General features: G+C 40.8%; 2 protein-coding genes and 1 long non-coding RNA gene across 7 annotated transcripts; all 3 read left to right on the forward strand.

Annotated features, from left to right (window-relative positions):
- The first annotated feature begins 8,253 nt into the window (after nucleotides 1-8,253).
- Nucleotides 8,254-8,906, forward strand: LOC104670538. The gene is made up of 3 exons (XR_004060075.1): nucleotides 8,254-8,375; nucleotides 8,660-8,755; nucleotides 8,867-8,906. It is a non-coding gene; the product is annotated as an uncharacterized LOC104670538 (long non-coding RNA).
- A 3,510-nt stretch (nucleotides 8,907-12,416) lies between these two features.
- On the forward strand, nucleotides 12,417-13,403 carry ZNF25 (zinc finger protein 25). Its single transcript, XM_030940182.1, has one exon. It carries the CDS (start codon nucleotides 12,417-12,419, stop codon nucleotides 13,401-13,403), a length of 987 nt encoding a protein of 328 aa, XP_030796042.1.
- Nucleotides 13,404-14,502: 1,099 nt separating this feature from the next.
- On the forward strand, nucleotides 14,503-50,852 carry LOC115900399. 5 transcript variants are annotated; one of them, XM_030941047.1, is made up of 6 exons: nucleotides 14,503-15,501; nucleotides 31,796-31,883; nucleotides 32,101-32,506; nucleotides 37,137-37,339; nucleotides 40,949-41,060; nucleotides 49,433-50,852. In XM_030941047.1, exons 3-5 carry the CDS (start codon nucleotides 32,146-32,148, stop codon nucleotides 40,997-40,999), a joined length of 615 nt encoding a protein of 204 aa, XP_030796907.1. In that variant the 5' UTR covers nucleotides 14,503-15,501; nucleotides 31,796-31,883; nucleotides 32,101-32,145; the 3' UTR covers nucleotides 41,000-41,060; nucleotides 49,433-50,852. The 5 variants fall into 5 exon arrangements, 4 of the variants coding, with proteins under 4 accessions (XP_030796907.1, XP_030796908.1, XP_030796910.1 ...); XM_030941050.1 differs by lacking the exons at nucleotides 14,503-15,501; nucleotides 31,796-31,883; nucleotides 32,101-32,506 and adding exons at nucleotides 33,294-33,432; nucleotides 39,130-39,267 and having other exon boundaries at nucleotides 49,433-49,728; nucleotides 49,847-50,852; XM_030941048.1 differs by lacking the exons at nucleotides 14,503-15,501; nucleotides 31,796-31,883 and having other exon boundaries at nucleotides 32,054-32,506.
- The last annotated feature ends 21,237 nt before the right edge of the window (nucleotides 50,853-72,089 follow it).

Genomic DNA, 72,089 nt, shown 5'->3' on the forward strand with positions numbered 1-72,089 from the left:
GAATTCTACCAGAGGTACAAGCAGGAGCTGGTACCATTCCTTCTGAAACTATTCCAATCAATAGAAAAAGAGGGAATCCTCCCTAACTCATTTTATGAGGCCAACATCATCCTGATACCAAAGCCTGGCAGAGACACAACAAAAAAAGAGAATTTTAGACCAATATCCCTGATGAACATTGATGCAAAAATTCTCAATAAAATACTGGCAAACCGGATTCAGCAGCACATCAAAAAGCTTATCCACCATGATCAAGTGGGCTTCATCCCTGGGATGCAAGGCTGGTTCAACATTCGCAAATCAATAAACGTAATCCAGCATATAAACAGAACCAAAGACAAGAACCACATCATTGTCTCAATAGATGCAGAAAAGGCTTTTGACAAAATTCAACAGCCCTTCATGCTAAAAACGCTCAATAAATTCGGTATTGATGGAACGTACCTCAAAATAATAAGAGCTATTTATGACAAACCCACAGCTAATATCATACTGAATGGGCAAAAACTGGAAAAATTCCCTTTGAAAACTGGCACAAGACAGGGATGCCCTCTCTCACCACTCCTATTCAACATAGTGTTGGAAGTTCTGGCTAGGGCAATCAGGCAAGAGAAAGAAATCAAGGGTATCCAGTTAGGAAAAGAAGAAGTCAAATTGTCCCTGTTTGCAGATGACATGATTGTATATTTAGAAAACCCCATCGTCTCAGCCCAAAATCTCCTTAAGCTGATAAGCAACTTCAGCAAAGTCTCAGGATACAAAATTAATGTGCAAAAATCACAAGCATTCTTATACACCAGTAATAGACAAGCAGAGAGCCAAATCAGGAATGAACTTCCATTCACAATTGCTTCAAAGAGAATCAAATACCTAGGAATCCAGCTTACAAGGGATGTAAAGGACCTCTTCAAGGAGAACTACAAACCACTGCTCAGTGAAATAAAAGAGGACACAAACAAATGGAAGAACATACCATGCTCATGGATAGGAAGAATCAATATTGTGAAAATGGCCATACTGCCCAAGGTTATTTATAGATTCAATGCCATCCCCATCAAGCTACCAATGAGTTTCTTCACAGAATTGGAAAAAACTGCTTTAAAGTTCATATGGAACCAAAAAAGAGCCCGTATTGCCAAGACAATCCTAAGTCAAAAGGACAAAGCTGGAGGCGTCACGCTACCTGACTTCAAACTATACTACAAGGCTACAGTAACCAAAACAGCATGGTACTGGTACCAAAACAGAGATATAGACCAATGGAACAGAACAGAGTCCTCAGAAATAATACCGCACATCTACAGCCATCTGATCTTTGACAAACCTGAGAGAAACAAGAAATGGGGAAAGGATTCCCTATTTAATAAATGGTGCTGGGAAAATTGGCTAGCCATAAGTAGAAAGCTGAAACTGGATCCTTTCCTTACCCCTTATACGAAGATTAATTCAAGATGGATTAGAGACTTAAATATTAGACCTAATACCATAAAAACCCTAGAAGAAAATCTAGGTAGTACCATTCAGGACATAGGCATGGGCAAGGACTTCATGTCTAAAACACCAAAAGCAACGGCAGCAAAAGCAAAAATTGACAAATGGGATCTAATTAAACTAAAGAGCTTTTGCACAGCAAAAGAAACTACCATCAGAGTGAACAGGCAACCTACAGAATGGGAGAAAATTTTTGCAACCTACTCATCTGACAAAGGGCTAATATCCAGAATCTACAAAGAACTCAAACAAATATACAAGAAAAAAACAACCCCATCAAAAAGTGGGCAAAGGATATGAACAGACATTTCTCAAAAGAAGATATTCATACAGCCAACAGACACATGAAAAAATGCTCATCGTCACTCGCCATCAGAGAAATGCAAATCAAAACCACAATGAGATACCATCTCACACCAGTTAGAATGGCAATCATTAAGAAGTCAGGAAACAACAGGTGTTGGAGAGGATGTGGAGAAATAGGAACACTTTTACACTGTTGGTGGGATTGTAAACTAGTTCAACCATTATGGAAAACAGTATGGCAATTCCTCAAGGATCTAGAACTAGATGTACCATATGACCCAGCCATCCCACTACTGGGTATATACCCAAAGGATTATAAATTATTCTACTACAAAGACACATGCACACGTATGTTTATTGCGGCACTATTCACAATAGCAAAGACTTGGAATCAACCCAAATGTCCATCTGTGACAGACTGGATTAAGAAAATGTGGCACATATACACCATGGAATACTATGCAGCCATAAAAAAGGATGAGTTTGCGTCCTTTGTAGGGACATGGATGCAGCTGGAAACCATCATTCTTAGCAAACTATCACAAGAACAGAAAACCAAACACCGCATGTTCTCACTCATAGGTGGGAACTGAACAATGAGATCACTTGGACTCGGGAAGGGGAACATCACGCACTGGGGCCTATCATGGGGAGGGGGGAGGGGGGAGGAGGGGGGATTGCATTGGGGAGTTATACATGATATAAATGATGAATTGATGGGTGCTGACGAGTTGATGGGTGCAGCACACCAACATGGCATAAGTATACATATGTAACAAACCTGCACGTTATGCACATGTACCCTAGAACTTAAAGTATAATAATAATAAAAAAAAAAAAAAGATATTTTTCTGGTCCAGAAAATGGTCTTTCAGTGAATATTTCATGAAAAGATGTAAGCACTTTGTTAACATATTTATAAGTATTTTGAAGGAGAGTTTAGTATACAGAATAGTCTTTTCCTTTTCCCTTCTTCTGTAAGCAGTCTGTTTTAAATTTTATAGTTTCCTGTTATGGCTATATGAGAAATAAGTTCTTATATAACCGTTAGCTTTTTTTTTTTTTTTTTTTTTTTGAGACAGAGTCTCGCTCTCTCACCCAGGCTGGAGTGCAATGGCACAGTCTTGGCTCACTGCAACCTGTGCCTCCTGGGTTAAAGCAAATCTCTGCCTCAGCCTCCCAAGTAGCTGGGATTACAGGCACCCACCACCATACCCAGCTAATTTTTTGTATTTTTAGTAGAGATGGGGTTTCACCATCTTGGTCAGGCTGGTCTTGAACTCCTGACCTCATGATCCACCTGCCTCAGCCTCCCAAAGTGCTGGGATTACAGGCATGAGCCGTTGCCCCTGGCCATCTGTTAGCTTTTTTTTTTTTTTTTTTTTGAGATGGAGTTTCAATCTTTGTTGCCCAGGCTGGAGTGCAATGCCACGATCTCGGCTCGCCAGAACCTCCGTGTCCTGGGTTCAAGCAATTCTCCTGCCTCAGCCTCATGAGTAGCTGGGATTACTGGCAAGAGCCACCACGCCTGGCTAATTTTGTATATTTAATAGAGACGGGGTTTTTCCATGTTGGTCAGGCTGGTCTCGAACTCCCAACCTCAGGTGATCTGCCCGCCTCGGCCTCCGAAAGTGCTGGGATTACAGGCATGAGCCACTGCAACTGGCCCTATTAGCTTTTATATCTGATTTGCCATGTGGTTTTTTTTTGTAGTTTCTATTAAGTATATTCTAGAATGCCTTGCAAAATTAGTGCTTCATTTGTATACTTTTAACATCTTTGTATTTATGAAAACATCTTTTTTTATTATCCTTGAATGAAAAATTTGGCAGAGCATGGAATTCTAGGTTCAAAACCTTTATCCTTTGTGGGTGTTTTTTCTTTGTCTTTAACATTGGGTTCTACATATGAAAAGTCATATGTCAGTTTTGTCCTTATTCTCTTAGGTAATCTCTTAATTGCTGAAATAGAATTGCTGTCATCAAAGAAACTAGTACTTGTATGTTTTCACAGAAATAGAAGTGTTGCTTTAAATAAATACAGATGTATTTCAACAGAATAAAATGTCTATGTGTATATGTCACACAATTTTGTGTTTCTCTTTTTGTCTGTATTGTGCCCATATTTAGGCACCCTGGTGAAGTAATCATGTTGCCCAATTGACCCTGGTACCATTATGTGGTGGGGTCTCTTCATCAGCTCTTGCTTTATGCTGGATGCTCTTCAGTTTTTGTTGTTGTTTTTTAAGTGGGGAGTCTTTAATAATTTTCCTATCAGTCATCCTTCTGTCCTTGCCAAACCCCAGCCCTTTGACTCTGAGCACAGAAGTTTACATGAGCTCTTTGTTAGGATGTGTGTCTAAGAGCTGGATTCTCTTCTCTGGTCTTAGGAATTCTAGATATTTCCAAAATTTCTCAAAAGGCCTGCTTACTTATTACAGCTTTCACTCCTTTGCTGTGCTGGTGTGTGGTTATGCTAATTTGGACTCTTTACGTTTGGATTTTGAACTACTACTGTCCTTTATTTGTAAGTCTCCCTTTCTTTGGTTTCCTAGATACTCTTCCTGGTCTCTTACGTTTAGAGAAGTTCTCTCAGGCTCCATAGTCTGGGCCTAGTCTCCTGCCATTATCTCAGTTACTGCTGTTCCCACAGCTGCTGCTGCTTCTTTTTTTTTTTTTTTTTTTTTTTTTTTTTTTTTTTTTTTTTTTTTGAGACAGAGTCTCACTCAGTCATCCAGGCAGGAGTGCAGTGATTTGATCTTGGCTAACTACAAGCTCTGCCTCCCAGGTTCACGCCATTCTGCTGCCTTAGCCTCCTGAGTAGCTGGGACTGCAGGCACCCACCACCATGCCCGGCTAATTTTTTTTTTTTTTTTTTAGTAGAGACGGGGTTTCACCGTGTTAGCCAGGATGGTCTCGATCTCCTGACCTCGTGATCCGTCCACTTTGGCCTCCCAAAGTGCTGGGATTACAGGCGTGAGCCACCATGCCCAGTCCCCACAGCTTCTTTTTTGGGCTCTTCTAGAACTCTATTTTTTAATATATTTGAAAATTCTGTTTGTGGAAACTTACTCCTATGTGTATCTACCAAAATGGACAATTCCAGCTTTATGTTCCACAGTCACTTTAAGCACAGAATAAACGAAATTCAACTCATTAACTGCTGCCCAACTTATCCTTTTCCTTGTATTCCTGTTTCATTTACAGACTTCCTTGTTGCCACACAATAATGTTAGTTTATAAAAAATTAGCCGGGCGTGCCGGGCGCGGTGGCTCAAGCCTGTAATCCCAGCACTTTGGGAGGCCGAGACGGGCGGATCACGAGGTCAGGAGATCGAGACCATCCTGGCTAATATGGTGAAACCCCGTCTCTACTAAAAAATACAAAAAACTAGCCGGGCGATGAGGCGGGCGCCTGTAGTCCCAGCAACTCGGGAGGCTGAGACAGGAGAATGGCGTGAACCCGGGAGGCGGAGCTTGCAGTGAGCTGAGAGCCGGCCACTGCACTCCAGCCTGGGCTGCAGAGCAAGACTCCGTCTCAAAAAAAAAAAAAAAAAAAAAAAAAAAAATTAGCCGGGCGTGGTGGCGGGTGCCTGTCGTCCCAGCTACTCGGGAGGCTGAGGCAGGAGAGTGGTGTGAACCTGGGAGGTAGAGCTTGCAGTGAGCTGAGATCCTGCCACTGCACTCCAGCCTGGGCAACAGAGCGAGACTCCATGTCAAAACAAACAAACAAACAAACAAAAAACCGAACCAGCTGGGCATGGTGGCTCAGGCCGGTAATCCTAGCACTTTGGGAGGCCAAGGCGGGCAGATTATCTGAGGTCAGGAGTTCGAGACCAGCCTGGCCAACATGCCAAAACCCCATCTCTACTAAAAATACAAAAATTAGCAGGGTGTGGTGGCAGGCACCTGTAATCCCAGGTACTTGGGAGGCTGATGTAGGAGAATCGTTTGAACCCGGGAGGCGGAGGTTGCAGTGAGCCAAGATTGCGCCATCCAGCCTGGGAGACAGAGCCAGACTCCATCTCAAAAGAAAAAAGAAAAAAAAAACCAAGAATTTATATCCAGCCAAGATGTTCTGCACGTAAGAATACTGCCTTTTAGATTTCATGGAATATAAATAAAGCAATGATCAGAAGAAATTTCATAGCCTTAAACAGTTCTACCAATAAAAGTAAAGGAATGAAAATAATTGGCACTATGACTGTACTCACAAGCAAGGCATACAGACACTATGGGTGCTGCCCTCCCCCTTTCTCCCAGTGATTGTTAACTAATGTCCAATTAATCACAAAGTCACGTTATACTTCTTTCCCCCACTGCTATTGCTTTCATATAAATGTTTTTCTGATTTTTCTAATGTGCCATTTGCTACTTCTACATTAAAGTTTTCTCCTAAGCCACTCATTTACCCCTATAACTCCAGTGCTTACTTGATACGTCTCTTCAGTGGCTCCTAGTGTCTGTATTTTCATCTACACAGTGAATGGTGAGCATCCCAGAGATATATAAGACATTTCACATAGTATGAAATAGAATACCTATTTATGTTTTCTCTTATATGAACAAAAGAAACTTATTAAGTTTATTATTATTATAGAGATGGAGTCTCACTCTGTCACCCAAGCTGGAGTTCAGTGGCACAATCTTGGTTCATTGCAACCTCTGCCTCCCAGGTTCAAGCCATTCTCTTGGCTCAATTTCCTGAGTAGATGGGACTACAGGTGCATGCCACCACGCCTGGTGAATTTTTGTAATTTTTAGCAGAGATGGGGTTTTGCCATATTGGCCAGGCTGGTCTCAAACTCCTGCCTTCAGGTTATCCACCTGCTTCGACCTCTAAAAGTGGTGGAATTACAGACATGGGCCACTGCACCCAGCCTAATTTTTTTTTTTTTTTTTTTTTTTTTAGGTAGAGTTTCGCTGTGTCTTACTGCAGCCTTGACTTCCCAGGTTCATGAGATTCTCCCATATCACCCTCTCAAGTAGCTGGTGTTACAGGCCTGAGCCACCACATCCACCCCTTTAATTCTTAATAAACATTAATATATGCAAATGTATATAATATATTAATAAGCAGAGATTTATTTGTTAAGTGTGTATGCAAAATATACTTTACTGGTCCAAAAGACAGATTCAGAATTTCTTCTTGTCCTGACCCTTGACTTTACACTGTAACCTTCTAACTAATCTTGGTCCTATGCCCTACCATAGGTATTTAGCTACCAAGGTATATACCTACTATAGGTATATACCCACCATAGATATCATACCTACCAAGTTATATGTGGTTTCCTAAACTTGCGATTTCTATGCATCCATGCCTTTGCCAATTGTGTTTTCTTTATTCCTAAAGTTAGTCAGTTTGACCATCTCATAAAATCTAACATGACAATATGAAATGCAAATAATTACCCCCATTTGTGACGGTCTCATATTGTGTACATGTTTCTATCATGGCACCTGCTTCACACATACTGTGTTTTAGCATTTTCACCTTTGTCTCCCTGGCAAAATATAAGCTCCTTGTAACAGGAATAGAATCATGTGTCACTTAGTGACGGCGATATGTTCTGAAAAAGGTATCATTAGGTGACTTCGTCATGCAAACATCATAGAGTGTCCTTACACAAGCCTAGATAGTACAGCTGACTGCACACCTAGGCTATGTGGTGTTGCCCATTGCTCCTAGGCTATAAACCTATATAGTATGTTACAGTACTGAACACTGTAGGCAATTTGTAACACAATGGTAAGAATTTATGTATCTAGGCCGGGCGCGGTGGCTCAAGCCTGTAATCCCAGCACTTTGGGAGGCCGAGACGGGCGGATCACGAGGTCAGGAAATCGAGACCATCCTGGCTAACACGGTGAAATCCCGTCTCTACTGAAAAATACAAAAAAACTAGCCGGGTGACGTGGCGGGCGCCTGTAGTCCCAGCTACTTGGGAGGCTGAGGCAGGAGAATGGCGTGAACCCAGGAGGCGGGGCTTGTAGTGAGCTGAGATCCGGCCATTGCACTCCAGCCTGGGCGGCAGAGCGAGACTCCGTCTCAAAAAAAAAAAAAAGAAAAGAAAAGAATTTATGTATCTAAACATAAAAAACAGACTATAAAAATACTGCATTTTCTTACAGGATCTTCATCATATATGGAATCTGTCATTAACTGAAATGTCATTATGCAGCACGTGACACTCGTTTTTTTTTTCTTCTTTGTATCTTCAGCAGAGTTCCAGGCATGGAGTGGGAATTCAGTAAATATGTACTGAACAAATATTCCTTCTATGAATAAAGCAGGGTACAGCATGGCACATATCCTAACTCTCCAAAGTGAACTTTGCAGTTAGTACACTAAGAGCTAGCTCATATGTCTTTTCAATGGTATGCTATCTATTCTGGTTACTTCAGATTGAACTGAAGTTTGTTATTCCAGGGACCCATGACATTAAAGGATGTTATTGTGGAATTCACCAAGGAGGAATGGAAGCTACTGACCTCTGCTCAGAGGACTCTGTATAAGGATGTGATACTGGAAAACTATAGTCACCTGGTCTCAGTGGGTGAGGAAAACTTCCGCAGGTATAAATCCCGCTAGTTTGCATCTCCCTTCTTTGTTACTGGAATGTAAGAGGTCCCTATAGGGTTGAATGATTGACATTAGCTATGATTCAGAGGTCGAAGTTAATAAATCCATTTTGGGTACTAGAAAAAATATTTGTGTCCCTGTCTCCCCACTGAAAAAATCTAAATTTGCCAAGCCTAACTGCAACCTTCATCATTCTCCTGAAACTCCACTTCCTCATCTTTCACAGTCCCTAAATTCCAAGCAATTTGTATCATTTCCTTGATATTTTCATTCATAGGTTACCATGTGAATAAACCAAATGCGGTCTTCAAGTTGAAGCAAGGAAAAGAGCCGTGGATATTAGAAGTAGAAATTCCACATCAGGTCTTGCCCTGTGAGTTAGAAGAAATTATATCCCATGTTACTGGTGAGTGGTTGGTGCCTCTTGCCTTCTGAAATATATTTTTCGGCAATCTCTCACTTTTTTTTTTTCTTTTTGAAACAGAGTTTCAATCTTGTTGTCCAGGCTGGAGTCCAATGTTGCCATCTCAGCTCACTGCAACCTCCACCTCCCAGGTTCAAGTGATTCTCCTGCCTCAGCCTCCCGAGTAGCTGGGATTACAGGCATGCACCACCACGCCTGGCTCATTTGGTAATTTTAGTAGAGACGGGTTTTCTCCGTGTTGATCAGGCTCGTCTCGAACTCCAGACCTCAGGTGATTCACCCTCCTCAGCCTCCCAAAGTGTTGGGATTACAGGCATGAGCCACCGCGCCCGGCCTTGGCAGTCTCTTTTAAAATGTCTTATAGTTTTGGCAGTGATTAAAGACACTTGATTTGCACATGTTTAAAAAACCTAAGTCATACCTCCAATTTTTGTTCTCTCCACTTAAATTCTCTCCTTTGCTAGACATGTTTTAAATAGATTTACTTCTCTTTCCTATATACAAACTCTAATTCCTCCTTACCCTTGTAAGATTTTTTTTGTCTTTTTCTCTAGAATCGCCAGTTACTCCCTGCCATTAGAGTATACAACTATAAAGTGTTTGTAAATCCGACTTATAACGTTTTTAAGTGGCATCTCCCTCCTTTTATTAACGACAAAATACCTCAGTTATTTTGGCACCAATTTTAACTTCCCATTTTTTCTTTAAACTCTGAGCTCAGATTAGAAATCGTTATGCCGCTCATCAATTCTTTCATTTCAGAGTTGCTACTTCCTGCTATACAGTGTTTATCCTTCCCACAAAGCACTGCTTAACCTCCCTAAAATCTACTGTACCTTATTTAGATAACACTACGACAATCTCATCCTGCCTCCTTAAATGTTTGTCATGTATTTCCTAACTTGTGCACAGATGTGTTGCCAGTATCAGGAACAATGCCTAGTACATATTAGTTGCTCACTAGATATTTGTTGAAAGAAAGAATATTAATTAACAAGAGACTGGCCGGGCATGGTGGCTCATGTCTGTAATCCCAGCCCTTTGGGAGGCCAAAGTGGGTGGATCACAGTAAGACTCATGTTCATGAAAAAAAGAAATAAAACATATATAAAATAATTAACAACAGACAGACACTCTCTACTTTCTGCTCTGTGCTTTTTAGTAAGTCCTATAAGAGCTCATCCATTCTTAAGGCCAATGCATTGGTTTTTATGATGAGGACTCCTAAAATTGACCTCTCCAGCATCTTTGCCCTATTTATATTCTGATCCCGTATTTTTACCTTCTTATAAGATAGTTCTGCTTATTCTACTTCCTTCCTTGTTAGGGTCAAAACAAAAATTGTTGATTTAAATTCCCACAGTAGCTGTGTAATGCAGCATATGCACATTGCCAGAAGTCTGCATGGTATGATTAATACTGACTCAGTATTAAGTCATTTAGTATTAAGTCATTTAGACAAAATAAAAATCTTACAAGGGTAAGGAGGTATTAGTAATATTCATTTAAATGAATTTTCTGTCAAGAGCTAGTCTGGCCCACTCTTGCCTATGCAACTTATTTCTCCTTGTGGTCCCAAGACACCTGTTAATCTCCATTTTACTCTGCTCTTAAATGTTTTCCAAACATAAGATTTTTTTTATTTTTTATTTTTTTGAGATGGAGTTATACTCTGTTGCCCAGGCTGGGGTGCAGTGTTGCAATCTCAGCTCACTGCAACCTCCACCTCCCCGGTTCAAGCGATTCTTCTGCCTCAGCCTCTTGAGTAGCTGGGATTACAGGTGCCTGCCACCAGGCCCAGCTAATTTTTGTATTTTTAGTAGAGGCAGAGTTTCACCATGTTGATCAGGCTGGTCTTGAACTCCTGACCTCACTTGATCCACCCACCTCGGCCTCCCAAAGTGCTGGGATTATAGGCATGAGCCACCGTTCCCGGCCCATACATATGATCTTATTTCATGTGTATCTGAGTTAACGTTGCATAAGTCTCTGTCAAGTGACTTTTCTTATGGATTCCCCACCATTGCTATGAAATTCCAACCCCAAGCCTCTACTGATAATCTTTCACTTGCTTTCATGGATTTAAAGATGCATATACATGAAGGTCACTAAAGATTCTAGAATGATGTTTAATAACTGAACCTTTAAAGATCCTGTAGTAAATTGGAAGCAGAGATGGAGAAAGTAAGATATGAAATCGAAATTCAAGACTAGTGCTGAGTCATAAGTAACAAGTGCTTTAGAAGTGCAGGATTTGGTGGTCAGGATATGTTCAGGATTGAAAATATCTGGTGTTACAACTAGGAATTCATTCTCATATAGATGGCTTATCCTGATGCTTTTAAGAAAATCCTTCCTTTTGGATATATGTGGTCCTCCATCTTCCTGTCCTAAAAACAAAGCCAGCTAGATGGAGAGTGAAAGCCCAAGCTACTCTTTCTATAAGCCTGAGGAAACTGATGTTCTGAGAAAGTCCCTTTAGTATTGACACATAGATTGCTGTGGATGGATAAAGAGGAAATAAAGAAGAAGTTTGTCTGCTAAGTACTAGCAAACCTACCACAGTAATCTAGGTTTGAGGGAATAAAGACCTGTACTTCAGTATACTTCAACTCCTTCTTCCAGTTTAGTCTTCCATGTAATTCCAGGGAACACTGTTGTCCAGTAGTTTTGCTTAATCTGCTTACTGTTCATGGTCCTTAAGGGGCTCACAGCATTCTCTATACTTCCCACACTCTTGTTCAGCAACACTACAAATGTCCTGTGTTCTCCGCTCCCAGTTTTTTTGTTTGTTTGTTTGTTTTGTTTTTGTCATTAACTTTTGCCTCCAGGCTCTTAAGGTTATATTTGTAAAAATGTCAGAGTACATGGGTCTACAACTAGGTTCCTTCTTCTTTGTGTGACAGCAGTTTTTAGTGTTTGTTTTAGTTTATTTTTCCAAAACAATGGGCTAGAGGAAATTTGCATTTGAGGTTCTTTCATTATGAGAAATTGGCCTGAAGCCTAAGAATCAATGCTATGACAATATTAATGTGTTAATATTTATAAAGTATTAAATTTTTGATTCCCTTGTAGAAGACCTATGGAGTATTCATGATCTAGAATCAAGATACCGGGAAAGCCAAGCTGGAAATTCAAGGCAAGTTCAAGAATTAATGTTTAAGATTAAAGATTTGTAAGCAAGAGTCTTGAAGGAGTTACTGGAAATGGGAGGACACTAGTTAATACTAAACATGAGAAAACTAACACTGCAGAGCAAATCCCGAGGAATATAATCCAAATGGGAATCCCCCTTTTCATAGAGACCTTGTTCAGGATCAGGAGACAGAAACTTTGAAGTAGTCTTTTTACTCTTCTGAATTAAATAATAAAGGGAGTCTTTATTACACAAAACAGAAAGCAGGCAATTGAGAGACCCTGTGAATAGAATACAGATGCAGATTCACCTTACTAAGTGTTAAACTACAGTGCAGGTCAGAGAATGTTCACAGTGGAGAAACCCTATGGAACCAATAAATATGGGAGCATCTCTAGAAATCAGTCCTCAGAGGTACTTGGAAAATACACCTAGTGGGGGGAAAAAAGCCTTAAAAGTCTTACACATTAGTGAATGTGGAACTTTCTGTCTAGGAAAGTTAAACATCAGAAAACTGGTACCACAGAGAAAGCCTATGAATGTAAGGAATGTGGGAAGTTCTTCTGCCAGAAGTCTGCCCTCATAGTACATCAGCATACTCACTCAAAGGGCAAATCCTATGACTGTGATAAATGTGGGAACTCGTTCTCCAAAAATGAAGACCTCACAAGACATCAGAAAATTCACACGAGAGATAAAACCTATGAGTGTAAAGAATGTAAGAAAATATTTTACCACCTATCATCTCTCAGTAGACATCTGAGAACCCATGCAGGAGAGAAACCCTATGAATGTAATCAGTGTGAGAAATCCTTCTACCAGAAACCACATCTCATAGAACATCAGAAAACATACACAGGGGAGAAACCTTTTCAATGTACTGAATGTGGGAAGTTCTTCTATGTGAAGGCATACCTCATGGTACATCAGAAGACACACACAGGGGAGAAACCCTATGAGTGTAAGGAGTGTGGGAAAGCCTTTTCCCAGAAGTCACACCTCACAGTACATCAGAGAACACACACAGGGGAGAAACCCTATAAATGTAAGGAATGTGGGAAATTCTTCTCTAGGAATTCACACCTCAAAACTCATCAGAGAACTCACACAGGAGAGAAACCCTATGAATGTAAGGAATGTAGGAAATGCTTCTACCAGAAGTCAGCCCTCACAGCACATCAGCAAACTCACACAGGGGAGAAACCCTTTGAATGTAATAAATGCGGGAAAACCTTTTACTATAAATCAGACTTCACTAAACATCAGAGAAAACACACAGGGGAGAAGCCCTATGAATGCACAGAATGTGGCAAATCTTTCTCTGTGAATTCGGTCCTCAGATTACATCAAAGGACTCACAGGAGAGAAGCCCTATGCATGCAAGGAATGTGGGAAGTCCTTTTCTCAGAAGTCACATTTTATTATACATCAGAGAAAACACACAGGGGAGAAGCCCTATAGTGCTAAGAGTGTGGAGAAACCTTTATCTAGAAGAAGTCACAACTCACTGCACATCAGAAGACACACACAAAGAAGAGGAAGGCTGAGAAGCAAGATGAGTTGAGAAATTCTCTTGACTGAATTCATCCTTCAGAACAATCAGATAATTCACACAAGAGGTACACCTTATGAATGGCCTCAATATAGGGAAATTTTCAGCTACAATCTTTGCTCTCTCTGTGTATCAGCAAATACATAGAGAGAAATTCTGTGCATTTATTTGGGAGATAATTTTGTCATATTGTAGACTTTTCTAAATCCTAGATAATATAAATGGCAGAAGTCATGCAAATTGTAAAACAGGAGGGAAGCCTTTCAGAAGTCATACTTTTGTTTTGCAACATAGAAATCACACAGGAGAGAAATCCTGTAAGTAAAATGAATGTCAATACATTTTCTGTCAGGGCAGCCAGCTGTAGACATCCAAAAGTTCAAGAGTGAGAAGCTCCTCATTGAGTATCCAGAAATCTCTTTACACAATTGGAGCTCATATACTAAAGAATTCAAAGGGATAACTGCAAAGATTGTGGTAGATATAGAAACCTTTATTAAGAATTGCTGTTTCATTCAATGTCAGATCACTGGTACTTGGATAGATATTTTAAATATTCGGAAGGTGTTCAACAAAAATTCAAATAATTTGTACTGAGGGAAACAGTTATACTAGAAATCATGTCGCAGATCTGATGCCAAGATTGTTCTATTTTAAAAGGAAACCTGCAAATGTCTACATACATGAAGCATTTAAAAAGCACAAATTATCAGGCAACATCATTAAACATACATTAAATGTCTTTTAGTATATAGGACTCTGTATGTGAGTGTGCTATAACATGTAACTTACGGATGTTCAACGTGCATGTGGAATCCATCCATAATTGTGCATAGGGAAATAGGTAACCTTAGAGTTCAGTAACTATTATGTGTATGAAGATGTTGCACATTAAGTCTCACTAGTGACTCTTGTTAATATTTGTATTGTAAGTGTAGTATTCCTTTTAAATTATAAGGCTTCTTTTTCTCCTATTTTTTGGTGTTTGTAAATGGATATAGACAGTGGTACTAAACTAATCCTTCAAAAAGAAGTTAAAATATTTTTGTAAAATTTTCAAATGTCAGCCAAGTTTTGCGTTAGGGACACATTTATATATAGCAAAAGCCTGAGCTGTTTTTAAACAGCTAAAAACAGTAATATTTATTACAGTCTACACATTGAAAACAACTAGTGCAATGTAAGAAGTATTATGTATCTTACTGTTGATGTGTGAGCAGGGAGCACAGCTATCTGCATTTGTATTTTGTCTGAGAGTCCTAAGTGTTCTTCACCAACTTTTTCTTCCTCATAGAAGCAACATGACATAGTTAAGGGTGTGGACTCTGGACTCCTGCTGCCTGGGCCCCAATTCCAGCCTGGGGCATGCTACTTAATATCTCTGTGCCTCAATTCCCTTCCCATAAAAGAGTAGTGATAGTGACAACATCTTGGGATTGCTTTGAGGTCTAAATGAGTTGAAATTTTCAAAGCACTTAGAATAGTGTCTGAGACACTATTCTATATATTAGAGCTATATATTAGAGGTTATCATCATTATTTGTATTTTGTGAATTACGCTGCAAAAAAAAAAAAAAAAAAAAAAAAAAGGTTGGCTACCCAACATTCATCCCCCACCTTCTTGCTGCCAGTGCCTTGATTTGGTTGTTTGTTGTTTGTTTGTTTTCCTAGAAGTGATTTAGGGGCAGTTCCTGACTACACTAAGTCAGGGTTTGACAAATGACGGTCCATCAGACAGATCTGGCCCACTACCCATTTTTGTATCCTGCAAGCTAAGAATGATTTTATATTTCTAAATGGTTGAAAAAAATAAAAGAATATTGTGACACATGAAAATTATATGATATTCAAATTTCAGTGTCCATAAATGAAGTATCGAAAACACAAATACAAACAAAAACATCTGTTTATGTTTGACCTGTGGCTGTCTTTGCACTACCCCAGCAGGGTTGAGTAGCTGTGGCAGACACCTTATGCCCTTGAGCCTATGATCTATCACTTCACAAAGTAAGTTTTTCTTTTACTTAGAGCTGAAAATAAAAGCAATGTAGAGTTATGCTTTTATAAATATTACATGTTTCAGAAATTATGCATACGGTAATTTGTAGGTGCGTGGGTTTTTTGGCAGTATATTTATTTTGTGCATTATATTTATATGTTAAGAGCCTGAGCTTAAAAGTATTTTTTCAAAGAAATGTGTTTTTTACTTGCTAACTTGTCATAACATCAAAACAAGAAATTTCTTGATGGAATGTAGCAGTAAAATATGAAATAGACATTGTCTAAATTAAATTGAAGCAATTCTTGTGCCTCAGCCTTCCAAGTAGCTGGGACTACAGGCATGCACCACCATACCTGACTAGGTTTTGTATTTTTAGTAGAGACGGGGTTTCGCCATGTTGGCCGGGCTGGTCTTGAATTCCTGACCTCAAGTGATCTGCCCACCTCAGCCTCTCAAAGTACTAGGTTTACAGGCGTGAGCCACTGTGCTCAGCCCACGTCGTCTTTGTTCATTCATCTGTTGATGGACACTTAGGATGCTTCCAAATCTTGACTATTGTGAACAGTGCTGCAATAAACATGGGAGTCCAGATATCTCTTCAATATACTGATTTCCTTTCTTTTAGGTATATACCTAGGAGTGCTGGACTGTACAGTAGCCCTATTTGTAGTTCTCCGAACCATTCTCCATAGTGGTTGTATAAGCTCAGTTTTGGATATATTACATGCAAATTTGGATACATTTCTGCAGAATGGAAAAGGAGAGTAGTCATTTGGAAATGCAAGTTTGAGCCTTGGGGAAAAGCTCATATGATAGGTAGTTACAGATTCTGATAAGAGACTCATCACTGTACACACAGATAAAGTTCCTAAATGAAATCACCAGAGTAGGTAAACTCATCCAGAGATAGCACACAGTCAGGGAAGGAAAGAGGTCCAAATGGTGTCAAATACTGTGACAAGATGAAACAGTGTGAGAACAAAAGGAGGCTGCTGAGTTCTGCAAGCAAGTCATCACAAACGAGAGCCTTTCATTGGGATGGTGGGCACAAAGCTTGACTATAGTGGCTCACAATGACTAAAGGAGTAGAAGAAAGGCTGTTGAGGTAGTTTGATGGTAAAGAAAAAAAAGGCACAGAGAGTCTGAAGAAGAGATAAGCTTAAAGGAATTTTTATCTTAGGATGGAGAAAACCTGAACATATTTACAAAGAGTCACTAGGAACAGACTATATATATATATATATATATATATATATACCCAGAGACCTGCCTCTGAAATAGCAGGGAATGTGGTGAGGACTGGTAAAGACTACAGATAAATTGAGACATAAAAGGCTAAATTCCTTATTGAGTTTATAAGGTGGGGTGGAGTAACAAGTTTGAAGAGAATGGTGAAAGTCTGGAATGGCTGCTGTAGAAAAAAATGAATGGCAGTCAACCAGAAGAGAATAAAAAGGTTTCAGGATAAGATTGAGAGCCAAGCTGTGACTGGAGCTCATAAATCTGTAATAGAGTCAGTCAGCACAGTGTTATGGAGTGGCACTCAGTAGCTCAGTGGAGAAAATGAACACAGGTCCAGCAATGGGGATAGAAAAGACAGGTGTGGAAGAAAAACAGAGATCTGAGAATGCCAGTATAAGCCCTGTTGTAAGTGATAGATCAGGAAGCACTGACACTATACAGGGGCTGATAGACTGGGAAACAGCGGAGAACAGGTTTAATGTGCATATAGAAAAAGAGTAGTGGAAAAAAGGAGGTTGTGACCAGATTCTGGGATGTCTAGGAAGAATGGAGCAATTGCATATCACCTGAAATACCCTCCTCAAAACACTTAGTCATCTATAAGACCAAAACTGGTGAGGCACAGTGGCTCACACCTGTAATCCCAGCACTTTGGATGGCCAAGGAGAGAGGATCATTTAAGCCCAGGAATTCAAGACCAACCTGGGCAATATAGTGAGGCCTTGTCTCTATTTAAAAAAAAAAAAAAAAAGACCAGAATTGATGCCATGCTGACTTGACTTTCAGGCCATGCTCTGATATATAAACTAGTTCTTCAAATGAGGCTGACACCTCACACGTTGTCTGAAGGGAATTCCAATGAGAGAGTGGCAGGGTGAAGTTCTCCTCTAAGCTTCTTCCTTCCTTAAGATTTGATCTGGATCCTTGGGTGCAATATCTACAACTTCAATAACTTTTCTTTTTATTGACTAGGACATTATGAGAGTTCTCATGTATGTGGAGTTGCTAAAAATAAAAGTTTAAGAAATTGCTGGCCGGGCGCGGTGGCTCACACCTATAATCACAGCACTTTGGGAGGCCAATGCAGGTGGATCACCTGAGGTCAGGAGTTTGAGGCCAGCCTGACCAACATGGTGAAATCCCTGCCTCTACTAAAACTACAAAAATTAGCTGGTTGTGGTGGCGGGCACCTGTAATCCCTGTTACTCAGGAGTCTTAGGCAGGAGAATCACTTAAACCTGGGAGACGGAGCTGGCAGTGAGTCGAGATCACGCCGTTGCACTCCAGCCTGGGCAACAGAGCAAGACTCCATCTCAAAAAAAGAAAAGAAAAAAAGAAAGAAAAAGAAATTTCCTAATTACTGACTTGGTGATTCCCTCAGGGTCTTGGAACTAGCCAATGTAGGACAACTGTCACTGTCCTTTCCAGAGCCTTGGATCTTTCTCCCAGTGGTAATGTACAACAGTAAAGGCAGCCTGCATAAGAAGTGTATTCAACAGAGAGGCAGAAGTTGGGGTCTGCAAATAACATAAGTAACCTCCAGGATGAGGGTGGGAAAGTGAGTTTACTTCCTTTCACTGCAAATGGAGGGCTTAAATCTAATCCTTGAGCCCCTACCTCACAAGGGCAGGAAACCCTAAACAAGTCACCTGCTCATTCTCTACAGATCTGCCGTCCCTTTTCTCCTATTCTGGCCTGAAACAAAAAGAAAAAGAGATTCCAATCCTCTCCAAGATGTTACAAATAAATCAGACATTGCCACCAAAATGTGTATCTTTGATACACCAAAACATATATCAAAAGCTAGCTTGTATCAATGATTCACTCTCGCCCAAAGACAAGCGGTACAATGTTTATGAAAAGTAACTTCTGATCTTAAGGTACATTGATAGAAAGAATAAAAATTCAAGGGTTAGTTGGCTATCGTGATAAGCATCTGGAATGTGGTTACCACATTCAGCCTGATCTGCCATTCTATTTGGACTGAGATGGGCCCTCCTGTGTACGATAGAAAAAGTAAGTCCAAATGTGTGTTTAATGCAGCTCTGGTTCACTTTCACTCGGGTCACCGCCTTCCTTTGCTCACTTAATTTCCCTGAAAAGTAGGTCAGCACCTTCTGTAACAAGTTGGAAGGAGAGCTAAGACCAAGCCTATCACTCCAACAGACTTGAAGAGATACAGGGTGTACAGGACATAGTTCAGGCTTGGTAGCCAGATATGCTCGGATTTGAACACTCAAGAGTAGCTCCATCTTTCACTGGCTATGTGACCTTGGGTAAGTTTCTTTGCCCTCTGCCACAGTATTCACAACTATAAAGTGGGAGTTATGGAGGGGCCTCTGTGGAACACCGCAATGGCTATGTCCCCCCCAGCTCCAAGGGCCATCATGCAGTTGTTGTGAGGGTTAAAACACCTGACACATCAAGGACACTTAGGAAAGGGCAGCCCATTCTGGTTTTATTCCAATTTCATTTGTTCAGTCATTCTTGGAATGGCCAGTTGTATTCTAAAGCACTGAACCTTAGCCCTAAGCAAAGCAGTCCAAGCTCATGACAGATATTAAACAGTTATTCCCAGAGATGTCAGCCAGAAGGCTAAGGAGTTGGAGACCCCTTATTTTCTTCTCTGAAGTTTGTCACAGCTGACAGATGATGGATGGGTATGCATCAGTCCAAGTGACACCACAGAATCCATTTGATTTTCTGTTTCTCATTTTATCCTCTTGAGCTTGGCTCTTTCCCTCCGTCTGTGGAAAACCCCCCAACCCCCTCCATCTCTCCACTCATTTCTCCCCAACCCAATCCCTGACCCCAATCACATCCCCCACTCACTCACAATCACAGATAGGTGGAGGATGTGCATCTGCTCCTCAACAATCTCTGAGGGCTCTTGGAGAGTTGGGGCAGTGACTTGGGCCAGCTGCCTGGAGCTGCTCATGGAGACGTGGAAGTACAAGGTGCTATTCTCCAGCCACTGCTGTCTCCAGTGCACCAGCAAGATGTCCGCCACCATGCCAGACATCTCTGCAAGACAAGACCCGAGGCACTGGGTGAACTGTACGCCTGGTCTTGGTGCTGCAGGGAGGAAGAGAACCCACATAATCAGGAGCTCAGAGGCACCTGTTTTTTGCCAGGATGGCTTTCCTCACATCAAGTCCATGAGCCAGGCTTCATCACTTTCATTTATAGATGGGTCAACTGTGACCAAGATTCACCTAAAGTAACAGAGTAGTGGAGGCAGGGTTTGCACCCAGATCTGCCTGAGCCCCTTTTTGATACACCATGCATGATCAGATAATTCACTCTACTCTGATAGTGGAATAAAACTAAGGATAATATGCTTTCATTGTTTTGAGGCTATGGAACTAGAAGAAGACGAAAGAAATCCATGAAAGGAGTGGGAGTTGAGAGTATGGATTCTTTAGAAGTTGAGCTGGAAGTACTCATGTCCAAACCTCAGAGCCAGGAAGGCCCAAAAGGGCACCAGCTCAGCTGAGGTAGCTCAGGGTCATCTTGCACAGAAAAGGAGCTTGGCAAGAGGGTTGCCCTGGCCGTGTTCCTCTTGCTTCCACGAGAGCAGCTCCATTTTTTTGTAAGTTATATAGTGTACTCCCAAGCAAGAGAATGTTGGCACAAAGGTTTCCTTGGCTAAAAAATACTTGCAAAGCTACTACCCCATCCCAACGTTCTCATATAGCCAGTGGGGGTGAGGACATTCTAGTAAATTATAAAATTCAATCTCCTGACTTGAAGTTTCTTACTCTTATCTCTATGCTAGTTTTCCTTCTGTAAATAGTTTTAAAATGATTATCATTTGAATAGTATTTTTGTTCAATGTATCATACCTTTTTATTAGTAAAAAAGGGTGATGGCTTAAGGTGCTAAAAGTGTCATCACAAGGGATTGTACAATTGTTCCACAGTCCCCTCGAGTAAAGGGGTGTGTACCCCTTTTAAAATGTCCTAGAAGGACAAGGCCTATCAGTGCATCTTATGGATGAATACAAGAGAAGGGTGATGGAGTTCTTGGAGGATCATTACATCTGCACTCAAGGGGGACAAATAGGAGACAAATAGCCTTTATAGTGTCCATCAGCAGACAAGTAGCCTTAGTAGTGTTGGAGGCTTAGAAACTTGGCTCCTCCCTCCTGAGACAGCTATGACCTTGGACAGTATTCCTACAGTCCCCAAAGGCCTCAAGTGCATTCACACACACACGAGGAGGACTGATAAGCAAACTGAGTTACAGCCTCTTATCCAATCAGCTCTCCCCATGTCCCACTGCAGGGCCCATCATATCTGGTGACACAAAATGAAAAAGAATCATCTTGAAAAGAGGAGGAGATGATACCACCAAATCACCTACTCATCACCCAAATTCTACTGAATTATTCTTTTTTTTTTTTTTTTTTTTTTTTTTGACAGAGTCTTGCTCTGTCGACCAGGCTGGAGTGCAGTGGTGCGATCTTGGCTCGCTGCAAGCTCCGCCTCCCAGGTTCACGCCATTCTCCTGCCTCAGCCTCCCGAGTAGCTGGGACTACAGGCACCCGCCACCACGCCTAGCTAATTTTTTGTATTTTTAATAGAGATGGGGGTTTCACCATGTTAGCCAGGATGGTCTTGAACTCCTGACCTCATGATCCACCTGGCTTGGCCAAAGTGCTGGGATTACAGCTGTGGGCCACTGTGCCCGGCCTACTGAATTATTCTTATATCACCCATGTCCAATAGACTTTCCTTCCTTGAAGTTCACAATCAAAAATCCTTAGGAGATGTTTAGCACTTAATAAGGGCTAAAAAATGTTAGCTATGAATTTTTAAGTTCGGTATTGATTTATTATCATCATCATCATTATTGATAGAAACAGAATTTAATTCATCCTTCAACTGCTCTGAAAAGAATAAAAAACAAAAACTGAGCCATCTTTGACAGTTTGCTTTCTCTCCCACTCCTCATCCAGTAAGGGCTTCTTAACCTGACTCTCTTCTTCCACTTGTCCATTCTGTTCTCAATCAGGAGCCAGAGTAATCCTGCCAAACAAAAGTCATCTCACATCACTAAGTCCTCTGTTTACAGTTTTTCCATGGCCTCCTACTCATTCCAAGTAAAAGACAAAGTGGCAAGAACATAGTAAGTTATTAGGCCAAGTGAACACATGTTTGGGCTTCCCTTGCAGCTGGAAGAGTTGAACAGGCCTTGAGACAATCACAAAGATTTGTCAGCACTTAGAGCACAAGCCCCAAAGGGCCCTGCGAACCCACTGTGGTGCCCACGGGGAGGGACTGGCTGGGTGACCAATTTGAAGAGCAGGTCTCCTCTCAGCACCTTCTCTTCATCCCAGGCTGGGGTGATCTGCTGCCCCACTGACCCCCTCCCAGCCTCAGCACCCGAGGCCTTGGCAGTAGCTTCCCTGGCAGACAGCCAGCTGGGCCAAGGCAAGATGAAGACATTATGGTAAATGGCCTGGTTCATTTTTCTGTCAGTACATCAAAGCTCAAAACCAGAGTTTCAGGGAACCCAGGGCTGAGAGCTAGACTAGAAATAACAGCGTCTAATTCTGTAGTTCCACGTGCTGCTGGCTAAGCAGGCACTCCATATGCTGAGTGTCCCTGGAGTGGCACCAGAGAAAAAGCTCCAAGGTAGGCTACATCTGGTTGACACAGCCTGGCATAGATGACGGCGGAATGAACAGAGGGGTGCTTGTGGAAATCTGAGGTACTCACTTCTAGCGCTGTCTCCAGCCAGTCCCTGAAATCTCACTATTAAAGAGGCTTCCCCTTTCCATGTTCAGATGAGAAAGTAGAAGGTTGCAGAAGGTTAGTGACTTGTTTAAGTTCACTGGTGAATTTGTACCTAGCTAGAACCAGTGGATTTCCAGTCCATGCAATTTCTACTATGCCAGTTGCACTTAACATCTCCTTTTTCTTGACTAAATTAGCCCATGGGCCAAAACTAGATTGAGCTCACTGTTTGCTACAGTGATGAGTGCACAGTCAGCAGAGAGTAAATGTTAAATGATAATAACAGTGTGTGAAACACAGTAAATATTTAATCACAGAGAGTAACTCCAGACTTACTTTATTACAAAGAAAAGAAACTGTTGTTGAAGACAAGAGAGGAGGGGTATAAAATGTTAAAGGGAAAACTGCTTTAGCAGAAGCAGAAGGCCGTGCTCATTCATTCACTCATTATTCGTTTATTCATGCATTTGTTTATTTAACATATTTATCAAACACCTACTCAATTCCAGGCAGCTCAATAGCTCAGAATATGGGGTTAAATGAGACATAGCCTTGCCTTCAGGGAGCTCATAGTTATTTAGCAGTGGATATTCTACCCAGCCCACTGTCTCCTCACTCATGTTACTGTCCACACGCATGCACGCTCTCCATTTACCAAGGTCCAGGTGACTGTGTTATCGGGACTATCTCCTGCCATCACCCCTTCATCGTATACTCTATCCCCGCAGGACTTAAAACTATTCCTGAAACAGGCCAGACTCCCACTTGTCCCAGGTCATGAGTATTTTCTGCCCAACATTCCTAGCACTCTCCTCCAAGAACCTGGAAGCTGGCTTCTTCTCAGTATTTGTCTCTCAGTCCAAATGATACCTGCTTAGAGAAACTAAGCCTGTCTACTCTAGCTGAAGTAGTCCTCTTCACGCACATCCAATCTTTATTATATACCTTTTACAAAAATTTTCGATACCAGTTATCACGATTAGAAATTCAGGCCTGGTGTGGTGGCCCACGCCTGTAATCTCAGCACTTTTGGAGGCCGAGCAGGCAGATCACTTAAAGCCATGCGTTTGAGACCAGTCCGGCTAACACGGTGAAAGCCCATCTCTACCAAAAACACAAAAATTAACTGGGCATGGTGGCATGTGCCTGTAATCCCAGCCATGACTCAGGAGGCGGAGGCACAATAATTGCTTGAACCTGGAAAGTAGAGGTTGCAGGGAGTGGAGATCATGCCACTGCACTCTGGCCTGGGCAACAGAGTGAGACCATGTCTCAAAAATAAAATAAAATAAAATAAAATAAATAAAATAAAATAAAAATTGATGCTCTACATTTCCTTGAACATGTATTTATTGTCTCTCTCTCGAGGAGAGCAGAAACCTTGTGTGTCTTATTTCCTGCCATCTCTCAAGCACTTTGGAAAGTGCTTGGCACATAATACATGCTCAGTAAATAATTATTGAATCACTGAGATACATATAGATATATGTGTATGTATATATATTTCAAATACTCATGTCCTTTTTCATCTTTAAAAGCTTAATGCATATATATATATATATATATATATAAGAATGATTTGGTATATATATATTTTTGTATTTACATATATTTCAGTGACTCAGTAACACACTTACACACATTCATAATAAAATGCTGGAGGGACTAAAAAGTAAAATTCAAAGAGTGTTACATTTCATCAGAGGATAAAAAAAAAGAGAAAAAGTAAAGGTCTATTGAAAACTCAAAGGTGGGAAAAGACTCTCCTAGCTTGCAGCCAAGAACTACTTCCAAAAGGTGGTGGTAGGAGCAGTGTAGAAGATGGACATACTGATGTCCCTCAGAGGAAAGGAGGAGAAGGCATAGAGATCAGCTGGTCATCTCAGGGGCATGAAGCTGCGTGTATATGTTGGAGTGGAGCAGAATGTCAGGTTAGAAATGTAGTTCAAGGCCGGGTGCGGTGGCTCATGCCTGTAATCCCAGCACTTTGGGAGGCCAAGGTGGGCGGATCACAAGGTCAGGAGTTCGAGACCAGCCAGACCAATATGGTGAAACCTTGCCTCTACTAAAAATATAAAAATTAGCCAGGTGTGGTGGCACACACCTGTAGTTCCAGCTACTCGGGGGGCTGAGGCAGAAGAATTGCTTGAACCCGGGAGGCAGAAGTTGCAGCATTCATGGGTGATTGTCACACATCAAGTCTTGCTGAGTGGGCCTGGGAAATAATCGCAAATACGGCCTTTTTGATCTCTAAAATGCTTAATTAATGCAAAGCTTTATTATCTCTCTCAGGTGCTATTGCAAATGGTTCTGTGCCAGTCAGGGTCTCACCAGAGAAAAGGAGACATACTCAGAAAGGTCATTGAGAAGTATTTAATGAAGGGAGCATTTACAAAGGCTTGGACAGTTTTAAGACAAACCAATAATGAGCAACAAAGTACTCCAAGATCAACAACAGCAAGGAACTGTGACCACCCTAGGCCTGAAGGCACAAGGGATGGTGGGGGATGGAATATTATAAAACCCTAAAAAATCCAGAGCTGTAGGAAAGGGCTACCATATAGCTGCCAGATAGGAACTATAGCCTTTACTAGAATAACCCAGCCACTGCCTGTGCACAACCCAGGATGGAATTTTTCAAGAGAGTAAATTCCCAACCTCATTCTCCTTCTACCCACCAATTTTTTGTAGGTTTCTCACACAGGTTGACCTCAACCAAACACCCAAGGATGTTTAAATGAAACAAATCATACAAGTCAGCCTTTCTGGGTGCAGCAGGTGGGAAAAGGGGATCTCAAGAAGCAAATGAAGACTATTCAGTAGGCCCCTTAATAGGTATCCCTACCTTCAGGCTTCCTTCCTTCCAGCCATCCATCAAAAGGCTACCAGGATGAAATTTCTAACTTGTCAATCTGACTATATAATTCCTTTGCCCAAAACCCTCCAATGTTTTCTACTGTCCCTCAGGATAAAACCTAATTTATTGAGCCTGACACACAAGGCCCTTCCTGGCCTGTTATATGCACTTCTCCCCAGTCTGATCTCTTGCTATGCCTTTCCTTGCACTTATGTATGAATTCTGACCAGATATTTATATAACGTACCACATATACTATGATTTTTTCCTAATTCAATATGTTATGCTCCTCTATGCTTTCATAAGGAGGAATATTGCATGCTGCATAAGATCACAGGATCTGGAGACCAACTACTTGAATTTGCATCCCAGCTCCCCTGTGTTCAACCTGTGTGTTTTTGGGCAAGCTCTTCACTTCTTCCTGCCTCAGTTCCCCCATCTACCAAATGAGGATAATAACAGCACCTGCCTCACAAGGTTGTAATCAAATCAGATAGTACAAATTAGCTCTAAGGTTGGTCTTGGTATTTAGAGAGCACTCCACAGTTACATTTGTTATATATATAGTTATAGCATCCTCTTTTACCACTGTCTTGAGATATATATATATATACACACACACACACACTATATATATATATAATACACATACACACAATATATAAGTTATATATATATAGTCTCTTTATACAGCTGACTTCCCTTATTGGATCCTAGTGCAGGGACATGTCAGAATTATTTGTGTAGCCTGGTGCCTGGCACAGCAGCTGAAGAGAGTAGGGACTCCATAAATGTTCTGTATGTTTAACTGAGCTGTCCCATATTTGAAGTCAGATAAGTATTTCCAGAGAACAGAGAGAAGAGATAGCAATTTGGGGTGTCAATAATGGCTGGATTCCCATACAACAACTCTACAGAAATTTACCTAACATCTGGCTTAAATTCAGGCATCATGGAGAATGCACATGAAAAGAAAGTGTTGACTTTCAAGGAGCTTATATTTTCATGAAGCGAGATAGGGGAATTTCATATAGAAAATGGACACCCTTATGATTCTGTTTAGACATGAATATATGTATATACAGCTGGAAAAATAATGGACCACAAAGAATGGCACTTTCTAAATAGTGGGATCGGAGATGATTTTAATCATGTTCTGATTCATTTTTCTATGCTTTTTCTATATTGACTATATATTACCTCTGTAGCAAGATGCAAATAGACACTCACTTTAAAGATTCATTTAGTCAACCAACTTCTTCTGAGATCTGGCATTGTGGGACTCTGTCCTTGGGAACTTAGTCCAAGGGCCTGAGAAAAGACATGCTATAAATAGCTATAAAGCAAAGTAGGAAGCTTAGAGGAAAGGAGATTACTTCTGGCTGGATCTAGAAAGTCTTCATGGAGGAGTCTCAAATAATTGGCAAGATTTTGACAAATGGCTATGTGGCAGAGGGTACTTCAGATGGAGGAGTGGCATAAGGGCAGGAGGGCAAGAAGGTCACAAATGTACAAAGGGATACAGTGGGGGAAAAACAGTATAAAATGCAGAAGCCACCATTACAGAGAGAGGCTGGGGGCTACCAACCCTTGCCCATGGACCATCACCTAGCAGAATAATATAAGTGCTGGGTTCCACTTGGGGCTCCCTTATGCAATCAGACCAAGGTCAAGTTCAGAGGTTAATAAAGCTCTCCATATACCACGAATTAAGATGACAAGGTAGATTGACTGGTGGGCGAATGGATGAGTGGATGGACCCCAGTCATTCCAACCTACTTAAACAGCCCGGGTTAATGAAAAGCCTGGGTTACTGAATTTTGAGTCAAAAGTTTATATTTGTGTGATCCCTCTACAGTACCTGACTGGTATCTTGGAGCACAAATTACAGAGCCTCTGTGATTTTCTTTACTTGTAAAATGGGGGTCACAGTCTGGCCTACTTACTTCACACATCTAAAGTAGAATGGAAAGAAAATAAGGCCATATATAGCAACGTGCTTGGAATTCTGCAAAGTTTTACAGTTAGTTCTGAAGGCAAATGCAATCATTCAATGACATACTTCATCCACCAATATACCTTCCAATAATTATCTACAGACTGTTTAAAATGTGCCAGGCACAGTGCTAGGTCCTAAGGATAGATTGGAGGAAAAGATCGATTTGACTACTATCCTCACAGACTTTCCAATTTAGTCTGGATATTCTTCTGTTCCCTCTAAGCAGCAGCAAGCATTTCCCCTTGCTTCTTTTTTTCAGTCATCCACCCATTTAATCATTAATTCATAGTAGAAGAAGATGCCTTCTAGGACATTGCAGTCTCCATTGTTTAGCATGCAGCAGATGTGCAATAAATATTTGTCTAATCAATGCATCACTAAATGTACATTTCCTGAGTTTCTTGTCCTCAAGAAAGTCACAATCTAGGAGAGCAGAAAAAGGAAAGTCAGCAAGGGTGATGGGTGTGTGGTGATGATCTCAAGATAGGAGGCACAGCATGTTACAGGAAAACATGTGACAGGTCAGTTAATGCTCCTCATTTATCAGGGGTTTGGACAGGGCAAAGAGGGAGAATCTGGACATTTCATAATTCTAAGAGATCCTGATGTGAGGCCAGGTTAAATGCCCACAGGATAACTTCAGTGGTGTGCTAGGTTTGGGAGGTCGCCCGTGGGGACAGAAGGTGGAGAGGTGGCAGGGACCATAACATGGCCAAAGCTCCTTGACAGCAGCTGGAGAAGAGATTCAAGCTCTTCTGGAGAGGATGGTACTCTTTAAATAGTGGGACTAGAGTCTCCAGACTCCAGAGGTGCCTCAGACTCCTCATCCCCAACCCCAGCTGTCAGCCCTCATCTCTGCCTCTGCCTGCAATCTGCCCATTTCCACCTCCTTTCTTTGGGGGGTTAAGGTGGGCAGATCAATTAAATCTATCCTGGTTTCTTAAGAGCTGTACATATTCCTTTTAAACGTATTAAACACATAGGGACCCATGGCTAGGATGGGGTCCCTGGAGGCTGGAGGTGATACCATCCCACAGGACCCAGTGCCAAGATAATCCCCAAAATGACCCCTACGCCCGTGGTCTCATGAGAGCAGGAACTGGGGCTGGGCTTGGCCTGAGTCTCTTGAGCATAGAAGGCTCAACAAAGCCCCTTCTGAATCTGTCCCAATTTAGTTATAGAGACATTATGGCTAGTGCAGGGGTCATGTGACAGGGGAATCCTGAGAGGCAGGAAGTGGAAGAGGCCTTTCTGAACTGAGATGCTAGAGCTAAGACAGGAAGTGAATTCCATGCAGAAGAAACAGCAGGTACACAGATCTCAAGGAGGGAGAGAAGCAGCAGTGAGGTTGGAGTGGGTGGGGAAGGCAAGAGGCCACAGAGGCTGGGCCACTCTGGACCTTCTGAGTTGTGGGAGACTCTGGGTTGTAGTCTAAGAGCAAAGAAGAGCTACGAGAGGGTTTTGAGGAGAGAAGGGATGGTGCTGATTTATTATTTTAACATGCAGCTCATGGCTGCCATGGAACGCAGGACTATCAGAACTGGGGTGGTGATGGCAGGAGGCTGGAGATGAGGTCAGCGCTGTGACCATCTGAGCAGAGCATGTGGCGGTCTGTACCTCACACTGTGCTGGTCTGTACCTCACACTGTAAGTCACTGGGTCCCAGGACTTATCTGACCCTCCAGAACATCAGGAGGTCCTCCACCAACTCTGGCGCGAGGTGACAGGTACAGATGAGCTCATGTAGGGCTTGACTCTCCTGACCCCCCATGACACTGGAACTCTCCTGATTCCCTCACCCAAGAACCAAACTGTCCCCCACTCTTGCCCCTGAGAGATCAAGCTCTAATCATGGCCTCCCTTGCTCACACATTCTCCATGGTTCCACACTGGCCTTGTGAGAAATTCATGCACCCAGCCTGACATTCAAAGACCCTGCCCTAATCAGCTCCTGCCTACTTATCTCTATCTTTGATAAATATTTCTGTCTAGAAGGCCCTTTTTTCCCTTCTTCACCTGCCCAACTCCTATTCACACTTCAGAACTCAGCTCAGGTCAGATGAAGTGGCTCATGCCTGTAATTCCAGCACTAGGAGAGGCCAAGACAGGAGGATTACTTGAACCCAGGAGTTCAAGGCCAGCCTGAACAACATGGTGTAACCCCATCTCCACAAAAAAATACAAAAATTAGCCGTGTGCAGTGGCATGTGCCTGTAGTCCCAGCCTGAAGAAGGAGGATCAATTGAGCATGGAAGGTCAAGGCTGCAGTGAGCAGTGATTGTGCCACTGCACTGAGCTATAGAGAAAAAATAACTCAGCTGAAAAAAAACCCATTCCTCCAGCAAGCGCTCCTTGCCATTCCTCTGGAATCCTACAGTCCCCATCCTTCTCCTCTAGTTCTGACCCCATGGGGCTGGCAGTAGATTTATCCAGACTTGTCTCACCTAGACTAGACAGCCCTCTAGATCAGGCCTAGGAAAGGACAGTAAAATTTGGAGAGTGCAACAGGTCAAGAGAGACATTACTGACTCCCTTGTCTTTAGCTTCCCTTGACAACTTCCTCTCAGACTGCCCGAGCTGACACCCTGCCCTGAAATACACACGCTTGCAAATCCAGCCACTCACCATTGACCTGTCCTGGACTCAGGTGTGAAGAGCCAACCAACGAATGCAGATGTGGAAGCCCAGGTTGTGTATGTGTATTCATAGTCATGTGAGAATTCCAGCCAAGTCCAGACAGACCCCTGGTACCCCATTCTGCAGATGTTGGTGAGGCTGGTATTTCTGGGGAGGTGTCAGCAAACGCTGAATGTGCCAGACATGAGGCAAAAGACCAAGGTTTAGGGAGGCATCTTCTATACACACACACACCTGCCCCCCTTGGCTTGTCCAGCCAGAAAGCAGAAAGCTGTGGCATCTGCCCAGCACAAAGGAAGATGGGTGGATCCACTGACCCGAGGATAGAGCAGAGCAGAAAGGACAGGAAAAATCCAAGAGAGCTTTTAAGGGGAGGAGTCATGTAGTTGGGCTTAGATGCAGGGGCTAGACAGGGGCCTGAGCAGATGAGCAGGGGACTGGGCATTTGAAGCTGAGAGTCTTGCACCTCCCTACCCCTTTCTTTGCACCCTCATGCTTAAGCATTTATTATCAACTTGTGCTAACCACTGAGCTAAGCTGACCTCCAAATAATTAGAAAGCTGAAGTAAACCAACATCCATAGAAGATGAGACAGGTGACTGAGGGCCTACCGTTACAAAGCCAAGGTAGTTTGAGGCTGCAATGAGCTATGAATAACTGTGTTTTAGCCTGGGAGACAGAATGAGACCCTATCTGTAAAAAAAGAAAAAACAGTAAAAACAAAGTATAAATTAATCTCAATTAAAAAAAAAAAAAAAGGCAGATCAGATGGCCTGTAGTCCCAGCTAACCAGGAGGCTGAGGCAGGAGAATGGCGTGAACCCAGAAGGCGGAGCTTGCAGTGAGCCAAGATTGCACAACTGCCTTCCAGCCTGGGTGACAGAGCGAGACTCCGTCTCAAAAAAAAAAAAAAAAAAAAAAAAATGGCAGATGGTTTTACAGTTGTTTTATCAAAACTCAAAGAACAGGAAAGCCCAAGTTATTTCACCAAAGTCAGACCTTTTAAATAGATGATAGCTGCCCAAGTCATTTTTATGAAACAACTTTTTTTTTCTTTTTATTTTTGAGACGGAGTCTCGCTCTGTCACCCAGACTGGAGTGCAATGAGGCGATCTCGGTTCACTGCAAGCTCTGCCCCCCGGATTCACACCATTCTTCTGCCTTAGCCTCCCGAGTAGCTGGGACTACAGGCACCCACCACCACGCCTGGCTAATTTTTGCATTTTTAGTAGAGACAGGATTTCACCGTGTTAGCCAGGATGGTCTCGATCTCCTGACCTCGTAATCTCCTCGCTTCTGCCTCCCAAAGTGCTGGGATTACAGGCATGACCCACCACGCCCCGCCGAAACTTCTTTATGTCAAAACCTAAGTCTAAAAAGAAAAAAGTGTCGACCATGATAGGGGCTGTTAGGCAGGGATTTCAAGGAAGTCCTCTCCGAAGAGGTGACATCTGGGGAGGCCTGAAGCACCAGAAAGAGGCAGCCAAGCCAGGAAGAGGCAGGAATGGGAAGGTCTGGGGAAAGACTGGTCCTGGCAGGGGGAACTGCAAAGGCAAAGGCCCAGAGGTGATCAGGAGCTTGGCATTTGGAAAAATAAAGAGTCTATGTGACTGGATAGCATGATAGTGTGGGTGAGTGGGCAGAGGAGGAGATGGTGACAGGGTCTGCACCGGTCAGGCCACCTAGGTCCTGGAGCCCACAGTGAGAAGCATGTGCTTGACTCTGAGGACAAGAGAGAGCCATGAAGAGTTTGGGGACAGAGGAAAGTTGGCATTTAATTTTATAGCTTTTTGAGGTTGTTTTGTTTTGTTTTCTTACAAACAGGGTCTCAGTCCATTACCCAGACTGGAGTGAAGCTTGAAATATTTTCAAATTTATCTTGTGGTTTCTTTTTTGATCCAATGATTTAGAGGTGGGTTGTTAAATTTTCACATATTTTCAGATGTCCAATATTTCTTTCTGTTGTTAATTTCTAATTCTGTTTCAGTCAGATAACTTATTTGTTTTTCCTCTCTCCTGTCTTCTGATCCTGTTTTTCCATTGACTACCATTTTTAAAATAAACTTATTTCAGTGTGGCATTTACAATCCTATTTTATTATTTTGCTCTATTTCTGATGTGTTTTTCAGTGATTGTTCCAGGGATTATGATGTGCTTTTGATTTTTTCCAACGAATGACGGACGAAGTGATAGACTTCTTCCCCGGCTGGAAGGGGGCTCTGGAGCGCTGCCCGGAGGCAGTGGATGGAGGGCACCGGGCACGGCACCAAGAGCTCTGCAGCCAGGGTCTGGTGCACCCTCTTGTTCCACCTCCCAGGAGCCACGCAGCCAGCACCCGCAGCGGCCTGTGCGCCCCAGCCAGGCTCGACCTCAGCGCTGTGGCAGCCGTATACCTCACCTGGGCAGGCCTCGGGCTGCATGCAGGCCGTAGAGTGCCCAGGCCCCTTGAGGCAACCAGAGGGCTGGATCTGCAACACGGCCCCGGGGAATGGATGATGCACAGGCGACGAAGCTACACTGTCTTTCCTTTTGCAGGTGAGGGGGAAGAAAAAAGAAAACAAGGAAATGAAAGATTGAAAATGTATGGGCTCTCTTTCCTTTCCTTTGCTCCTGCGTGCTCTCTGGGGTTGGGGGGCACAGCGAGCTTCAAGAGGTGGCCGGGATTCCCCCTGCCTCGCCCTCAGTTCCCTGGGAGAGGTCAGCACGGCCCCTCCCGTGGGCGTCACAGAGACCAATGCGGGTCCCCTTCTCTGGGAAGGGGCGAGTCTGGAGTTCGCAGGGCCCCTCGCGGGCGCTGACGCAGAGGGAAGCTGAGGTGGCACCGTACCCCAGGGTCCCTGCCTGCCTTCTGGGGAGCCCGGTGACCCAGGCAGCCGCAGTGAGACCGCGGTTGTCTGGGCCCTACCGAGGCCCCCGGGCTCCCACAGGATGGATGGGGACAGTGAGGCTGGGGAGGCCCTGCTGCCCTCGGTACTGTCCCTCCAGCTCCCAGCTTTCCGTAGTTCTCTGGGCCCCCTCAGCAGAGGGTCAAGGGAGCCCATCCTGGATCCTGAGGCGCCGAGTTTGAGGGACCCCAGAGCTCCGGTCAGGCCGCTTCCTTTGCTGATGGCGAAGCTGAGGTCCAGAGGAGGGCAGGGGCAGGTCCCAGGCGCTAGGGAGCCGATCTCGGGGCTGGGGTCCTAGGGAGGTTCCTGCGACCTCCAGGGCCCTAGAGCCAGGGAGGATGAGAGACCCGGCGCCTTTCGTCCAAGCTGCTTCTGGCCAATCCGAGCCGCGGCCCCTTTAAGAAGGGGTGGTGCTTCAGCCTGGCGCGAGGGACGCCGCCAGCCTGCATTCCCATACGGAAGCCGAGACTGCGCTTCCTGCGCGGTCCCAACAGCCTTAGTTGCTGGGTCAGAGCGAGCTTCGGAGAAGCGGTGGTGGTTTCCATGTGACGGCGGAGGAAGAGGGAGGTCTTGGAGGTAAGTGGCGGGGGCATGGACCCCACGGGGAACCCTCCTGGCCTCCCTGCACCTTCCTGGCCGCTCCCTGCTTTCGGGCTCTGACTTCTTGGTAGGCATCTGGGCCCGAGTTGTTTGCGTGGGGCCGGTTGTGGGACCCTGGCCGCGGCAACGTCTACATCCCGGTCAGGAAGTCTATGCCCCTGTCCGACCCGCGTTCGGTGTACAGGAGCGCCCTGGCCCAGAGCCGGCGGTGAAGCGCGGGACCTGGGTCCCTGTGAGCCCCACGGGGCTCTGAGCTGGGGTCTAGGGTTATTTTTGATGCCTCAGGACCGTTAGAAAGAGACCTTGTTAGAGCAAGGGACAGCTGTAGTCTCAATTCTTTGAGGAGTCTCTAGCTATTTAGCGGTTTTCCATGGTGTGTATCCTAGTTTTCATTTCCACCTACAGTGTGTGTGTGAGTTCCCCTTTTTCGAAAAGCACACACACATTCCTTTTTTTTTTTTTTGAGATGGAGTCTCGCTCTGTCTCTCAGGTAGAGTGCAGTGGCGCCATCTCGGCTCACTGCAACCTTTGCCTCTCAGTTTCAAGCAATTCTCCTGCCTTAGCCTCTGAAGTAATTGGAACTACAGGCGCCCACCACCATGCCTGGCTAATTTTTGTATTTGTAGTAAAGACGGGTTTCACTATATTGGTCAGGCTGTCTCAAACTCCTGACCTCGGGTGATCCTCCCGCCTCAGCCTCGCAAAGTGCTAGGATTACAGGTGTGAGCCACCGCTCCCGGCCCCTCCTATTTTGAAAAAAATTTCTAGGAGTATTCAATAAGTGTGAGATTATCTGCGTGTGGTTTTGAATTACAGTTTTCTAATGAATAGTTAATTTTGAGGACCTTATCTCTTATCTGTTGTTAGATTTTATGTCTGCGCAGAATTGTCCAGGTTCTTTGCGACATATTAGATTGGATTATTTTGCTACTTTGTAGTGTTTTTTTTGTGTGTACACATTAGATGACAACTCTTCATGAATTACCTGATTGCCTGAAGTTTTTGCCTAATCTATAGGATGCTTTTTTATTTGGAAAGTAGTTTTCTTTGCTGTGTAGAAACTTTTCAGGTTGATGTAGTCCCATATGTTTATTTTTGCATTTCATGCATGTAATTTTGGTCACCCATATAAGAAAATATGTATCAGTGACAAAGCATTTAATTGTCAATGAGGTTTTTCTTCCAGGGTATTACTTTTCCTCTTTGCAAAGGTGAGCAGAGATTCGAGTGACCCAAAATATATGCTCAACCTGTGTGTTAGTTAAAAACATTTTGTGATTTATGGCCTTCAATTTGAGGGAGGTGATTTTCATACATTGTGTAAAATAAGAGTCCTATTTCTCGCTGCTACATCCGGATATCATTTTTCTTAAAGGTATTCATTGACCAGACTCTGCCTTCCACATTGTGATGTTCTTTATCAAAGTCCTTTGACTATGTCCATATTTGTGTTGGTCATGTTTTTGTCCTCCTTGTTTTTGTCCATAGTTGTAGGTATTTGTTTTTATGCAAGTACCATATATCTGCTGCATAACTACACCTTGGCAGTGTAATTTGATATCAAGCATTGTGGGTCCTCGCTTTGATTGTATTTCTCAGGATTCCTTTAGATATTCATTACTTTTGTGGTTCCCTGTGATTTTTAGCAATATCTATTTATTTCTTTTAACATTGTTTTGCAACATAAAGGTCCATAATTAGGGGTACATTTTCATACATGTAGATTGGGTAATGATCAAATCAGAGTACTTAGGATGTCTATTCCCTCATCTAGGTATTTTTTTTTTTTTTTTTTTTTTTTGTGGAGAGAACATTCAAAATTCTACCTTCTTGCTCTTTAAAAAATTGTAATCTTGTTAACTCCAGTCACCAGGCTGAGGAGGAGAACACTCAGATTTATTCCTTTAAAGTTAGGATAACTCTGTTTCCTTAACCAATCCTTCCCCATTCCGCCTCTATCTCCCAGACCCTGGTAACCAATATTGTGCTTTCTACTTCTTTAAGATAAACATCTTAAGATTTCACATGAGTCGTATCCTGCAGTGTTTGTCTTTCTAGGCATAACTCATTACATTTAACATAATGTTTTCCAGGTTCTTCTGGGTTGCTCTAAATGACACTGTTTCATTATTTTGATGGCCAAATAATATTCTCTAGTGTATGTATATGAGAGTTTCTTGATCCCTTTACCTGTGAATGAACAGGTGGGTTGAATGTGTATTCTGTAGTGCTAGATGGTATGTTATTTCTTTTTTTTTCTATTATTTGCAGGACCCCCAACTGTTTTTTATAGTGTTAATACTAATTTACATTTCCACAAACAGTTCCACTTTCTGGAAATTTGTAACAGGAATTATCTTTTTAAATATTTTTATCTTTTTGTAATATTCATTCTAGTTGGAGTGAGATGAGATCAGAGTGTGGTTTTGATCTACATTTTTTCCATGAGTAGTAATGTTAACCACGTTTTTGTAAACATTGGGTCAGTTTCCTGTCTTCTTTGCATAAATAGCTCCTCAGGTTATTTGCCCCATTTTGGTCTGGTTATTTTTCTGTTTTTCTTTTTTTTTTTTCTGCTAGCTGGTAGTATTACTGGCTTGTACCTTTTCAAAAATAACCACTTATTCACTGTATGTTTGCCCAAACTTTTCTTATAATTTTTAGTATACTTTTTCATTGTGTTCATTGTTTCCTTTGTTGGGCCCAAACTCTTCGGTTTGATGTGGTCCCAAATGTGTATAATTTCTTGGTTTGCTGTGCTGTTGTTTACTAATCAAGGAAAAACAAAATCACCAAAGCAGTCCATTGTCAATTATTTTTTTCCCTTGTATTTTTGTTACTTTTTGCATACATGAGCAAAAAGTGAGCGTACATCCAAGTATATGCACATCCCTAAGTATATGCACACTTGAGGTTGTCTTTATAGTAACTTTATGGTTGCAAGTTTTGTGTATAATCTTTAATCCTTTTGAGTTGATTATTGTGTGTTTAGTACCGTAAGAGTCTTGTGTTATTCTTTTGCATAAGGATATCTAGTTTTTGAAACCTTTTCCATTGTGTCATTTTGGTGGTGTTTTGAAAAATGTGTTCACTCTATATAAATTTGTTATTTGTTCACTCTATATAAATTTATTATTGAGTGTCCTCATTTTGCTTATTGGTCTGTGTTTCTCTGTGTATGCCAGTGACATATGGGTTGGTTAACTAGGGATTTTCATTTAATTAGAACTCAGGGAATGTGATGCATCCTGTATGGTTTGTATTTCTCAGGATAGCTTTGGAAATTCAGGGTGTTTCACATTTCCGCATAAATTTTGGCATTGTTTCTTATATTTCTTAAAACACTATTTGCCATATACTAAATGTATATAATTAGAGAGTACAAGGAAGATTTTGATACATGTATATGTTGAGTAATGATAAAATCAGGTTATTTAACATCTCTATACCTCATATAGTTAATATTTTTTGAGTGGTAACAATATTCAGAATCTTTCCTTCTAGCTACTTTGAAACATATGATACATTTGTGTTAAGGCTAGTCACCCTGCTGTGGAATGGAAAACCAGAATTGATTACTCTTTTCTGAGAGTAAGTTTTTACCCATTACTGATTCCTTCCCAGACCCCCTCCACCTCCCCGGCAGCCTCTGGTAACTCTATTCAACTTTCTACTTCTAGGAGATAAAACTTTTTTCAGTCTACATGCCTGCAATCACATGGCATGGGACTTTCTCTACCAGGCTCATTTTTTAGACCTGATGTTCTCCAGATTTCTTTATGTGGCTGCAGATGGCAGGATTTCCCAAAGCTTTGTGGCTGAAACATATTTCATGGTGCATCTGTACAGCAGTTTCTTCATCCCTGCAGCTGTGTACGGACAGGTAGGTTGGTTCTGTACCTTGGTCACAGCTACAAATGCTTTAGTACCCACGGGAAGGCAGATAGTTCTCTTCAACCTAGGGATTTCAACTGCTTCAAATGTGGAACCAGTGGTGGGGGCTGCAAGCTGACATGGTAGTTCTACTGTGAATTTTTTCCGGAACCCCTAGCTGTTTTTTCATAGTGTATATACTAATTTACAAACCCACCAATAGTGTGTAAGAGGTTACCCTTCTGTAAATTTACACTGGCTGTCACCTTCAAAAATTTTGTTTTGTTTGTTTTTGATAGTATTCATTCTGAGAGGAATGAGACAGAATCTTGGTGTGGTTTTCATGGACATTTTTGTGAGGATTAGTGATGTGGGGAGAAATCCCCACATTGCTTTCTATGGTGTCTGAACTGGTTTGCATTTCCACCAACAGCAGACGAGCATCCCTCTCCTCCTCTGCCTCGCCGTCATTCATTCTTGTGGACTGTGTCATAATTTTCATTCTGACAAATGTAAAATGCTATCTCATGGACCTTTTGCTTTGCATTTTTCTGATGATTACTGAGGTAGAGAAATGTTGTCCTGTCCGTTGGTAGCTGTAAACCTTCTTTTGAGATGCATGTTTTCATGCCCCTTGCCCTTTTTCTTCAATGAGTTTTTGTTTTGCTGATTTATTTGCTTAACATATTTGAGGTAGATTCTCGATAATAGACTTCATCAGGTGCATATGTGGGAACATTTTCTCCCGTTGTGTAGGCTATCTGTTTACTCTGTTGGTAATTTCTTCTGCTGTGCAGCAGCTCATTTGTATATTAGGTCCTACTTGTCAATAATTGTTTTAGTTGCACTTGCTTTTGGGGACTTAGGCATATCCATGCTCTGCCAAATCCTCTGTGAAGAAGGGTATTTCCTAGGTTTTCTTACAGGCTTTTCATAGTTTGAGGTCTTGCATTTACATATTTCATTCATCTTGAGTTAATTTCTGCACACTATGAGACACAGGGGCCCGCCAGTTTTTCTTCTGCAACTGGCTAGACATTTATCCCAGCGCCATCTATTGAGAGGAGGGAATCCTTTCTCCAAAGCTTATTTTTGTGGATTTTCTTGAAGATCAGATGCTATTAGGGGTGCAGGTTTATGTCGGGGTCCTCTAATCTGTTCCACTGCTCTGTGTGTTAAAGGGGTCCTTAGCTTTTCAATGAAATTTAAAATCGGGAAGTGTGACACAACTGATGTACTTTGGATTTCTCAGGATTGCTTTGGAAATTCAGGGTGTTTTGTGGTCCATATGAATTTTAGCCTTGCATATTTACATATTTTTCAAAAGGTTGGCCACATAGTAAAGTTATACAATGGGGGAAGTTAGAATGGGGCGTTTTGGTTAATGCAGACACAGAGGAATGGTAAAATCAGGATATTTAGAGTCTCTATTATCACAAACAGTTGTTCATTTCTTTGTGGTGAAAACAATTTGGAATCTTGCATTTGCAAGAGTCTGTATTATCACAAACAGTTGTTAATTTCTTTGTGGTGAAAACATTTGGAATCCTTTTTTCCAGATTTTGTGAAAAAGGTATAATGTTGTGTTAACCTCTAGTCACTGTACTGTGGAACAGAGAGGAACAACTCGTTCATCTAAGTGTAACTTTGCACCTATTTCTGATCCCTGCCCATGCCCCCTCTTCCTCCCAACATCTGGTAACCACTATTGTGCTCTCTAGATCTATGCAATAAAGCCTTTTATTTTGGATTCTACGTGAGTGAGATGTGGCAAAGTTTTTCTTTCTCTCCCTGGCTTAGGTCATTTACCATGATGTCCTCCAGGTTCAACAGTGTGGCTCCAAATGATGAAATTTCATTCTGTTTTTCTGGTTGAAGAATATTCTATTCATGTACATCCACCACAGTTACTTTATCCCTTCATCTGTGGATGGATAGGTAAGTTTGTCCTTTATCTTGGCAATTGTGAATAGTGCTGCAGTCCACATAGGATGGCAGATATCTCTTGCATGGACTGATTTCTTTTGCACTGAAAGTGTACTTAGTAGTAGAATTATTAGTGAATTCTAGTAGTTGAATTGTTAGAACTACCACTGAAGTGGTAGTTGTAGGTTTAATTTTTGGAGGAACCTCCCACTGGTTTCTGTAGTATGCACACTAATTAACATTCTTATCAAATGAGTTCCTTTCTGGAAATTTACACCAGCATTTATGTCTCTTTTAATATATTTTATCGCTTTGGTAACATCCATTTGAATTATAGTGAGATGATATGTGTTCTGTTTTGATTTACATCTTTCTCATCATTTGTGATGTTATCCAAGTTGTAAAAACTTGTTTTCAATGTTGTGTCTTCTTTGCAGAAATGTCTATTCAGGTTATTTTGCCCCATTTTGTTTGGTTATTAGTTTCTCTTTTGTGTTTTTGCTAGTAAGTAATGTTAGTTGCTTAGACATTTTGAAGACAATCTTTTTTCAGATGTGTGTTTGCTGAAACCTTTCTTGTAAACTTCAGGATAATTTTTTACTTTTTCCTTGGTTTTCTTTTTTTTTTATCTGCTTGGGCACAAACTCTAGAGTGTGAGGAGTCCCACATGTGTCTGTTTTCTTGGTTCCCTGTGATGTAGGTGACTGATGAAGAAAATCAAATTATGACCAAACTAATCCATCACCCATGCATTTTCCCCCTGTATTTTTTGTTTTGTTTTGGCATACTGTGAACACAGGTCCATGCTGACCTAAATATACCCACACCGTATGTCCTCTCATTGGAGGAGCTTGATGCTTTCAAGTTTTGTGTATGAGTTTCTAATTCATTTGAATTGATTGTTGTGGCTTTTACACAATAGGGGTCCTATTTTATTATTTTACATAGCAATATCCAATTTTCAAAACTATTAAACAGATTCCGCTTTCTTCATTGTGTTTTTTGGTGTTCTTTTACAAAATGTGTACACTACCTAGGAATTTGGGTTTGTGATTGAGCTCCCTTATTCTGTCTATTGGTTTGGGTTTCTTACTTAATGCCAGTCATCTATTGTTTAGATAACTAGCTTTTCAATATATTTTGAAATGGAGGACAGTGATGCATCCCATGTGCTTTGTATTTCCAGGATTGTTTTAGAAATTCAGGATGTTTCATGGTTCCATGTGAATTTTAGCATCATTGGCATCTTTTTTTTTAAAGAAATCACCCTAGAGTGTATGTATATAACTAGAGGGTGCAGGAGCCATTTTGATATAGGTACACCTAGCATATTGATCAAATCACAATATTTAGCGTTTATGAAGTCCTCTAAGTATTACTTGTCTGTGGAGAGGATATTCAGCATCCTTTCCAGCTATTTGGAAAATTCGCTGCAGTATTAACCCTAGTCACCCTGCTATAGAAGAGAAGGGCCGGATTGATCTCAGTTTTCTAAGTGTAACTTTGTACCCATTACCAATCCCTGCCCAGGCCCCCTCTTCTCCCCAGCCTCTGGTAACCACTGTTGAACTTTGTACTTCTATGAGGTCGTTTTAGATTCCACATGCGTGTGTTTTAGATTCTACATGTGTGAGATCATGCAGTATACGCCTTTCTCTGCCTGGCTCATTTCATTTAACATAACGTCCCCCAGGTTTTTCCACATGGCTGCAAATCACTAGATTTCACCCATTTCTATGGTTGAAGAATATTCCGTTCTGGATGAACATTGCAGTTTCCTCATCCCTTCATCAACGGATGAAAAGGTAGGTGTATTTCCTATCTTGGCTATTATGAGTACTACAATAGAGGGCAAGGCGGGTGTCTCTTCCACGTAGGAATTTCATTGGCTGTAAATGTACAGCCAGTGGTGGGTGGCTAGATGAAATGGCGTTTTTACTTTTTTTGAGGAGCTTCCAGCTGTTTTGCCTAGTCTGTGTACAAGTAGACATTCCCACCAATAGTGTATGAGAAGAGTTTCTGCAAGTCTATACTGGTGGTTTCCTTTTCAAACTTTTATTTATTTATTTATTTTTTGTTTTCGGTAACATTCATTCTATGTGGATGGAAGTGGTATCTCCGTGTGGTTTTCCTTGACATTCTTGTGAGGATTAGAGCTTGAGAGAAACTTTTCTTTTACCTGTGAGTCAATTTTACATCTACTTTTCAGATATGTCTATTCAGGTCATTTGCCCAGACTTAACTTGGGTATTTGTTTTTGTTTCTGTTTTTGTTTTTCCCTCACATGGTACTATTAGTTTCTTACACGTTTTATAATGACCCCTTTCAAAGATAGGATTTTCCCTAGTTTTCTTCCAATCTGTGAGATGCTTTCTCTTCTGGTTCATTGTTTCCTTTTCACTACATAAGAGCCAATGTTTTCCGTAGTCCCACATGTTTATATATTAGTGGTGACTTGTGTGTGCAATTAAAAACAGTGAAAAAGATTGCCAAACCATGGCATTGTCTATGGGTTTTTTTCTTCTAATTTTTCTTTTCTTTTTATTTTTATATTTTACATTTTGCAACTTGTGTGCATAGATTAGTCTTCTAAAGTATACACTCACCTTGTGTTTTCCTAAGAGAAGTAAGTGCTTTCAAGATTTAGTTTAGGTTTTCAGTGTAATTTACATTGACTTTTGTCCTATTTCACTGTTTTTCATGTGGTTATCCAGTTTGCTCAAAATCATTTATTGAACAGACTTTCCTTTTCCCATTGTGCCATTTTTTGTTATTTTGAAAAATGTGTTCCCTGTATATACATTTGGGTGGCATATGGGACTCCCTCATTCTGTCCATTGGGAAGCCTTTATATTTTTATTCCAGTAGCAGATTGTTTGGATAAATATAGTTTTTAGTTGTTTTATCTTTTTGCCCACTTAGTACCTTTAGTTTCTTGTGTATGTTAGATAACAGTTCCTTTCAGATACATGATTTTCCGTAATTTTATCCCAATCTGCAGGATGCCTTTTCTTTGGATTCATTGTTTTCTCCTTGTTTAGGAATTTTAAAGTTGTCCTTTGTCTAACATGTTTATATTTGCTTTTGTTAGCAGTGATTTCTGTGTCCCATTGGGAAATAAGAGAGATGGTGAAGCTGTCGTATTGTTTATTGTTACATTCTCCTTAATTTTTTCTTTTTGCAACTGGTGTGCACAGATTCAGGTTTCCCCAAAATAGACACTCACTCTATGTTTTTTCCTAGGAGTTTTTTTTTGGTTTCAGGATTAGACTTAGGTGTTCAGTTTATTTTGTGTTGACGTTTGTGTCTTGTGCAACGTAAGGGTCTTACTTTAGTTCTTTGCATGTGACTATCCAAGTTTCTCAACCTGGGTGCCTTTGGTGTGTTTCTAAAAAATGTGTTTACTCTATGTAATTTTGGTCTGATTATCTGGCTTTCTCATTTAGTCTGTTTGGTTGTCTTTCTGTGTTTATGCCATTAATGGATGGAGAGGATCAGTGTTAAGTTTTATTTTGTTTTCTTTGTATGTGTGTGTTTAAGCTTTCAACCTTGATTTTCTAAAAGAATACCTACTTTTACTGTGATTAACAATATTACGAACACATTACCAGTCGGGTGGTTCATCAGTCTAGAATCTGTATCTCAACAGGGGTAAACATTAATGAAATAATAGACATCAGAGAGGTATTTGTCAAAAGAGCACTCTAATACACAAGTAAGTTCCAGTATAAAAAGTTTCAGTAGGCCAGGCACGATGGCTCATGCCTGTAATCCTGGCACTTTGGGAGGCCGAGGCAGGCAGATCACCTGAGGTCCAGAGCTTGAGACCAGCCTGGTCCACGTGGTGATACCTCGTCTCTACTAAAAATACAAAAATTAGCCAGGCGTGGTGGTGTGCACCTGTAATCCCAGCTACTTGGGAGACTGAGGCAGGAGAATAGCTTCAATCCCAGAGGCGGAGGTTGCAGTGAGCCGAGATCATGCCGTTGAACTCCAGCCTGGGGGACAGAGCGAGACTCCATCTCAAAAAAAAAAAAAAAAAAAGTAAACAAATGTCACTTAAACTGTGTAAGAGTTATAAAGCAGTTAAACATTACCCCCAAAAGTTTGGAAGGATATATAAGGGTGATATAAGATCATTAACTGGATTGAGATACGCAGAATACCACAGACAAATAGGACATATGGATGTAAAAGTACAACTTATAAATATTAGAAGCCATTGTATCAACACATTAGGATATTGTAGCATGACCAGACATCTTTTGTGGCAGGAGGGCAAGTGAGGTTCAGCATTAGGGAATCCACTAATACTATTAAGCACATTCATAGAGTTGATGAGAATGCCATGTGTAAAATGGCATTCATAGATGTAAAAAGACATTGTCAGGATTCTACAGCATAGTATATTTTAAAAATTTAACCAAATTAGAATTGCTGTAAAAATGTATAAAATATTAAATGGATTTGTACAAATAAAAAATAAACCACAATTTTAGGAAAGTATACTTAACAGTATGAAGAGGTCAATGATTGTTTAATCAGTTGATAAATTGAGCTTTACTGCAATATAGCTACTATCTGATTGTGCTCTGGAGATTAGAAAATTTGTTGTAAAGAAGAATAAATAAAACTATCCATGAAAGTCTGAATATAAAAAATAACTTTTCGGGCCAGGTGCGGTGGCTCATGCCTGTAATCCCAGCACTTTGGGAGGCCAAAGCAAGCCTAGATCACGAGGTCAGATCGAGACCATCCTGGCTAACACGGTGAAACCCCATCTCTACTAAAAATACAAAAAATTAGCCAGGCATGGTGGCGGGTGCCTGTAGTCTCAGCTACTCGGGATGCTGAGGCAGGAGAATGGCGTGAACCTGGGAGGCCTAGCTTGCAGTGAACTGACGTTGTGCTGCTGCGCTCCAGCCTGGGTGACAGAGGGAGACTCCATCTCAAAAAATAAAAAATAAAATAACTTTTATTTTCATGTATTGTAAATACTTGGAAATTGAAAGTGAGATGTTGATTCATGACTGAGAGAACAATGAAGTATAGAATTCAAAAAATAGAATTAAACATATATGGAAATGTGCTGTACAATAAAAGCAGCAGTGGTAACAGAGGACATGTAGGCTCTGAGTATCTCACTGGAGACAAGCCCACAGATATGCAGCAAAACCTTTGTCTCCCTGATGTTTTTGCCTCCTATTGGTTGTGTGCTTTCACACAACAAGAGAGGACATTTAACATTTGAGCCTGAGCGTCTTTTGCTGTTGTCTGATGGGTGATACTTTTGCTGGGATAATCCATATTGTAATACGTTCTTGGGCCCCACAGGATTAGTCTTGGTCATCTAAGATGTTACGGACATTTTATCACCTCAAGATGTTACCGACTTTATCACCTTCAACTGACTTATATTTATTCTTTGAAATAACCAGACACACACATTGTTTCAGCAATTCTTTCAGTTGGTGATTTTCCTAGTGCAGTACTCTGTGAGGTCACCTCTCCTCAAATGTACCCACAGGTGGTAACAAACAGTTTATAGGAGGGACCAACCATGTGTGGACATGGAGTGGGTCATTTCAAGATGAGTTAGTCAGCCTGTACCCTAAAATGGCACAGACTGGAGAAGCCACGATCCTTTAGAGAGAGAAAAAAATTACAAAGTATAAATATCCTTTGTTAAGAGAAATAGAGACCATCTTCAGAGGATGTAATAGTATTAAAATGTGTTCTTATTGTTCAGCTCCCACTTATGAGTGAGAATATGCAGTGTTTGATTTTCTGTTCCTGTGTTAGTTTGCTGAGGGTCATGGCTTCCAGCTTCATCCATGTCTCTGCAGAGGACTTGATCTTATACCTTTTTATGGCTGCATAGTATTCAATGGTGTATATGTAGCACATTTTCTTTTTCCAGTCTATCACTGATGGACATATAGATTGGTTCCATGTCTTTCCTATTGTGAATAGTGCTGCAGTAAACACATGGAGCAGATGGTGCTCACAGCAAGATGGACCTCTGAGCAAGATGAGCTCCAAGCATGATGGAGCTCAGAGCAGATGGAGCTCCAGAGGAGAGATGGAGCTCTGAGCAATATGAAGCTCGGAGCAGATGTTGTCAGAGTAAGATGGAGCTCCATGCATATGGTCTCAGAGCAATATGGAGCTCAGAGCAGATGGTGCTCAGAGCAAGATGGAGCTCAGAGTCACTGGAGCTCCGAGCAAGGTGGAGCTCAGAGCAGATGATGCTCAGAGCGAGATGGAGGTTAGAGTGATTGGAGGTCCAAGCAAAATGGAGCTTGGTGCAGATGGAGCTCTGAGCAGATAGAGTTCAAAGCAAGATGGAGCATGGGGTCATTGGAACTCAGAGAAGACAGAGTTCAGACAAGAAGGAGCTCCAAGCAAGGTGGAGCTTGGAGCCGATGTTTCTCTGTGTAAGATGGAGCTCAGAGCAAGATAAAGCTTGGACTCACTGGAACTCTGAACATTGCTTTGAGCAGTTGGAGCTCTGAGCAAGATGGATCTCTGAACAAGGTGGTCCTCAGAGCAGATGGAAAGCTGAGCAATAAGGAGCTCTAAGCAAGATGGGACTTTGGTGCAGATATTGCTTGATTTTAGATATAGCGCAGAGCAGATGGTGCTCACAGGATGTACCTGAATTATTAAAGCTCTGAGCAAGATGGATCTTGGAGAAGATGGAGCTTTGAGCAACATGGAACTCATAGCAGATATTGCTCAGGGTAAGACGGAGTTCCAAGCAGATGGTACTCAGAGCAGGAGAGAGCTCAGAGTGATTGGAACTCCAAGCAAGCTAGAGCTCGGAGCAGATGGAGCTTTCAGTAAGGTGGAGCTCAGAGAAGATGTTGCTAACAGTCAGATGGAGCTCCAAGCAGATGGTGCCTAGAACAAGATGTAACACCGAGTAGATGGCGCTCAGAGCAAAATGGAGCTCCAAGTGATTGGAGCTCTTAGCAAGATGGAGCTCAGAGAAGATGGAGCTCAAAGCAGATGGTGCTCAGAGCAAGATGGAGCTCAGTGACTGGAGCTCCAAAAAGTAGGTTTGAGCAGATGGTGCTCAGAGCAAGATGGAGGTCAGAGTACTTGGAGCGCTGAGCAAGTCGGAGCTTGGAGCAAATGGAACTCCGAGCAAACGGGGCTTAGAGCAGATGGTGCTCAGAGCAAACTGGAGCTCAGAGTGATTAGAACTATGAGCAAGATGGAGCTCAGAACAGATGGAGCTCTGAGCAGATTATGCCCAGAGCAAGATGGAGCTCAGAGTAGATGGAGCTCCGAGCAGGATGAAGCTCAGAGTAGATGGAGCTCTGAGCAAGATGAAGCTCGGAGTAGATGGTGCTCAAAGTAAGATGAGCTCTGAGCATATGGTGCTTCTAGCAAGATGGAGCCTGTCAGAGTGATTGGAGGTTGGAACAGATGGAGCTCACAGAAGGTGTTGCTCACAGTAAGATGGAGATCCAAGCAGATGGTACTCAGACCAAGATGGAGCTCCAAGCAGATGGTGCTCACAGCAAGATGGAGCATAGAATGATTAGAATTCCAAGAAAGATGAAGCCCTGTGCAGATGGTGCTGAGAGCATGATAGAGCTTGGAGTGATTGGAGCTCTGAGCAAGATGGAGCTAGGAGGAGATAGAGCTTTGAGCAAGAAGTACCTCCAAGCAAGATGGAGCTTGGAGCAGATGTTGCTTGGTGTAAGATGGAGCTCAGAGCAAGATGGAGCTTGGGGCGATTGGAGTTCTGAAAAGATGGAGCTTCGAAAAGATGTTGCTTAGAGAGTAAGATGGAGCTCCGAGCAGATGGTGCTCAGAGCAAGATGGAGCTCAGAGTGATTGGAGCTCCAAGCAAGCTGGAGCTCAGAGCAGATGGAGCTCGAAAAAGATGTTGCTTAGAGAGTAAGATGGAACTCCAAGCAGATGGTGATCAGAGGAAGATGGAGCTCAGAGTGATTGGAGCTCTGAGCAAACTGGACCTCAGAAAAGATACTGCTTAAAGATGGAGCTCCAAGCAGATGGTACTCAGGGCAGATGGAGCTCAGAAAAGATGTTGCTTAGAGAGTAAGATGGAGCTCTGAGCAAGCTGGAGCTCCGAGCAGATGGAGCTCAGAAAAGATGTTGCTTAGAATAAAACGGAGCTCCGAGCAGATGGTGCTCAGAGCAAGATGGACCTCAGAGTGATTGGAGCTCTTAGCAAGCTGGAACTCAGAGCAGATGGATCTCCAAGCAAGATGGAACTCAGAGATGTTGCTCACAGTGAGATGGACCTCTGAGCAGTTGGTCCTCAGAGCAAGATGGAGCTTCATGCAGCTGCCGCTCAGGGCAAAATGGAGCTCAAAGTGATTGGAGCTCCGAAGAAGATGGTTCTCTGACCAGGTGGTCCTCAGAGCAAGATGTACCTCCATGCAGCTGGTGCTCAGGGCAAAATGGAGCTCAAAGTTATTGGAGCTCCAAAGAAGATGGATCTCTGAGCAGATGGTGCCCAGGGCAAGATGGAGCTCAGAGTGATTGGAGCTCTGAGCAAGCTGCAGCTCAGAGCAGATGGAGCTCTGAGCAAGATGAAGCTTGGAGAAGATGTTGCTCACAGTAACATGGAGCTCAGAGCAAAATGGAGCTCAAGGTGATTGGAGCTCCAAAGAAGATGGATCTCTGAGCAGATGGTGCTCAGGGCAAGATGGAGCTCTTGCTTGATTGGAACTTCAAGCAAGATGGAGCTGGGAGTAGATGGTGCTCAGAGCAGGATGGAGGTTGGAATGATAGGAGTTCTGAGCAAGATGGAGCTTGGATCAAATGGACCTCTGAGTAGACAGAGCTCCGAGCAGACGGTGCTCTGAGAAGATGGTGCGCAGAGCAAGATGCAGCTCAGAGGGATTAGACCTTCAAGCAAGATGGAGCTCAGAGCAGATGGAGGTCTGAGCAAGATAGAGCTCGGAGCAGATGTTGCTCAGAGCAAGACAGAGCTCCGAGCAGATGCTACTCAGCAAGAGGGAGCTTAGAGCAGATGGAGCTCCAAGCAAGATGGAGAACTTTGAAGATGGTGTTAAAGGCAAGACAGAGCTCGAAGTGATTGGACCTCTTAGCAAGATATAGCACTTGGAGTAGATAGAGCTCTGAGCAAGATGGAACTTGGAGCAGTTGGAGCTCTAAGAAGATGGTGCTCTGAGCAAGATGGAGCTTGGAGCATGTGGAGCTTGCAGTTATTTGAGCTCCGAGTGAAGTGGAGCTCAGAGCAGATGGAGCTCAAAGAGAGAGGTTGAAGCAGATGTTGCCTGGAGTATGAGGGAGCTCAGAGCGGTTGGAGCTCTGAGCAGATGGAGCTACAAGCCAGATGGAGCTCATAAGCAGATGAAACTTTGAGCAAGATAGAGCTCTGAATGAGATGGAACTCGGAGCAGATGGAGCTCTGAGCGAAATGCAGTTTGGAGCAGATGGAGCTCTTAGTGTGATGGCACTTCGACCGAGATAGAACTCAGAGCAGATGGAGCTCCAAGCAATATGGCGCTCCGGTCAAGATTTAACTTGGAGTAGATGATGCTCGGAGCAGATGGTGCTTGGAGCAAGATGTGGCGGATCACATGGAGCTCCGAGCAACATGGAGCTCAGATCAGATGGAGCTATGAGCAAGATGGAGCTCAGAGCAGATGGAGCTCGCAGTAGTTAGAGCTCTGATCAAGGTGGAGTCCTTATCAAGGTTTAGGTTGGAGCAGATGGAGCTCAGAGAAAAAGGTGCTTGGCGTAAGATAGAGCTCGGAGTGATTGGAGCTCCGAGCAAGATGGATTCATTTATGTTTGTCTCTAAACTGTTTATTCTAGTTAGCAATTATTCTAACCTTTTTTTTCAAAGTTCTAAGCTTCCTTGCATTGGGTTAGAACATCCTCCTTTAGCTCAGAGGAGTTTGTTATTACACACCTTCTGAAGCCTTCTGCCATTCTGTCAAGCTCATTCTCCATCCAGTTTTGTTCCCTTGCTGGCGAGGTTTTTTTGGAGGAGAAGAGTTGTTCTGGTTTTTGGAATTTTCAGCCTTTTTACGCTGTTTTTCCTCATCTTCGTGGATTTAGTTTTCTTTGGTCTTTGACGTTGGTGAGCTTTGCATGGAGTTTCTGTGTGGATGTTCTTTTGGTTGATGTTGATACTATTCCTTTCTGTTTGTTTTCCTTCTAACAGGCCCCTCTGCTGCAGGTCTGCTGGAGTTTACTGGAGATCCACTTTAGACCCTGTTTGCCTGCGTCACCAGCACAGGCTGCAGAACAGCAAAAATTGCTGCCTGTTCCTTCCTCTGGAAGCTTCTTCCCAGAGGGGCACCTGCCAGATGCCAGCCAGAGATCTCCTGTGTGAGGTGTCCGTTGACCTTTACTGGGAGGTGTCTCCCAGTCAGGAGGTATGGAAGTCAGAGAATCACTTAAGGAGAGCTCGAGTGCTGTGGTGGGAGATAAGCTGCTCTCTTCAGAGCCAGCAAACAGGCACGTTTAAGTCTGCTAAAGTTGCTCCCACAGCCTCCCCTTCCCCTAGGTGCTCCGTCCCAGGGAGATGGGAGGTTGACCTATAAGCCCCTGACTGGGGCTGCTGCCTTTTTTTCAGAGATGCCCTGCCCAGAAAGGAGGAATCTAGAGAGGCAGTCTGGCTACAGCAGCTTTACCAAGCTGTAGTGGCCTCCACCCAGTTAGAACTTACTGGCAGCTTACACTGTGAGGAGAAAACCGCCTGCCTACTCAAGTCTCAGTAATGACCGACACCCCTCCCCCCACCAAGCTTGAGCATCCCAGGTTGACTTCAGACTGCTGTGCTGGCAGAGAGAATTTCAAGCCAGTGGATCTTAGCTTCCTGGATTTTGTGGGGGTGGGATCCTCTGAGATAGATCACTCAGCTTCCTGGCTTCAGCCCCCTTTCCAGGGGAATAAACGGTTCTGTCTCGCTGGTGTTCCAGGTGCCACTGGGGGATGAAAAAATACTCCTGCAGCGAGCTCAGTGTCTTCCCAAATGGCCACCCAGTTTTGTTCTTGAAACCCAGGGCCCTGGGGGTATAGGCACTAGAGGGATTCTCCTGGTCTGAGGGTTGTGAAGACTGTGGGAAAAGTGTGCTATCTGGGCTGGAGTGCACCATTCCTCACAGCACAGTTCCTCAGGGCTTCCCTTGGCTAGGGGAGGGAGTTCCCCAACCCCTTGCACTTCCTGGGTGAGGTGATACCCCACCCTGCTTTGACTCACACTCTGTGGGCTGTATCCACTGTCTAACCAGTCCCAACGAGATGAGCCAGATAACTTAGTTAAAAATGCAGAAAGCAGCTGCCTTCTGCGTTGCTCTTACTGGGAGCTGCAGACTGGAGCTTTTCCTATTCAGCCATCTTGCCAGTCACCAAAAATATCTATTTCCTATTGAAATGTCTTGGCATCTTTGACAAAATAAGCTTACGAAATTAATATGATTATTAATGGACCTTCAGTTTTATTCTACTCGTGTACTTAGATTTATCTTTTTTTATTTTTTAAAAATTTTTTTATGAGATGGAGTTTTGCTGTGTTGCCTAGGCTGGAGTGCAGTGGCATGATCTCAGCTCACTCCAGCCTCTGCCTCCCAGGTTCAAGCAATTCTCCTGCCTTAGCCTCCTGAGTAACTGGGATTATAGGTGTTTGCCACCATGCCCAGCTAATTTTTTGTCATTTTAGTAGAGAAGAGGTTTCACCATGTTGGCCAGGCTGTTCTTGAACTCCTGACCTCAGGTGATTTACCCGCCTTGGCCTCCCAAAGTGCTGGGACTACAAGCATGAACCACTGTGCCTGGCCAGATTTATCTTCACAATAGCACTATACTATTTATTTACTGTAACATTGTAGTAAGAATGGTTTAGTATAAGCCATTGAATTATTTTTCAAATTTTGTTGTGTATATTTGATTTTCTTAGGACATTAATATTTTATAAAGAGCTTGTCAGTTTCTATTTTAAAAGGTAGTTGGGAATTTGAATTGAATCTGTAAATGTTTTTGTTATTTTTATCTAAATACTGAATATTGTTATCCCAAAACATTGACTGGCTCTCAATCTATTCAGTTTTTCTTCAATTTATTTCATTACTAAAATATTTTATTTCATCATTTAAAATATTTTAGTGTAAAGAACTTATGTTTGTCTTATACTTATGTTAACTTAATTATTAAGTTTTTAGTGAATTTGCCACATTTTTATGTAGAAGTGCATGTATTGTGTAATAAAAAAATTTTTTTGTCTAATCTGGATAATTTGCTTATTTTTCTAGTATAGTTTTCTTGGATAATACCTCTATTACAGTGTTGATTAAATTGGTTTAATATGAAATTCTTGTCTTGTTTCCAAGCTTATAAATAATGCTCTCATTCTTTTACTATTATGTATGTTAGCGCTAGGTTTTAATAGATGATTTTAAGCAGGACTGAGATGTCTATATTAGTAGTTAGCTGTGAGTCTTATTACAAATTGATACTGGATTTCTTAAGTCTTTTTCTATGTCTGTTAAAATAATCATTTCCCCTTTATTAAAGTAATATTATGCAATACTTTAAATTTTGAATATTTTGCCTGTTTCAAAACATTGCATTTTTGAAAATATCCTGCTTTGTCATAGTATATAATCCTTTTTATATGTTGTTGGATTTAGTTTGTTAGTAGTTTTGATAATTTATGTGTCTATATTCATATAAAATATTGGTTCATGGTTTTTTTACTTGGGATTTTTTTGTATGGTTTTTTTTTATCATGCTTATACTAACTAATAGATGAATTGGGAAATGTTACCTTTTCTTATATTGCTGGGAGTTTTTGTATATAATTTGCATTAATTCCTCCTTAAAAGCTGATGTAATTTACCATTTAAGCAATTTGTCACTGAGCTTTTTTATGTCAAAACATTTTAATTAATATTCTCTTAACATGTAATTATTTATGAATTTTGTTTCTTCATATATGTCTATATAATCCATTTTTAGTTAACTTTTATAGTTTGTACCTATCAAAACATTTGTTTCTATTTTGTACTATTCCATAAAAATTTTGTTTTTTGTTTTTGGGTTTTTTTTTTTTTTTGAGGCAGAGTTTCGCTCTTGTTGCCTAGGCTGAAGTACAGTGGCACAATCTCGGCTCACCGCAGCCTCCACCTCCTGGGTTCAAGTGATTCTCCTGCCTCAGCCTCCCGAGTAGCTGGGATTACATGCATGTACCACCAAGCCCAGCTAATTTTGTATTTTTAGTAGAAACGGGGTTTCTCTATGTTGGTCAGGCTGATCTCGAACTCCCAACCTCAGGTGATCCACCCGCCTTGGTCTCCCAAAGTGCTGGGATTACAGGTGTGAACCACCACACCTGGCCCCGTAAAAATGAATTTTCTCGGCAGTTGACATGAAAAACTCTGGAGTGGCCAGGCTTAGTGGCTAATGCCTGTAATCCCAGCACTTTGGGAGACTGAGGTGGGTGGATCACCTAAGGTCAGGGGTTCCAGAGCAGCCTCACCAACATGGTGAAACCCAGTGTCTACTGAAAAAAAAAAAAATAGCCAGGCATGGTGGTAGACACCTGTAATTCCAGCTACTCAGGAGGCTGAGGAAGGAGAATCAGTTGAGCCCAGGAGGCGCAGGTTGCAGTGAGCCAAGATGGCGCACCTGTACTCCAGCCTGGGTGACGAGAGTAAAACTCCATCTCAAGTGAAAAACAAAAAAACTCTGGAGTAGTAATATAGAATAAGGCTTTAGCGCAGTTAATGAATGACTTAAAATTTTCTGTGTTATAAGATAGAGAATATGACTGCTGTTTAAAACATATATTTACTGTTTGATAAAAATGAGTTACTGTATCTAAAGGAAATTAGTGAAACTGCCATTTCACTATGGAATTCATAAGGGTGGAATGTGCCTACCTACTATTTTTTAGCAAAATTGAGGAAGGCCAAATAATAAATTTTAATAAAAATAAAAATAATACTGTATTTGAATAATTGTTTGAATAAAAGACAATTTTGTGAATAAGAGTTGCCAGCACTTAGCATATACAATATACTAGGTATAATTCTTTTTTTTTTTTTTTTATACTTTAAGTTCTAGGGTACATGTGCATAACGTACAGGTTTGTTACATATGTATACTTGTGCCATGTTGGTGTGCTGCACCCATCAACTCGTCAGCACCCATCAATTCGTCATGTATATCAGGTATAACTCCCAATGCAATCCCTCCCCCCTCCCCCCTCCCCATGATGGGCCCCGATGTGTGATATTCCCCTTCCCGAGTCCAAGTGATCTCATTGTTCAGTTCCCACCTATGAGTGAGAACATGCGGTGTTTGGTTTTCTGTTCTTGTGATAGTTTGCTAAGAATGATGGTTTCCAGCTGCATCCATGTCCCTACAAAGGACACAAACTCATCCTTTTTTATGGCTGCATAATATTTCATGGTGTATATGTGCCACATTTTCTTAATCCAGTCTGTCACAGATGGACATTTGGGTTGATTCCAAGTCTTTGCTATTGTGAATAGTGCCGCAATAAACATACGTGTGCATGTGTCTTTATAGCAGCATGATTTATAATCCTTTGGGTATATACCCAGTAGTGGGATGGCTGGGTCATATGGTACATCTAGTTCTAGATCCTTGAGGAATCGCCACACTGTTTTCCATAATGGTTGAACTAGTTTACAGTCCCACCAACAGTGTAAAAGTGTTCCTATTTCTCCACAGCCTCTCCAACACCTGTTGTTTCCTGACTTTTTAATGATTGCCATTCTAACTGGTGTGAGATGGTATCTCATTGTGGTTTTGATTTGCATTTCTCTGATGGCCAGTGATGATGAGCATTTTTTCAGGTGTCTGTTGGCTGTATGAATGTCTTCTTTTGAGAAATGTCTGTTCATATCCTTTGCCCACTTTTTGATGGGGTTGTATGTTTTTTTCTTGTGAATTTGTTTGAGTTCTTTGTAGATTCTGGATATTAGCCCTTTGTCAGATGAGTAGATTGCAAAACTTTTCTCCCATTCTGTAGGTTGCCTGTTCACTCTGATGGTAGTTTCTTTTGCTGTGCAGAAGCTCTTTAGTTTAATTAGATCCCATTTGTCAATTTTGGCTTTTGCTGCCATTGCTTTTGGTGTTTTAGACATGAAGTCCTTGCCCATACCTATGTCCTGAATGGTACTACCTAGGTTTTCTTCTAGGATTTTTATGGTATTAGGTCTAACATTTAAGTCTCTAATCCATCTTGAATTAATCTTCGTATAAGGAGTAAGGAAAGGATCCAGTTTCAGCTTTCTACTTATGGCTAGCCAGTTTTCCCAGCACCATTTATTAAATAGGGAATCCTTTCCCCATTTCTTGTTTCTCTCAGGTTTGTCAAAGATCAGATGGCTGTAGATGTGTGGTATTATTTCTGAGGACTCTGTTCTGTTCCATTGGTCTGTATCTCTGTTTTGGTACCAGTACCATGCTGTTTTGTTTACTGTAGCCTTGTAGTATAGTTTGAAGTCAGGTAGCGTGATGCCTCCAGCTTTGTTCTTATGACTTAGGATTGTCTTGGCAATGCGGGGTCTTTTTTGGTTCCATATGAACTTTAAAGCCGTTTTTTCCAATTCTGTGAAGAAACTCATTGGTAGCTTGATGGGGATGGCATTGAATCTACAAATAACCTTGGGCAGTATGGCCATTTTCACGATATTGATTCTTCCTATCCATGAGCATGGTATGTTCTTCCATTTGTTAGTGTCCTCTTTTATTTCACTGAGCAGTGGTTTGTAGTTCTCCTTGAAGAGGTCCTTTACATCCCTTGTAAGTTGGATTCCTAGGTATTTTATTCTCTTTGAAGCAATTGTGAATGGAAGTTCATTCATGATTTGGCTCTCTGTTTGTCTGTTACTGGTGTATAAGAATGCTTGTGATTTTTGCACATCAATTTTGTATCCTGAGACTTTGCTGAAGTTGCTTATCAGCTTAAGGAGATTTTGGGCTGAGACAATGGGGTTTTCTAAATATACAATCATGTCATCTGCAAACAGGGAGAATTTGACTTCTTCTTTTCCTAACTGGATACCCTTGATTTCTTTCTCTTGCCTGATTGCCCTACCAGAACTTCCAACACTATGTTGAATAGGAGTGGTGAGAGAGGGCATCCCTGTCTTGTGCCAGTTTTCAAAGGGAATTTTTCCAGTTTTTGCCCATTCAGTATGATATTGGCTGTGGGTTTGTCATAAATAGCTCTTATTATTTTGAGGTACGTTCCATCAATACCGAATTTATTGAGCGTTTTTAGCATGAAGGGCTGTTGAATTTTGTCAAAAGCCTTTTCTGCATCTATTGAGATAATCATGTGGTTCTTGTCTTTGGTTCTGTTTATATGCTGGATTACGTTTATTGATTTGCGAATGTTGAACCAGCCTTGCATCCCAGGGATGAAGCCCACTTGATCATGGTGGATAAGCTTTTTAATGTGCTGCTGAATCTGGTTTGCCAGTATTTTATTGAGGATTTTTGCATCGATGTTCATCAAGGTTATTGGTCTAAAATTTTCTTTTTTTGTTGTGTCTCTGCCAGGCTTTGGTATCAGGATGATGTTGGCCTCATAAAATGAGTTAGGGAGGATTCCCTCTTTTTCTATTGATTGGAATAGTTTCCGAAGGAATGGTACCAGCTCCTCTTTGTACCTCTGGTAGAATTCAGCTGTGAATCCATCTGGTCCTGGACTTTTTTTGGTGGGTAGGCTATTAATTATTGCCTCAATTTCAGAGCCTGCTATTGGTCTATTCAGGGATTCAACTTCTTCCTGGTTTAGTCTTGGTAGAGTGTAAGTGTCCAGGAAATTATCCATTTCTTCTAGATTTTCTAGTTTATTTGCATAGAGGTGTTTATAGTATTCTCTGATGGTAGTTTGTATTTCTGTGGGGTCCGTGGTGATATCCCCTTTATCATTTTTTATTGCATCTATTTGATTCTTCTCTCTTTTCTTTATTAGTCTTGCTAGCGGTCTGTCAATTTTGTTGATTTTTTCAAAAAACCAACTCCTGGATTCATTGATTTTTTTGGAGGGTTTTTTGTGTCTCTATCTCCTTCATTTCTGCTCTAATTTTAGTTATTTCTTGCCTTCTGCTAGCTTTTGAATGTGTTTGCTCTTGCTTCTCCAGTTCTTTTAATTGTGATGTTAAGAGTGTCAATTTTAGAATTTTCCAGCTTTCTCTTGTGGGCATTTAGTGCTATAAATTTCCCTCTACACACTGCTTTAAATGTGTCCCAGAGATTCTGGTATGTTGTATTTGTTCTCATTGGTTTCAAAGAACATCTTTATTTCTGCCTTCATTTCTTTATGTACCCAGTAGTCATTCAGGAGCAGGTTGTTCAGTTTCCATGTAGTTGAGCGGTTTTGATTGAGTTTCTTAGTCCTGAGTTCTAGTTTGATTGCACTGTGGTCTGAGAGACAGTTTGTTATAATTTCTGTTCTTTTACATTTGCTAAGGAGTGCTTTACTTCCAATTATGTGGTCAATTTTGGAATAAGTGCGATGTGGTGCTAAGAAGAATGTATATTCTGTTGATTTGGAGTGGAGAGTTCTATAGATATCTATTAGGTCCGCTTGGTGCCGAGATGAGTTCAATTCCTGGATATCCTTGTTAACTTTCTGTCTCATTGATCTGTCTAATGTTGACAGTGGAGTGTTGAAGTCTCCCATTATTATTGTATGGGAGTCTAAGTATCTTTGTAAGTCTCTAAGGACTTGCTTTATGAATCTGGGTGCTCCTGTATTGGGTGCATATATATTTAGGAGAGTTAGCTCTTCCTGTTGAATTGATCCCTTTACCATTATGTAATGGCCTTCTTTGTCTCTTTTGATCTTTGATGGTTTAAAGTCTGTTTTATCAGAGACTAGGATTGCAACCCCTGCTTTTTTTTGTTCTCCATTTGCTTGGTACATCTTCCTCCATCCCTTTATTTTGAGCCTATGTATGTCTCTGCATGTGAGATGGGTCTCCTGAATACAGCAGACTGGTGGGTCTTGACTCTTTATCCAGTTTGCCAGTCTGTGTCTTTTAATTGGAGCATTTAGGCCATTTACATTTAAGGTTAACATTGTTATGTGTGAACTTGATCCTGCCATTATGATATTAACTGGTTATTTTGCTCGTTAGTTGATGCAGTTTCTTCCTAGCCTCGATGGTCTTTACATTTTGGCATGTTTTTGCAATGGCTGGTACCGGTTGTTCCTTTCCATGTTTAGGGCTTCCTTCAGGGTCTCTTGTAAGGCAGGCCTGGTGGTGACAAAATCTCTAAGCATTTGCTTATCTGTAAAGGATTTTATTTCTCCTTCACTTATGAAACTTAGTTTGGCTGGATATGAAATTCTGGGTTTAAAATTCTTTTCTTTAAGAATGTTGAATATTGGCCCCCACTCTCTTCTGGCTTGTAGAGTTTCTGCCGAGAGGTCTGCTGTTAGTCTGATGGGCTTCCCTTTGTGGGTAACCCGACCTTTCTCTCTGGCTGCCCTTAAGATTTTTTCCTTCATTTCAACTTTGGTGAATCTGGCAATTATGTGTCTTGGAGTTGCTCTTCTGGAGGAGTATCTTTGTGGCGTTCTCTGTATTTCCTGAATTTGAATGTTGGCCTGCCCTACTAGGTTGGGGAAGTTCTCCTGGATGATATCCTGAAGCGTGTTTTCCAACTTGGTTCCATTTTCCCCCTCACTTTCAGGCACCCCAATCAGAGGTAGATTTGGTCTTTTTACATAATCCCATACTTCTTGCAGGCTTTGTTCATTTCTTTTTCTTCTTTTTTCTTTTGGTTTCTCTTCTCACTTCATTTCATTCATTTGATCCTCAATCACTGATCTCTTTCTTCCAGTTGATCAACTCGGTTACTGAAGCTTGTGCATTTGTCATGTATTTCTCGTGTCATGGTTTTCATCTCTGTCATTTCATTTATGACCTTCTCTGCATTAATTATTCTAGCTATCAATTCTTCCACTCTTTTTTCAAGATTTTTAGTTTCTTTGCACTCCGCATGTAATTCCTCCTTTAGCTCTGAGAAGTTTGATGGACTGAAGCCTTCTTCTCTCATTTCATCAAAGTCATTCTCTGACCAGCTTTGATCCGTTGCTGGCGATGAGCTGCGCTGCTTTGCAGGGGGAGATGCGCTCTTATTTTTGAATTTCCAGCTTTTCTGCCCTGCTTCCTCCCTACCTTTGTGGTTTTATCTGCCTCTGGTCTTTGATGATGATGACGTAATGGGGTTTTGGTATAGGTGTCCTTCCTGTTTGATAGTTTTCCTTCTAACAGTCAGGACCCTTAGCTGCAGGTCTGTTGGAGATTGCTTGAGGTCCACTCCAGACCCTGTTTGCCTGGGTATCAGCAGCAGAGGTTGCAGAAGATAGAATATTGCTGAACAGCGAGTGTACCTGTCTGATTCTTTGGAAGCTTCCTCTCAGGGGTGTACTCCACCCTGTGAGGTGTGGGGTGTCAGACTGCCCCTAGTGGGGGATGTCTCCCAGTTAGGCTACTCAGGGGTCAGGGACCCACTTGAGCAGGCAGTCTGTCCCTTCTCAGATCTCAGCCTCCGTGTTGGGAGATCCACTGCTCTCTTCAAAGCTGTCAGACAGAGTCGTTCACGTCTGCACAGGCCTCTGCTGCTTCCCCTTTTGTTGTTTAGCTGTGCCCTGTCCCCAGAGGTGGAGTCTACAGAGACAGGCAGGTTTCCTTGAGCTGCTGTGAGCTCCACCCAGTTCGAGCTTTCCAGCGGCTTTGTTTACCTACTTAAGCCTCAGCAATGGTGGGCGCCCCTCCCCCAGCCTCGCTGCTGCCTTGCGGTTAGATCGCAGACTGCTGTGCTAGCAATGGGGGAGGCTCCGTGGCCGTGGGACCCTCCCGGCCAGTTGTGGGTATAATCTCCGGGTGTGCCCGTTTGCTTAAAGCTCAGTATTGGGGTGGGAATTACCCGATTTTCCAGGTGTTGTATGTGTCAGTTCCCCTGGCTAGGAAAAGGGATTCCCTTCCCCCTTGCACTTCCCAGGTGAGGCGATGCCTTGCCCTGCTTCAGCTCTCGCTGGTCGGGCTGCAGCAGCTGACCAGCACCGATTGTCCGGCACTCCCCAGTGAGATGACCCCAGTACCTCAGTTGAAAATGCAGAAATCACTGGTCTTCTGTGTCGCTCGCGCTGGGAGTTGGAGACTGGAGCTGTTCCTAATTGGCCATCTTGCTCCGCCCCCCTGGTATAATTCTAAGGTATTATTTATAAGGTTAATACCTTAGAATTTAAATTTAATAACCCAAAGATTCCTTGGAAAGAATAAAGTTCACACATTTTTATTTATATATTTGTATTAAAATTTTCATAAAAATCAACTGCTTTGGCATACAACAAATAAATATACATGAATAATGTTATATAATATCATTAGAAAGCTTGAGTAAGGCATATAAATAAATGGGCAGCCTCTTTGACCAATAAAGAGAGATTGTACATTACTTTCAAATATCAAAGTATATTAAATGGAAAAACTTAAGGTTTACAAAATGTCTTTTACTTCATAATGGCAGAAACCCAGCAGGTGTACATTTTGGCCACTGAAAATGATAATAGAAACCATTAAAGTGTAAGCAACAAATAATATTTAGCCACACGGTCATTTCATTAAGATCTTCTTCATCAACTTCTAGATTCAGTGAGAAATTCAAATGTATTATTTTTATGGATTCAGGAAAAGTCTAATGAGGAAACATTGTGATTGCAGCCAAAAACATTAATATGAATAAATAATTCTACCAATATAGCTTAATGCTATGGAAAAAATGGTAATTTCTGGCCCTCTATAGGTATTATTCTTTGTAACAGAGTATTATTAATTCAGCAATTTGTGTAAAACATAAAATAAAAATACACTCTATAAATTATTTTTATCTTATGATATACTGGGGAATGGGAGTGTGTTCCACTTGGGAATTCTCATGAGTTGCTGATGTGCCACAAAACAATACATGGGAAATGTTTTCATAAGTAGTAATGAATTGATGTTTGCACTTTTTGGAAAAATATATATTTTTAAAAATCTTAAGCAGGCAGCTACAATTTTCAGAAAAGTACAAGAATAACTAAAAATATCTGACATCCCTAAAGCAGGATTTGAAAAAAATTTTTTATGAACAGAAACCAAAAGCATGTAGAAGTAATTATACTTATATAACATAAGATAGACTTTAATTCAAAACCAGTAAAAGAAGAAGGACATTATGCAATGATAAAGGAATGAATTCAGCAAGAGAATTTAACAATTTTAAATATATGGGCACCCAACACCAGACCATCCAAATACATAAAGGAAATATTATTAGATCTAAAGACATAGACTTCAATACATAATAGTTGAAAACTTCAGTACCACACTTTCATCATTATACATATCATCTTGACAGAATATTAAGTAAGATTAGATTTAAACTGAAAATTAGACCAAATGGATCTAACAGACATTTACAGAACACTTCATCCAACAATGACAGAATGCATATTTTTCTTAAAAGCACATGAATCATTCTCTAAGATAGATCATATGTCAGGACACAAGTCTCAACAAATTTTTAATCAAAATCATATCAAATATGTTTTCAGGCCACAATGAAAATGAGATTTCAATAACATGAGAAACTTTTGAAACTGTACAAATACATGGAAATTAAACAACATGCTTTGGAATGACCATTGGGTCAAGATAAAAATTTAAAACAGACATTTTTTAAAGTTGTTGAACCAAAAATCAAAACACAATTGTACCAAAACTGATGGAATACTGCAGAAACAGTGCACAACTATACTAACAAACTAGAAAACCTAGAGGAAATGAATAAATTCCTGGACAAACCTACCAAAATTGAATCAACAAAAAAATAGAAAACCTGAGTAGATAAATAATGAGTAATGAGATTGAGTCAGTAATAAAAAGTCTCCCAACAAAGAAAAGGCCAGGCCTGGATGACTTCACTGTCAAAGTCTACCAAACTGTCAAAGAAAAGTTAACACCAGTTCTCAAACCATATCAAAACAATGAAGGGGAAGAAATTCTCTCTAACTCATCTTATTAGATCAGCATTACCTTGATATCAAAATCAGACAAGAACAGAAGACTGAAAGTGTTGCAGGAAGTCAGGGACCCTGAACGGAGGGACCGGCTGAAGCCACAGCAGAAGAACATAAATTGTGAAGATTTCATGGACATTTATTAGTTCCCCAAATTAATACTTTTATAATTTCTTATGTCTGTCTTTACTGCAGTCTCTGAACATAAATTGTGAAGATTTCATGGACACTTATCACTTCCCCAGTCAATACCCTCGTGATTTCCTATGCCTGTCTTTAATGTCTTAATCCCGTCATCTTCGTAAGCTGAGGAGGATGAATGTCGCCTCAGGACCCTGTGATGATTGCGTTAACTGCACAAATTGTAGAGCATATGTGTTTTAACAATATGAAATCTGGGCATCTTGAAAAAAGAACAGAATAACAGCAATGTTCAGGAAACAAAAGAGAGAAGACTTCTGGCCACTGGTGAGCCGGACGGAGCAGAGCCATATTTCTTCTCTTTCAAAAGCAAATAGGAGAAATATCGCTGAATTCTTTTTCTCAGCAAGGAACATCCCCGAGAAAGAGAATGCGCCCTGAAGGTAGGCTTATAGATGGCCCCTTTAAGGCATGCCACCTTTAACGGTCGAAGCTGAAGGGATGAAATAAACCCTTGTCTCCTGTGGCACTCCCAGGCTTATTAGGAGGAGGAAAATTCCTGCCTAATAAATTTTGGTCAGACAGGTTGTCTGCTCTTGAACCCTGTTTCCTGATAAGATGTTATCAATGACAATGCGTGCCCGAAACTTCATTAGCAATTTTAATTTTGCCCCATCCGGTGGTCCTGTGATCTTGCCCTGCTTCCATTTGCTTCGTGATATTTTATTACCTTGTGAAGTATGTAATCTCTGTGACCCATATTTGTGCACTCCCTCCCCTTTTGAAAATGTCTGATAAAAACTTGCTGTTTATTCGGCTCGGGGAACATCACGGATCCTGCCAACATGTGATGTCTCCCCCAGACACCCAGCTTTAAATTTCTCTCTCTCTTGTGCTCTTTCCCTTTATTTCTCAAACCAACCAAGACACTTAGGAAATAGAAAAGAACCCACGTTAAACATCGGGAGCAGGTTCTCCTGGTAGAAAGGAACTATAGGCCAATATTCCTGGTATACATAGATACAAAAATACTCAAAAAAAACTAGAAAACCAAATTCAATACCACATCAAAAAATAATACAGTATGATGAAGTGGGATCTATCTCTGGGATGCAATGATGGTTCAACATATGCAAATCAATACATGTTTTACTTCACATCAACAAAATGAAGGGCAAAAGTTATACAATTATTTCCAAAAGTGCAGAAAAAGCATTTGATAAAATTCAACAGGTCTTCACAATAAAAACTCTCAGCAAACTAGGCATATCATAGAAGAAACATAACTCAACATGATAAAGGTCATATGTAACAAAGTCACCACTAATAGTATGCTGAATGGTGAAGTGCTCACAGCCTTTCCTCTAAGCACGGGAACAAGACAAGGACACCCATTTTCACTACTATTCATCATAGTACCGGAAGTCCTAGCCAGAGCAATCAGGTAAGAGAAAGAAAGAATATTCATCCATGAGAAAATTGTCAAATTGTCTTTTTTTTTTGGTAGATGTCACGATCTTATATCTAGAAAAACGTAGAGACTCAACAAAGAAAACCTCTTAAGTTCAGTACAGTTTTAGATATAAAACCAACACATAGAAATCCATAACATTTCCATACACAATAATGAATTAAGTGAAAAATCAACAAGGTAATTTCATCTACAATAGCTAAAAAAATAAAATATTTAGGGAATACATTTAATCTAGAAGGTGAATTACATCTACAAAAATACTGTAAAATTCTGATGAAAGAAATTTTAAAGGACACAAACAAATGGAAAGACATCTCATCTTCATAGATTGAAAAAACACCATCAAAACGACCATACTACCCAAAGCAAGCTACAGATTAAATGCAATCCCTATGAAAATGTTAATGCCATTTTTCACAGAAATAGACAAAACAATCCTAAAATTTGTATGGAGTATCAACAGATCTTCAAATTATACAATGTATGATCTGGGAATCCCACTACTGGGTGGGTATTTCTTTAAAGAAAGAGGAATCACTATATTAAAGGGTTATCCCTACTTGTGTGTTTATTGCAGTACTATTCACAATAACATTTATATAAAATCAAAGTTTCCACCAATGAATAATTGGACAAATGTGTATGTATGTGCATGTGTGTGTGTGTGTATATATATATATATATATATGTACAGTGGAATACTATTGGGCCATATAAAGAACATGAGTGGAACCAGAGGTCATTATGTTAAGTGAAATAAGAAACAGAAAGAAAAACTTCGCACACATTCACTTATATGTGGAAGCTAAAAAGATGATTTTTATAGAGACAGAGAGTAGAATAGTATATGCCTGAGGCCTGGCACAGTGTGTGGGTGAGAAAGGGAATGAAAAGAGGGTCGTAGATGAGTACAAACCCACAGTTGGAAAGGAATAAAATCTAGTGTTTAGTTGCACTGTAGGTTGGCCATAGTTAACTATAAGGTATTTTATATTTCATTGCTAGAAGAGATAACTTGAAATGTTCCTGACATATAGAATTGATAAATGCTCAAAGTGATGGATACCACAGTTACCCTGACTTGATCATTACAAATTCTATACATGTAAAAACATATTGCATGTGTCTTATAAATATGTAAAATATTGTGTAAATCAATTTTTAAATCTACTTTTAGCAATTTTGACATATACAGTGCATTATTAATCATACTCATTATTTTTTGCACTAGATCATTCAATCTTATTCCTCCTCTGTAAATGAAATTTGGGTAGTTTCTGATCAACATCTTCCCTTTCTCTATCCACCTTCCCTAGTGTCTGACACATTTTTTCACTCATACTAGGTGACATTCAAATTATAGAAATTAATGGTTTTGATATACAACAAGCAAATAAACATAATGTTAAATAAACTTGTTAGAAAGTCTGACTAGGAATAAAAATAAATGGGCAGCATTTTTGGCCAGAAAACAAAGGATAACTATTATTTTTATATACCAGACCCAAGGATTTGAAATGAAAAGGTTTAGGCCTAAAATATGTTATTGAATTTATGACAGTGGAAATTCAGCATATCATATTTTCTGAGCATTCTTAAGTAATAGAAATTATTCACTAATATGTAGCCAACCAATAATATCTAGCTACATTCAATTTTTATTAAGGTTTTAAAAATTAACTTCTGGGTTAAATGGAAGATTCAAACTGAGATTGCATTTATGGATTGAGGGAAATGTTAATGAGGAAGCATGTGATGAAAGCCAAAAACCTAAATTCAAATAAGCAATTTTGACAATATAAATTCTATAGAAAAACAGGGATGTACTCATTTCAAAAATTTGTGCAAAATGTAAAATCAGTTTTCTAGTATTAAAAAGTTACACATTACAAATTTTTGTTACCTCATAGTATATTGGAGGAGAGTTATCTTTTAAATGAAATAACTTGGGATTTTTTATGAGATGCTATTGTCTGCAACCGAAATATATATTCATATATATTTTATATATATAATATATATATCATATAGATATATATAGTTTTCCTCTTGTGTACACTGTTGATATTTGGGCTTTTTAGGAAAATACTATACATATTAAAAACATTTAGTACAGAGAGGTAAAATTCTCAGAAAGTCATAAGAATTCCTAAAATGCTGAATAGAGTTGAAGGGAAAATATGAACATCTCCCAGGTATATAAGTAAAATAAAGAAACAATCCAGAAACAACTCATCAAGCTAAGAAGCAAGTGCTGCTCTTAGATATGGGTGAACACCATGATGCCAAATCCATTCAGGTTGTCCGACTTGCCATAAAGCAAATGAAAAAAAAAAAAAAAAAAAACCTTAAACTGACTGCAGATATCTCAAATCTGAGAACCAAATTATAACTTACATTTCACACAGAAAAATAAGTTACTAGAATGAGTGTCAGAAGAAATTCAATACAATAAAAAAAGAAAAAAATAATATGGAAAGAACAAGAAGCTATAAGCTTAAGAAGTTATATTTGGAAAACAGCTGTGTAGAAGATATTTAAAAATACAATTAATATAATAATCAACATATAGGTTAAAAATTAAAGTTTTATCTAAGCTGATGAGATTAGTGAACAGAAATTAGTACAGTTATTATAGTCCAATACAGTAAAAAGAGAAAACATAATGGAAAACACAAGTATAATTATACATATTTGAAGAGTAGAGGTAGAAGAATGAGAAATTAACTGTTTCCTTAAAATATATTTTAAAATAAATAGCTATAGTCAAAGAGTTGGTAATTTATAAGTGTCTACAATTGAAAACATGAATTCAGAAATTCAGTGCGTCAACAAAGAGAAAAATAATACATAAAAAACATAGTTAATCTGCATAATACCAAAAATGAGGAAAACACTAAAAATCAGCAAAAGAAAAATACATAACTTGCAAAGATAAGAGAACACAGCTTTGTAGAGCCACAGCCAGAGAAATGAATACTAATAGAGGTGAGTAAAGTTATCATTAAATCAAGAATTAGACACTTAGCTAAAATACCTTAGTCAAAAAAGTAAAATATTTTCAAAAGAAAAAACACTAAGTGATTTGGTTATGAATGGCAGCTTCTTAAGAGTACACTTCAAGAAGAAAGAAATGCTTTTTGTGTGTAAAAATTAAAGAGTAAGAGACTTGATTTGGGAATATCAAAACCTGGTGAACTTTGAACTAAAGAAACCAAATAATTCTTGGTAGCATCAAATTCAAAATATTTAGATATGAAATTACAATTTTACACATTTTACTTAAGTCAGATGAAAAATCCCATGCTACTTCAATAATTTAACTGAGGGAGGAAATATCTATTTTTTCAGAGGATTATTTTTCTGTTATGATCTTATTAAAAATCGATGTATCTTTTAGTTTATGTTTTGCAGAATATTGCTTATTATTTTTTCAATTGATTTGTACCAAAAGACAAATTTATTTGTACCAAAGAACAAATGAAAGCATGAAGATGGACCACAAACCTTTAGATATCCAGGATAACTGGGTTAAAAGCCCACCACATGGTTAAGGAGGATAAAATAATGATGTCCACTGAACCCGTGACAACAAAGCAACTCACCAGCAGCAGGGTGTATGGTTGGCCCTTTTCTCTGGAGAGGAACTAGAGCAGAGGCTGGGACTGTGAAGGTGCTGGGATCACCTCTGGTGCTTAAACTAGAGTGTCACCATGCACACACTTGAGAGCAACATAATTTCTACAAAGAAAGCATTCAGGGAAAATGCCAGAATAAAAATTAGTCCCCTGATTATACAGATCATCTAGGAGAATGAGCAGTATTTACTTGTCAGTATTTGTGAGTTGACTGGTCTGTGTCACTTGAAAGAAGCTACTGTGTACATAATCATGTTACTTCTGGAAAATGAGGAACCAAAAAAAGAAGAAAACATGGATAATGTAATTTGTGGATTTATGTTTAACTCTTACCAAGCAGGAAGTGCTAGGATTGATGGTGATGGCCTGGAGAGTACTCAGGAGGCAGGTGGTACAGAAGGAGAGGCCCCTTGTCACTCTGCTCAGGTAGAATTACATTTTATATTTGAAGTCATTCCAAAAATGCAGTGACTCAAATACATCCAGGCACAACAAACACATTACTATGAGAAGCGTCACTATGTGAATAAAGGCCTAGTGACAGGTGATCAGGCCATGGGGCTTAGGCTTGTTATTCAGAGAGAATGTGAAAATGTGGGTGGGGGGGGAAGGTAAGTGCTGGCTTACTCCAATGCCAGCTTGGAAATAAAAGGCATCTTTTAATGATAACATAAGTGGAAACTATGTTCTTCTAAATGGCAAAGAGGAAACGTTTTGTATATCTGGAAAAGAAAGACTTCATCTCATTAGTGTTTATTATTTGGTAATCAATATCTTTATCACAAATCATCTTCATTTTTACATTATCCTCTTATTTTAAATAAATCCAGACTATCTCATATAACTTCTTGATAATTCAGTCTCTACATTATTTTCTGCATTAAATTGTGTATGCAATAATATCAATAAAACATATATGTATTAATATTTGTCTCACCAAGTCATCCACAATGATGACCTTATAGGATGCACACTCATTGTACCTGGACCTCTCCTTTTAGATTTTGTTTTATATTCTCTCATTTTATATTTAGCATGTTGATACTATTAACATATAAAATTATTCAATTATATGTACAGTTTATGCAACTGGGTGGAATTTTTTGATAATATGGAGAAAATTACCAGAGCAAACAGTTGAAAAAATATCTGTTTGTCTTTCTAAGGTGCCATCATTTTGACACTTTTTATTCTCCGTCACGTTCATATTTCTGGACCCTTGTTATTACACTGAACTCACCATTCTAATTCATGATAATATCCCCATTTTTCATCAGAAGATTAGCAATCTTGATCTTATGTACAACTTTATATGCCTATTGCCATTAGTTATAATATAATCCCAGTATCTGAGAAGTAGAACATAAACATCTTTGGAGGGCATTATTGTACTTACCAAAACCTTCTTAGCTGTACCACCTAAAAATGACCCTGGGTCTTTCCCAGTTTCGTTTCCATCTAAGAGATTCTTTATGTAAATTCTTTTCAACACATCAGCAGATTTCTGATGTCTATCATTGACTTTTCAGGAGGATAAACACTAAACACTACTTGCAATAACTTTATGAAAACCATAAAGTTACATCAAAATGATCACATCATGATCTTTTTTTGGAGATCTTACTTAATATAGGAATACCTTCTTATGCCTTGAAAAATACTTTGGTCTCCAATTTAAAATATACTTTTCCTCAAATTGTCTCAGGAAATCCACAACATCAGAACACCTTGCACGATTTCACTGAACAATTTTGCAGCTACTAATGTTATTTGCCAGGATGTAGGCATCATTGTGTTATCAAATGTATTTAATCTAGTGACTCAAATGATGTAGCTTTACAACACAGAAAAAAATGAAAAACTACCACAATGACTCAGCTTCTTCTGAGATAAAAGTGGGTCCAGTTATATTTCATTGTGAATTATCACTATACTGTGTAACATCCTACTGATTGCTCTACATCCTACTGATATCTATGAGTTTAGAAGAAACACATTTTGTAGTTAAAATTGTTGTTTATCTTTGTCCAAAAGCTTAAGTTAGTAAAGAAACACATTTATGTTACTGCCAGAACCAATAACTGATAGTTCTTCAGCATTTGTCTGCACCCTCAGCAAAATTTTGCTCTGCTGTCATGATGGAATCAGGAAAAGCATCAGGATACTCTTGACTTAAGAACTTAATAGTCTCTATATGTTGAGGGTTCAAAATTCTTAAATCAGTGGAAAATTACACATACAACAGGAATTCCCTATAATTCCCAAGGACAGGCCATAATTGAAAGAGCTAATAGAACCTCAAAACTCAATTGGTTAAACAAAGAAAAAGAAAAAGAAGAAGAAAAGACAGTAAGGAGTATAACACTCCCCAGATGCGACTTAATCTAGCACTCTATACTTTAAAATTTTTTAACATTTATGGAAATCAGACCTCTACCTCTGCAGAACAACATCTTACTGATAAAAAGAATAGTCCACATGAAGGAATGAAGGAAAACTGGTTTGGTAGAAAGATAATAAAAATAAAACATGGGAAATAGGGAAGGTGATAACATGGGGGAGAGGTTTTGCTTGTGTTTCACCAGGAGAAAATCAGCTTCCTGTTTGGATACTCATTAGACATTTAAAGTTCTACAATGAACCCACTGGAGATGGAAAGAAAAGCACCTCCATGAAGATGGAGACACCTCAATCGAGCATCATCAACTAGCCAGGTAAACAAAATGGAGTTTCTTATGTCTTCCTTTTCTACATAGGCACAGTAACAGTCTGATCTCTCTTTCTTTTCCCTGCGTATCCCCATTTTCTTTTGACAAAACCAGTAATACAATACTTAAACATACATTAATAATATTGGCAACTATTTGTAAATTACATGTTTATATACTTTTATTAATACAATACATTATAAGCCACACACCAAAAAAGATAAAAAATAATCAGATAACATAAGAATTTGAATATTTTTCTCTCTTACCTAAGATATATTCAGCTCACCCCATGTATTTTATGTCCCTCTTTCTGCTAATAACAATAACACACTAAAAAATACTTGCTCTGAATCATCAGATGGAGTCTTCCTTCAACAATGCTCTTCAGGGAATTGGTGCTGAGGCAGGACAAGAAAACAGCATGATATCATGGATTAGAATTGATAACTAAAGTATAAATATTCTCATTATTTCTTTGGAAAATTTACAGAATCTAACAGCTGATAATAGCCAACAGAATACATGTGCACCCCAAAGTTATTTGTTGTTTATTTAAATTTTAGAGTTAATTTTATGTCCTATATTTTTATTTGATGAATCTCTCCACTATGACAAATCATAAAACTTGCAATAATATGATACAGACATGAAAGTAATAGTCTAAAATAAAAAGAACAGAGAGCTCATCTATGGGTGGTCAGAGTGCACAAGAGAATTGCATTCTACCTGATACTTTAAAAGCTCATGAATCTGAATGTACACCTCAGCTCTCACTCTGAGAAATGTCAACCAGAAGCTGCTGGGAATGACGATCAAGTTCTTGGGCACCTCAGGAGACAGATAACGCAGATCAAGTTTATCCTCATTACATTGGCTTTCACCTTAGACCATTCAAAATATTGTAAGCCTAATGTGTCTGTGTAATCACAAATAATGTGGGGAAAATATTACTATTAAATAAACCCAAAACAAAAGACTGATTATAAAGTCTATGGGCTTAAAAGAGACCTCTGAAGAAAAAAGGAATATGCTAAAAGAAACAAGCCATTTATAAAAATTTAGGAGCTGGGGCAGAGCAAGATGGCCGAATAGGAACAGCTCCAGTCTCCAACACCCAGCGCGAGCGACACAGAAGACCGGTGATTTCTGCATTTTCAACTGAGGTACTGGGGTCATCTCACTAGGGAGTGCTGGACAATCGGTGCTGGTCAGCTGCTGCAGCCTGACCAGCGAGAGCTGAAGCAGGGCAAGGCATCACCTCACCTGGGAAGCACAAGGGGGAAGGGAATCCCTTTTCCTAGCCAGGGGAACTCAGACACACAACACCTGGAAAATCGGGTAACTCCCACCCCAATACTGCGCTTTAAGCAAACGGACACACCAGGAGAATATATACCACACCTGGCCGGGAGGGTCCCACGCCCACGGAGCCTCCCCCATTGCTAACACAGCAGTCTCCAATCTAACCGCAAGGCAGCAGCGAGGCTGGGGGAGGGGCGCCCGCCATTGCTGAGGCTTAAGTAGGTAAACAAAGCCGCTGGGGAGCTCGAACTGGGTGGAGCTCACAGCAGCTCAAGGAAACCTGCCTGTCTCTGTAGACTCCACCTCTGGGGACAGGGCACAGCTAAACAACAACACCAAAAAAGCAGCACAACCTCTGCAGACGCAAACAACTCTGTCAGCTTTGAAGAGAGCAGTGGATCTCCCAACACGGAGGTTGAGATCTGAGAAGGGACAGACTGCCTGCTCAAGTGGGTCCCTGACCCCTGGGTAGCCTAATTGGGAGACATCCCCAACTAGGAGCAGTCTGACACCCCACACCTCACAGGGTGGAGTACACCCCTGAGAGGAAGCTTCCAAAGTAAGAATCAGGTACACTCGCTGTTCAGCAATATTCTATCTTCTGCAACCTCTGCTGCTGATACCCAGGCAAAAAGGGTCTGGAGTGGACCCCAAGCAATCTCCAACAGACCTACAGCTGAGGGTCCTGACTGTTAGAAGGAAAACTATCAAACAGGAAGGACACCTATACAAAACCCCATCAGTACGTCACTATCATCAAGGACCAGAGGCAGATAAAACCACAAAGATGAGGAAAAAGCAGGGCAGAAAAGCTGGAAATTCAAAAAATAAGAGCGCATCTCCCCCTGCAAAGGAGCGCAGCCCATCGCCAGCAACGTATCAAAGCTGGTCAGATAATGACTTTGACGAGATGAGAGAAGAAGGCTTCAGTCCATCAAACTCAGAGCTAAAGGAGGAATTACGTACCCAGCGCAAAGAAACTAAAAATCTTGAAAAAAGAGTGGAAGAATTGACAGCTAGACTAATTAATGCAGAGAAGCTCATAAACGAACTGACAGAGATGAAAACCATGACACGAGAAATACGTGACAAATGCACAAGCTTCAGTAACCGACTCGATCAACTGGAAGAAAAAGTATCAGTGATTGAGGATCAAATGAATGAAATGAAGTGAGAAGAGAAACCAAAAGAAACAAGAAGAAAAAGAAATGAACAAAGCCTGCAAGAAGTATGGGATTATGTAAAAAGACCAAATCTACCTCTGATTGGGGTGCCTGAAAGTGAGGGGGAAAATGGAACCAAGTTGGAAAACACGCTTCAGGATATCATCCAGGAGAACTTCCCCAACCTAGTAGGGCAGGCCAACATTCAAATTCAGGAAATACAGAGAACGCCACAAAGATACTCCTCCAGAAGAGCAACTCCAAGACACATAATTGCCAGATTCACCAAAGTTGAAATGAAGGAAAAAATCTTAAGGGCAGCCAGAGAGAAAG

This window comes from Rhinopithecus roxellana, chromosome 11, assembly GCF_007565055.1.
Source record: "Rhinopithecus roxellana isolate Shanxi Qingling chromosome 11, ASM756505v1, whole genome shotgun sequence".
NCBI classification, from domain to species: Eukaryota; Metazoa; Chordata; class Mammalia; order Primates; family Cercopithecidae; genus Rhinopithecus; species Rhinopithecus roxellana.

Bases quoted from the DNA above. Each gene is read 5' to 3' on its own strand.
- ZNF25 (XM_030940182.1), top strand. From the start codon at position 12,417: ATGTGGAACTTTCTGTCTAGGAAAGTTAAACATCAGAAAACTGGTACC.
- LOC115900399 (XM_030941047.1), top strand. From the start codon at position 32,146: ATGACGGACGAAGTGATAGACTTCTTCCCCGGCTGGAAGGGGGCTCTG. The intron at 32,507-37,136 runs GTGAGGGGGAAG...TTCTACTTCTAG, and splicing joins CACTGTCTTTCCTTTTGCAG to GAGATAAAACTTTTTTCAGT. The intron at 37,340-40,948 runs GTAGGTTGGTTC...AACGTCCCCCAG, and splicing joins CTGCAGCTGTGTACGGACAG to GTTTTTCCACATGGCTGCAA.